This window comes from Gekko japonicus, unplaced genomic scaffold (genome assembly GCF_001447785.1).
Source record: "Gekko japonicus isolate JY-2015 unplaced genomic scaffold, Gekko_japonicus_V1.1 scaffold1029, whole genome shotgun sequence".
Taxonomy (NCBI): Eukaryota; Metazoa; Chordata; class Lepidosauria; order Squamata; family Gekkonidae; genus Gekko; species Gekko japonicus.
Window position 1 is genome coordinate 280,403 of NW_015167081.1, and position 70,404 is coordinate 350,806.

Genomic DNA, 70,404 nt, shown 5'->3' on the forward strand with positions numbered 1-70,404 from the left:
CACCTGGGAAGGGTTGCCATCTTTGGGAGAGCAGCACTGAAAAGCCCTTTGGAAACAGACTTGCACACATTTTAGCTAATCCTTGTTTGCCCACCAACCTGCAAGGGGACCTACATTCTCCCCTCATTGCCCCCCCCTGCCCCTGACACCGACACAGAGAGACATCCGTGTCCAGTACAGGCAAGGACGTCATTTGAGACACAGAAACGATGTTCCAGCGACCCCTTATGGCAGGCGAGGGAGGGAATCCATATGCATCACAATAGGAGTTATCTGGGAGATTTCATCAAATGTAGCTGACTAAATGAGAACACTTTTGCAGGCCTCCCCCCAAAATCCGGCCACGTGAGCGTGCCCTTGGCTAGACATCAGAGAAATACATGATCGGAGCAGGGGAGCCATACTCTGTACTTACACCACAGCGTCCAAGGCACAGTCGCTGGGAGTCTTGTAGTATTTCGCTATCAGTGGAACAGGAAGGGGGCCGCCTCTCTTATAGGAGTAGCAGCATTCCTTGGAACGGCTGGGATAAAATGCTGGGAGAGAAGCAGAAGAAAGCGTTAGGGCTTATTTTCAAAGACAGACAGTGTGGAATAGCGGAGAGAGTGTCAGGCGAGAATCCTGGACGACCCAGTTCGAATCCCCGTTCTGCCACGGAAGCTCGCTGGGTGACCTGGAGCCACAAACTCTCTCAGCCTAACCCGCCTCATAGGGTTGTTGTTGTGAGAAGAAAACGGAGGAAGGAAAAACAGTGTTCTAAGCTGCCTTCTGTCCCCGTAGGGGAGGAAAGCGGGAAATAAACAAATCAATGCAATGTGTACACTTCTTAGGCTTGTCTACTCGGAGGTAAGATCCACTGGGTCTTTGGAGAATGCAAGCAAAAAAAGAATGGTAGCTTTTGAGGGAGGACTGTGGCTCAGTGGTAGAGCCTCTGTTTGGAGGAGGAGGAGGAGGAAGGAGAGGGAGAGGGAGAGGGAGAGGGAGAGGGAGAGGGAGAGGAAGAAGAAGAAGAAGAAGAAGAAGAAGAAGAAGAAGAAGAAGAAGAAGAAGAAGAAGAAGAAGAAGAAGAAGAAGAAGAAGAAGAAGAGACCCGCCCTTCACTCAGAGTCTCAGAGTTGCTTACATTCTCCTCTTCCCCTCCCCACAACAGACACTCTGTGAGGTGAGTGGGGCTAAGAGAGCTCTTTTGAGGACTGCTTGTGAGAGAACTGTGACTGACACAAGGCCACCCAGCTGGCTGCATGTGGAGGAGTGGGGAATCAAACCTAGTTCTCCCAGATTAGAGTCCACCACTTTTAACCACTACACCAAACTGGCTCTCAAAAGGTCCCAGGGTCAATTCATGCCATCTCCAGTTTAAAAAGGAACTAGGCAATAAATGAGGTGAAAGGCCTCTGCCTGAGACCCTGGGGAGCGACGGCCAGTCTGAGTAGACAACACTGACCTTGATGGACCAAGGGTCTGGTTCAGTATAAGGCAGCTTCATCATGTAGAGTTCAGCTCAGTGGCCCCGCTGTGCATGATGACCTGGTCATAAAGTGAGCTCTCCTGTGCCTCACACACTCAGACTCACTGGGAATGTTGCTTTCTCTGCATGTAGAGTTCCCAGTTTTGCACTCGTACACTTGTGGCTGCACCGTGAACAGCAACTAAGTGCAAAGACCTTAGCAAGCAATTGCATTTAATCTTCTGGCTGTGAAAAGTTGCTCGGCACCTCCAGCTGCTGTTAAGGACACTGGAGCAGGATAGGGTCCCCTCGCACATACATACTCAGTCCTGCCTGCAATCTGTTTGTTGCCTTCCTTGGCAAGCCTACCTGAATTCTATCTGATGTGCTCTTGAAAAACTCTCTCCCAACCATGCTATGGAAGATTCTTGGACTAAACCTAGGACCTTGTGTAGGCAAGGAATGTGCTCTGAATTAGGCTGTGAGGTCCTAAGAAGAGCTACATCCTTCTAAAATCCATTGTACTCAGTAGGCTTAGAAGGGTATAGCTCTGCTCAGGAGCACACAGATGGTCCCTTCAATCAAACAGTGGACCACCTTCCTAAGCACTCTCTGTTCTGACTACCTGTAGCTCCTCAGTTCCTCAGGCAGGAAGGTCTTTTCCCAGCCCGCTTAGCTAAGATTCTTTAACTGGCACTTGAACCTTCTCCACGCAAAATGTTTCCTCTTCTGTGGAGCTCTGGGTCCTCCCAACTACTACGAAGCTGCAAGGTAGCATCAGACCATTGGTCCATGGAGCTAGCCACCTATTGGTTCCCTAGAATGGTGGTGGTTCTCCAAGGCAAAGTTCATGCTGGCCCTGCTACATTGGAAATGCTGGCCGTTGGAGTCTGGATCTTCTGCATGCCAAGTTGATGCTCTCTACATACAGGATGCCCTTGTCACGCAACGAATATTATACAGTGCGGGGGGAAAGAAACATAGGAGAAAGTGGCATTTACTGACCTGTTATGCACTGACAGAAAACACCCAGAATTAGGAAGATCAGGACAGATGTCTTCAGAGGAGTCATGGTGTCTTCTGATGGGTGTCTTCTCTGCTGCTATCCTGCCTCCCTCCCTCAAGAAGCTGGAGAGTGTGGCTTTAGGGGATGCAGATGTGTGATATATATGCTCCCTGTCCCCCACACAAACACACAACAGGAAATTCCAGGGAACATTTCGTTACTACCCCGACAATTTCCAAGGAAAATTCACAAAATGTCAATTCTGAGACAGAAGGATCTCACTTCTCCTTTCCTGGGGAGTGGAAAACACTTCAGAGCAAACAGGCATAACATCATTCTTCTTAGCAGAAGTAAAACCACCAGCATTTGAACATAGAAGGATCAAGGACTCAAAATATTGGATGTTGCTATATCTTGAAAAGAGCAACTGGGTACCATTAAGGGAAGCGAAGAAGGTGCTGTGTGAAGACGGATGTAAGATCTAAGAGCATTCATAAAAGATGCTTCACCTGTTGTGAGAATCTGGCTTTACAGCCAGTATGACAGAGAGACAGGCTATACCCTCCTGTATTTTGCAAATGGAAATAAGGGCATGCTTGTAACACCCCTATTTTCATAACCAGTCCAGGACTATTGCCTAAGGTCCTCTGTGCTTCCGTCTCCCTGTTATTACACATGATTAAAGGCTCTGATCTACCTGCTGCATTCATTTATGCTCCAGCGGACCTTCCTGAACAGATTTAAAAGCAAAGACAGTCTGTGTGTTCTGTTGCTTAAAGACATACTTCTTTTCTTTAGGCCTCCAAGACGCAACTGACTTATGGGGACCCTATGGGTTTTCAAGGCAAGAGATGTTAGAGGTGGTTTGCCATTGCCTGCCTCTGACATTCATATTCCTTGGTGGTCTCCCATCCAAATAATGACCAGGGCTGACCCTGCTTAGTTTCTGAGAACTGAGGAGATTGAGCTAGCCTAGGCTATCCAGGTCTCAGCTAAAGACGTACTAAAGAATCATAATTATAGCCCAATAGCTCCAAATACTCCTCAAAAGCTACAGGGTGTGAATCAAGAGGTTGTACATTCTGCATGGTGCTTTGGTTGCATAATGGTATGTGCCTTGTGTACCCTTCAGACGAAATGCATCCATTTCCCATGCAAGAGGTTAAAATTCTAGGGACCCTGGGGAAGACGTTAACCTGTGTAGAAGGACATCTCTAGCACATCAGCTAACAAAAGATTCAGAAGGTTCCCTCCCCCCAAAATAGGATCAAAATTAGGAACAAAATGTAGAAAGTCATTAACCAGTATATCCTATGCCACTATATGGTGTCCTCCTACAATCCCTGGTAAATAGAAACAGTTCAGAGGTATGAGAGATACCAGTACATATGTTGGGGTCACAAGTTACAATTAACACATGTATGTATGTGTGTCTATCTGTCTGTAAGAGAGCCAAGGCATATTTGCTTTGCAATTGAAACCAGGGACTAGTACCTGGATAAATGTGTGGTTTGTATCACACATTCATCTATACATGTGTTGAGCATACCATGAGAAGTATTCAACACACACACTAAGAACAATCAAGTGTACACTGTACACAAAAGCCCTGTTGGCAAGCTTCAGTGAATGCGCAATCCATGTACTGTGTACACTTGCTTTTTCTTTGTGGAGTAATTGTCATGTTACGTTCAAGGCACATACAGTTGAACATGCGATAGAAACCTCACAAGTATACGGATACTTATCCGCATTGCAAAGTGAATGCATGTTGGCTCTTTCTTACAAACAGATATACACAAGTACATGAAGGATTCATTGTAATATCTGAACAGAGCTTCCAACTTGTGACCAGGGATACTGTTTCTCATGATCAAGTGGACCAGCCACCTGTTTGCTTGGGGTTTTTTGTAGGGACATAAGGATCTTTTTGTAGGGACATAAGGATCTTTTAGGAGCTGCGGTGGCTCAAGTGGTTAAGACGCTGAACTGCAGGCTGTGGAAAGTCGAGACCCGAGTGTGCCGCATGACGGAGTGAGCTCCTGTCTCTAGTTCCAGCTCCTGCCAACCTAGCAGTTCGAAAGCAAGAAATTGCAAGTAGATAAATAGGTACCACTTAATATACCGGTGCTAGTCAATATACTCATTCTGCAACTGGCTTTTTTACTATTTCAACTAAATCAGAAAACATGCAGAAGCAGTTTAATCCATGCCTCCTCCTCCTCCTCTACTGCCAAAGGAACATAAGAAAAGCCCTGCTACAATACAGTTTTCTATCCCCAGCAATCCTCTCCTGTGCCACCCCCTGCCAGGGCTTCCCATTTTGGAGCCGAATGGAGGCAGAAGGAATGACTCCTCCCAAGCTGTCCACATGGGCTTCAAGGAAGGCTGGAGAAATGTTCTGCAGCCCATCTTGGAACCTGGTAATAGCAAAGGGGGTGGAGATTTGTGCCTCCTTTCATGCCATGCTCATTAGCTCCAAGGCAGGCTGCAGTACCTCTCCAGCCCAGCTGGGACCCAGTGTGTCAGAACAGGTGGCATCAGCATGGGTCTGGTGTAGGGTTGCCAACCTCAAGGTGGGACCTGGAGTGCTCCCAGAATTACAAATTAAATGCAGACATGAGTTCAGTTCCCATGGAAGAAATGGCAACTTCAGAGAGAAACAGAAGTCAGAGTGACATCACATTCCCGAGGAGCTACTTCCTCTCCCCAGACTCCACCACAACTCTCCAGGAATTTCCCAAGCTGGAGTTGGCTATCCTAGCCTGATGGTAAGCAACCATCAATGGAAGACATTGTGGACTCCAACAGGGGAGCCCAAGTGAAGCCAATACTGGAGACCTCATAAACCTGTGCACAATTTGGAGTGGGTGTGAAGGTCCTCAGACCGAGTAATCCAAAGGTTGAGACAAACGATTAAAAAAAACACAGAAAGATGTGTTGCTTTAAGGGTGAGATGTCCGCATGCTTACTGAGCGAATCACAAATTGGTTAGGTTTTATGCTACTGTTTAGTGATACACTGGGATGTGCCAGTTGGAAGGTTTTTGCATTGTGAAAAGCACCATTTTAACAAATAGTGTTGTATATTGAAAATTTTCCCTGATAATGGGTCATTCAAAAAAGGAGTTTTATGGGATTGTATACATGTCTTTCTTTTAGGTAAGCTGATTTTTATTTTTATTGTTTTTGCTAAAACACCGTTGGTCCCGTTGAATGAGTCATTCACAGCTTTCTTCAGTCAGGGCAGTTTATATACCACATACCTTTCAGGCTTTCGGATGAGTTTTTGTCAGAATTGTATCTTCCTTGTGTATTTTTTTACGGGCCATCAAGTCTTTTCCAGTTCATGGTGACCCTGTGAATTAACAACCTCCAAAGCATCTTATTGTTGTCAGCCTCACTCATGTCTTGCTAACTGAGGACTGTGGTTTCCTATATTCCCTGAGCAGTGTTGTTTATTCTTTGTCTCAAGCTTCAGTCTGCTGTTTGGAGTTGAGTTTTCTTCCCATGTTTTTCATTTTTGCTGGTTTAGTGTGAACATTGCAGGTTCCAGGAGGATGGGGTGGTGGTGTTTATTTTATTTATTCATAATATTTCTATGTCACCTCTTCAGAGTCCTGGTTTCCCCAGCTTAGATTAAAAGGTAAAAGGTTTCCCTTGCTCAAAAGCCAGTCAAATCCAACTCTAGGGGGCGGTGCTCATCTCCATTTCCAAGCCAAAGAGCCAGCGCTGTGTGAAGACATTTCCGTGGTCATGTGGCCGGCATGACTAAACACCAAGGCACACGGAACACTGTTACCTTCCCATGGAAGCAGTACCTATTTGTCTACTTGCAATTTCTTGCTTTCGAACTGCTAGGTTGGCAGGAGCTGGGGCCAGAGACGGGAGCTCACTCCGTCATGTGGCACTCGGGTCTCGAACTGTCAAGCTACCGACCTTCCAGTCTGCAGCTCAGCATCTTAACCTCTGAGCCACTACGGCCCCTGAGCTTAGATTGGGGAAGCATAAATATCTATTTTCTTCTCTTCCTTGTTTCTTCCAGATCTTCTGTATCTATTTTCATTTCTCCCCTCCCCTTCCTTTCCGCCAATGGTGCAGCTGTTGGGCAGGGATGTAAGCCCTATTAAAATAACTGGTATAGTTAGTCCAGCTACCACTGATTAGTTTAGTAGAGTGCTTTAAGCTACACATGCAGCAGCATTTTTGTTCCAGGTATCCCAGCGTAGTTACAGAATTACAGAGAGCCACTCTTCTGTTTGAAGACTAATAATAGTCTCTTTATTTAGGAACTACATTCTAGATAGGAAAGTTTAGAGGCAGGGATAGTATTCTAATCTAATTTACTAAGGATGGATGCAGATGGTGAGAGGACCATCTGCATCATGGTGCCAAGATGGAGACACTGTGTCCGACTCCTTCCTCATGGTGTGTGCAAGGAGAAGTGTGTTTTTTGGGAGAGGATGAACGGAAGGAAGTTGCTTCCTGAGAATCCCATTCTACATGTCAAAAGGATGGAGGCAGAAGAGTAAACACAAGAAGAAAGTTTGGTCTGCCTTATCTAGCTGTCTGACTCTCTTGCCACACAATCTGGAAGCTGAGGCATGGGACAGCACCCAGTCCTTCACTTCCAACAAGCCGTCCTGCATTTGCAAACAAAGGGGAGGATTACTGAATCAAATCTAGGTCTGAGATTATTTCACACAAATAATACATAGATGGTAGCCCTGTACACACCTTGATTCATTGACCAAACGTGTTCACAAGTGTGCTGGCCCCACTCAGGGGTGGTGCCTTACAAATGCTGCTGATCACAGTAAGGGAGGGAATGCATGGAGACAAGCTGGTGATCGTATGGAGGTGACAGGCCTGGCCAGCTTTCCCTCTCTGTGTGTTCATTCAACACGTGGAGGGGTCAAGTGCACAAGGCTGACACCCCTTTATAACATGGAGGGGAACTAGTCCTAAAAAATTTGGGGCATCCTTCTATTCACTTCCCCTTACCATCCAGTTCCACATTACCTCTAAGTAAGAAAGAATCCACTTAAAGGAAAGATATCGAATTGACACTGAACTATAATTTGACAAGATACACAGAACACTACAAGGCGCTAATTTGTTTGTGACAGCTTTCATCCCAGGTAAAGCATCTGCTTGGAATGCCCAAAGTCCCAGGTTCAATCCCCGGCATCTCCACTTAAAAGGACTGGGCAGGAGGTGATGTGAGAGACCTCAGCCTGAGACCCTGGAGAGCTGCTGCCAGTCTGAGCAGACAATACTGTCTTTGATGGACTAAGGGTCTGACTCAGTATAAGGCAGCTTCATGTGTTCATGTGTGTGAATGTCATTTGAGCAACTTATTTCCCATGACGCAGAGCATTTCATATCACTTAAACTGTACACACCCCCCCAATAAATTAACTACAAAATAAGATCCAGTAAAAAGAAGGGGGGGATGAGTCAGCAATATAATAGCAGGGGGCACAGGAAAGAAAGTATGCGCTGGATCTCGCTAGCATTGTCACTCCATCTCTTTCAATACCCTTCCCCCGACTACAACATCCAAGGCTTTTGTCCATGCAGGTCCCATGATCCCAGGCAAAACTTTTTTGGGGTGGCCAAAGGAGACCCTTCCTTCCTTTTCCATAAGCATAAATGCTGGCTGGATCCAAACTCATAATTAGGTACCGCTGTAACAAAATGCAGCATCAAAGTTTAAAGGGAAGAGCAGGCACTCCCCCAAAATAAAAATAAAGCAAAATATATGTTCCCACTTTTTTCAGTCACCCAAATTGGGGTGGGGGAGTTTTGGGTTTGGTGCCTAAATGCTCACAGAGAAGAAACCGATGAACTTATGCAGGGAATAAGTCCTATATTGCAGGGAATGTGTGTGAGGCTTTCTGAGACAGACAGCCCAGGTTCTGCTATAGGTCATGCTGAAAGGTTTAGGCGTGGAGCTTCCAGGGATCCTCTTCAGACTGAGACTGTGGTGCAAAGGGACGCCCCCTCCTGGTGCCTTCCCTGACCTGAAACAGTCCCTGGGGAACCACACTTGGCCATGTTGAGGAAACCTACAGGAACTGAAAGCTCGAAGAAAAGAGAACAGAGAACTTCACTTGGGAAATACATCTGTGGCATTTGATAGATAATAAAGCATAATAGTGTTCGAAACAAGGGTTTTAGTATCTGAGCAGCTCTTCACAAGCAACGTACCCAAAAGTGGGATGAAAACTGCTTTGAAGACTACAATCGGAAGGCAGAAGGGCAGAGTCAGGCCCAGCATCTCCTGAGACTGGGCAGCTGTCCAGGCTCCAGGCTTCGGGGCCCACAGCCGGTGACCCCCCCCTGCTGGCCACCCACCTACCCTTCCCGCACCCGCTTGCTTGCAAGCACTCTGTCAGCCATGCTCCCAGTTAGATGCACTGCCCAGCATCATCAGGGAAAAGACATGTATGTGGTTCCAGCAGCTGTGGGCATGGGTGGGGAGAGAACCCACAAGGGGGAAATTGCACAGGCATGGGGGTTAGTGGGTGGGAAAGGACACATGAGGCTGGTGGTGGGCAGAGAAGAGGAAGGGTTAGAGTTAGGGCTGGGCCACCCAAAAGTGGAACTAGCCCAGGGGGGGTGTCAACATTTTTAAAATGGGGGGGAAGTGCTTGTCATCTTGAATGCTGATAAATGATCAGGTTGCATCAATACAGGAAGCAGGTAGCCCTGACCTGGATAGCCCAGGCAAGCCTGAGCTCATCACATCTAGGAAGCTAAGCAGGGTCAAATCTGGCAAGTACTTGGATGGGAGACCTCCTTGGAATACCAGAGGCAGGAGGCTGGAGCAGGCTTTATTCAACTACCTCTCTGAATATCCTCCAGCACTCCAGTAGGGGTCAGTCACCAGAGGTTGTCATGACTTCCAGGTGTGTAGACACACACACACAGGCACATATAAAAATTAAAAAATACCCTGAAGCAGGTAAAAAATTTCCACCTCCAACTTAAAATCAAAAGAAAAGAGAATGCACATGCAAGCAAAATGTGTTAACAAGCACTTTTTAAGACATAAAGTGTCAATAGACACACCTTTCTAGAACTGAAAGGGAAGGCAGTGATAGAATGATTGTACAGGCTCACTTTGGATGAGACAGCAAACACATGGTTTCTCTTTAACGACCATTAGGTCATTAAACCGGAATTAAACTTGTAGTGGATCACTGAAATCCTGATTTGTCTTTGCACAGGCTGTTTCCCTTTCCTTCATTCTGGCCAGACGTCTCTGTAGCCAGGAAATTAATGAGGGTGATGGAGAACAAAACTAGTATCAAGCCAGGAAGGCTGTGCTTATACATCACACTAAGACTAACTGTGGTTGATAAACCAACTTCAAACCACAGTTTCAGGTCCTGATGGAACACCCCCCTACTAACCATAGTTAATGGAGCTGCGTGACTCCTAGAGATAGGCAACCAATACCAGAGTCACATAGTGAAATGTGATTTAAGATTGGATTTCGTTGGCTGCCATGCCAAGACCACTTGCCAAGGTGTAAGCCCCTAGTGAATAAAAAGACGTACTTCTGAGTTTATCTGCTTAGATCACCTTTCCCCCCTTTTCTCACTGTTTATATTTGTTAATGTTAACTATTTTAATCCATAACTATAAAGAAATATTATTCAAAAACATCCACTAGTCAGAATTGAGCACAGGACCACATCTTCTGTGAGGATTGTGTAGCAGACACCTTCTAGGACACCAAGTGCCAAATTGTTGGAGTATCTGCAAGTTCTCTCCTTGATGTCATGAAAGAATTAACCTGTTTGTCTATGCTAATTGATAGTTAGTTAGTTGGTTAGTTAGTTAGAACCTATGGGGCACTGAGTTCCTAGGCTAGAAGGGGAAGGTCTATGCATAATAAACTGACCTTTAGCCTGGTCATTGGTCAATTCATACTTGGGATATGTTACCTGAGATTTTGCACATAGGCTTTCTGGGGGCTTCTTCTGTCTTACTTTGTTTTAGAGTTCAGTAGTAGAAGCTAAATAGACAGACTGTTTTCGTGTTTTATCCTCCCATGTAACCCTTCCTATTCTTTAGTTATTTTTATTTTAGCTAATTTACATGTGCTTTTTGTTGCTTTTAATTCTGCAAAATTGTGCAACACAAATGAAAACATGGAGATGGAATTTGCACCAGTGAACACCAGGAGGTGATAAAGGCCTTTGAGATGGAGGAAGAGGCAGGAGAGTTACCAGTAGCCATGCCGACAATGCTGGAGAGTGCAGAAATGGACATACAGATGGGTCAAGTGCCTCCATGAGTGACTCTTGAGTAAAAATGGCCTCCTTTTATCCTGAACTGAGGACCTCATTCAACTGAGGATCTTTTTGTCCTGTAAAAATGGCTTGTATCCCACCACTCTGAGCAATTCGGTTTGAAGCCTTCCTCCAGTTTCATGATTTCGCAGGGACAGGGACAGCTGGAGGGTCAGCCTGACTCTGGTGTGGGCTCAAATTCTACTCCTGTCAGGCTGATTTGGGGGCTGAGTGGGAGGCCTATGGTTTGTTGGCGTAACTGAGCAGCCAAGCCCTCGATTCAACTCTCAGTTTCTCCACTTAAGAAGCCATGAGCCATAGCAACAAAGACCTTGGCCTGAGATCTTGGGAGGCAATAATTCATACATTGTGTGTACTCTGAAGAAAATGTTGAAGAAATTGGGAGGAAAAAAAATTTAAGTATGAAATATACTTGAAGTAGCTGGACCAAAAGTCTGACTCATTTAAAAGGCAGCTTCCTACATTCAACTCTGCCTGCCCTGATCTGGGTGACTCAGGCTTGCCTGATCTCATCAGGTCTCAGAAACTAAGCAGGGTCGGTCCTGGTTAGTGTTTGGATGGGAGGACCTCTTGAAAACCCCACGAGGTCACCATAAGTCAGCTGTGACTTGATGGCACTTTCCCCCCCCACCACCAAGTCACTGACTGACCCAATATCTGGATTCAAGAAATTCCCACTAGCAACTCCTTGGTAGCATCCTCATAACCTTGTTTTCTATTCACCCACTTGCCCAGTTATCCCCATCCACGGCACACTCTTCCTCTCAAACCTGAGAAAGATTGCTTCGATCTTTTATGGAAGACCACAGCCAAAATCTCCCGAGCATGTCATCTGTACAGGAAGGAATTTTTTGGAAGGTCCCGCCTACATCCACATTTGTGGCTGCCATTTCCCCAACACATGGTTTCTCTTTAACGACCATTAGGTCATTAAACCGGAATTAAACTTGTAGTGGATCACTGAAATCCTGATTTGTCTTTGCACAGGCTGTTTCCCTTTCCTTCATTCTGGCCAGACGTCTCTGTAGCCAGGAAATTAATGAGGGTGATGGAGAACAAAACTAGTATCAAGCCAGGAAGGCTGTGCTTATACATCACACTAAGACTAACTGTGGTTGATAAACCAACTTCAAACCACAGTTTCAGGTCCTGATGGAACACCCCCCTACTAACCATAGTTAATGGAGCTGCGTGACTCCTAGAGATAGGCAACCAATACCAGAGTCACATAGTGAAATGTGATTTAAAACTCGATTTCATTGGCTGCCATGCCAAGACCACTTGCCCAGGTGTAAGCCCCTACTGAATAAAAAGACGTACTTCTGAGTAGATCTGCTTAGATCACCTTTCCCCCCTTTTCTCACTGTTTATATTTCTTAATGTTAACTATTTTAATCCATAACTATAAAGAAATATTATTCAAAAACATCCACTAGTCAGAATTGAGCACAGGGCCACGTCTTCTGTGAGGATTGTGTAGCAGACACCTTGTAGGACACCAAGTGCCAAATTGTTGGAGTATCTGCAAGTTCTCTCCTTGATGTCATGAAAGAATTAACCTGTTTGTCTATGATAATTGATAGTTAGTTAGTTAGTTAGTTAGTTAGTTAGTTAGTTAGTTAGTTAGTTAGTTAGTTAGTTAGTTAGTTAGTTAGTTAGTTAGTTAGTTAGTTAGTTAGTTAGTTAGTTAGTTAGTTAGTTAGTTAGTTAGTTAGTTAGTTAGTTAGTTAGTTAGTTAGTTAGTTAGTTAGTTAGTTAGTTAGTTAGTTAGTTAGTTAGTTAGTTAGTTAGTTAGTTAGTTAGTTAGTTAGTTAGTTAGTTAGTTAGTTAGTTAGTTAGTTAGTTAGTTAGTTAGTTAGTTAGTTAGTTAGTTAGTTAGTTAGTTAGTTAGTTAGTTAGTTAGTTAGTTAGTTAGTTAGTTAGTTAGTTAGTTAGTTAGTTAGTTAGTTAGTTAGTTAGTTAGTTAGTTAGTTAGTTAGTTAGTTAGTTAGTTAGTTAGTTAGTTAGTTAGTTAGTTAGTTAGTTAGTTAGTTAGTTAGTTAGTTAGTTAGTTAGTTAGTTAGTTAGTTAGTTAGTTAGTTAGTTAGTTAGTTAGTTAGTTAGTTAGTTAGTTAGTTAGAACCTATGGGGCACTGAGTTCCTAGGGTAGAAGGGGAAGGTCTATGCATAATAAACTGACCTTTAGCCTGGTCATTGGTCAATTCATACTTGGGATATGTTACCTGAGATTTTGCACATAGGCTTTCTGGGGGCTTCTTCTGTCTTACTTTGTTTTAGAGTTCAGTAAAAAGGTAAAGGTTCCCTTGTTCGAAAGCCAGTCGAATCCAACTCTAGGGTTGCGGTGCTCATCTCCGTTTCAAAGCCGAAGAGCCAGCGCTGTCCGAAGACGTTTCCGTGGTCATGTGGCCGGCATGACTAAACACCAAGGCTCACGGAACACTGTTACCTTCCCACCGAAGTGGTACCTATTTATCTACTTGCAATTTCTTGCTTTCGAACTGCTAGGTTGGCAGGAGTTTAGAGTTCAGTAGTAGAAGCTAAATAGACAGACTGTTTTCGTGTTTTATCCTCCTGTGTAACCTTTCCTATTCTTTAGTAATTTTTCTTTTAGCTAATTTACATGTGCGTGCTGTGTTGTTGCTTTTAATTCTGCAAAATTGTGCAACACACATGAAAACATGGAGATGGAATTTGTACCAGTGAACACCAGGAGGTGATAAAGGCCTTTGAGATGGAGGAAGAGGCAGGAGAGTTACCAGTAGCCATGCCGACAATGCTGGAGAGTGCAGAAATGGACATACAGATGGGTCAAGTGCCTCCATGAGTGACTCTTGAGTAAAAATGGCCTCCTTTTATCCTGAACTGAGGACCTCATTCAACTGAGTCAGTGTTCCCTCTAAGCTGAGTTAGTGTGAGCTAGCTCACAGTTTTTTATCCTCTGGCTCACATGTTTTTGTCTTGGCTCAGGAAGGATGCTTCCAGAGCACACTAATTTATGCATTAGCCAAATCACTTGCTCACAGCTTTAATGCCAATAGCTCACAAAGTAGAACTTTTGCTCACAAGGCTCCACAGCTTAGAGGGAACACTGCTGAGGATCTTTTTTTCCTGTAAAAATGGCTTGTATCCCACCACTCTGAGCAATTAGGTTTGAAGCCTTCCTCCAGTTTCATGATTTCGCAGGGACAGGGACAGCTGGAGGGTCAGCCCGACTCTGGTGTGGGCTCAAATTCTACTCAGTTTCTCCACTTAAGCCATGAGCCATAGCAACAAAGACCTGAGATCTTGGGAGGCAATAATTCGTACATTGTGTGTACTCTGAAGAAAATGTTGAAGAAATTGGGAGAGAAAAAATTAAGTATGAAAATATACTTGAAGTAAAAAAAGGTAAAGGTTCCCTTGCTCAAAAGCCAGTCGAATCCAACTCTAGGGTTGCGGTGCTCATCTCCATTTCAAAGCCAAAGAGCCAGCGCTGTCCGAAGACGTCTCCGTGGTCATGTGGCCGGCATGACTAAACACCAAGGCACACGGAACGCTGTTACCTTCCCACTGAAGTGGTAACTATTTATCTACTTGCAATTTCTTGCTTTCGAACTGCTAGGTTGGCAGGAGCTGGAACTAGAGACGGGAGCTCACTCCGTCATGCGGCACACTCGGGTCTCGAACTGCTGAACTACTGACCTTCCACAGCCTGCAGTTCAGCGTCTTAACCACTTGAGCCACCGCAGCTCCTATACTTGAAGTAGCTGCACCAAAAGTCTGACTCATTTAAAAGGCAGCTTCCTACATTCAACTTTGTTAAAGCAAAGTCTCTGCCTGCCCTGACCTTGATGACTCAGGCTTGCCTGATCTCATCAGATCTCAGAAACTAAGCAGGGTCGGTCCTGGTTAGTGTTTCGATGGGAGACCTCTGAAGACATCCAGTGTTGCTATGGAGAGGACCTCTTGCTTTGAAAACCCCAGGAGGTCACCATAAATCAGCTGTGACTTGATGGCACTTTCCACCAGCACCACCAAGTCACTGCCTTTCCCAATATCTGGATTCCAGAAATTCCCACTAGCAACTCCTTGGTAGCATCCTCATAACCTTGTTTTCTATTCACCCACTTGCCCAGTTATCCCCATCCACAGCACACTCTTCCTCTCAGACCTGAGAAAGATTGCTTCAATCTTTTATGGAAGAACACAGCCAAAATCGCCCGAGCATGTCATCTGTACAGGAAGGCATTTTTTGGAAGGTCCCGCCCACATCCACATTTGTGGCTGCCATTTCCCCTTCTGCATCCCAAGAGGGCTTTTGAAAGGCTTTATAAACACAAAACCTTCTGGTAGTGAAGAGAGGGGGAAATGCACAGAAAATGACACCCATCGGAGGAAACAACACCAAAAAGTCCTGTGTAGAAGGTCCGTTGCCATTTGTATTACTTTGCATTCATGAAGGCGTTGAAAACAACCTGGAGGATCCCCTTGTCCACCGTTCCAGTCCCCCCGTAATGAGTATGGGATTGAAATTTAATATGCTCAGTAGAAGGATTTCATTTACTATTGGTATGATGCACAGAGAAATCAAGCATGTATGGATATATGCAGCAGGAAGAGAAACCAAAACAGGCTGAGGCGGCCAGGGCAAAATCAGAAAGTTGAACAAGAAATTTAACACGAAATACCCCCTCCCTTTTGGCATCCAAAGTCCGCTGGCTTTTTTTACAATGTTCTTCGAATCGAAAAAGGGGATTTCATTTTACATTTTAAATCAGGTCATCTTTTGTTTTGCCCTCATCATTTTCAGTATGCAAACACAGTGTCACTTTGTTATGTTTTTAACAGGAAGAATATGACTCAATGCTGAAGTGGAAGAGAATCCCAAGAGATGCCTTTTTCTCACCATCTGAGGCTTTAACAAGGCCAAAAGAAATTAAAACACAAAGGACCCTGTTTACAGAACACTGGGATATCTCCCTGGCAAGGTTGGGTCTGGGAAATTACTTTTCTCTTCTCCCCACCTAATCTGCAGATGGTGCCTCACCCTCAAAATTCTTCTGAGCCGGCTTCTGTAACTCACTCACCTTCAAATTGCCTTTAGCAGAGAGGTGGGCAAACTAGTGAGGGACCCAGTCGCCCATGAGTAAGTACACAAATAAAACACCATGGCATGGATTATCACGTTGGTACAGGAAGGAATGCCAGAAAACTATGACTGAGGACAGAAGAGGGTATGTTATGTGTGTGGTATCAAGCTTCATATGAACATCAGAAGCAAAGACAACAACTGAATTGTTCTAGAATGATTTGCCAAATCCAATATAATGGCTTACCAAACAAAGGGCCTAAACCCTACAGGACCAAACTAGACATGCCCTGGGAGTTTTGGGATGAGGGCTCCTAGCCATTTTAAGCTTACTTACATACTTAACAGGGTGTAACTCTATTTGGGATAGCAATTTATGACCAGGGCTCTCTTTTAAAAAAAAGAAGAAGAGGTGCCAGAACTCTCAAGAGGGAAATGAAGTTTTCAATCTGTATACTGAAAACTCGTGAACTTTTAAACATTTTTAAAAGAATTTTGTCGAAGAGGTTCTGGAACTCTGTTCTGGCGTGTTCCCCCAGAAAAAAAGCCGAGTTTATCTATTGTAATTTTGTAAAGATGATTTTCCATGTGTGCAAGGGGCCAATTTGGATTGAGATTGTGGGGAGGGTGGGATTTAACCTTTCCCCATACTGAATGGCACAGGGGGAAAGTCTATCAGGAATAGCCTCCCTGCAGGCTTGCTTTAAGCCCTCGTAAAAAAACGAAAACTTTTCTGTGTTCAAGAAAAGTGCCATCAAGCTGCAGCTCACTTACAGCAACTGCATAGGTTTTTAAAGGCAAAAGATAATCAGAGGTGGTTTGCCATTGCCTGCCTCTTTGGACTGACCCTCAACTTCCTTGGTGGTCTCCCATTCAAGGAATAACCAGGGCCGATTCTGCTTAGAGAGCCAGTTTGGTGTAGTGGTTAGGAGGATGGACTCTAATCTGGGAGAACCGGGTTTGATTCCCCACTCCTCCACATTAGCTGCTGGTGTACCCTTGGGTCAGTCATAAATTCTTTCAAAGCTGTTCTCTCAGAGCTCTCTCAGCCTCACCTTCCTCACAAGGTGTCTATTGTGGGGAGAGTAGAGATGTTAAATTTCCAGAAATTTTGAAGCTCGGAAACCCCCCCCCCGGTTATTTTCCAGTTTTTTTCGGGGGGAAACGGAAATTTTCAGAAAAATTGGGGAAAAAATGCTACATTAGCATTTCTTTTGTCTGAGTGTAAGCTGCTCTGAGACTCCTTCAGATAGTGAAGGGCAGAGTATAAATCTAATCTCTTCTCTCTCAGATTCCGAAACTGGAGACCAGGCTAGCCTGGATTAGCCACGTCAGGGTGTGTGTTGGCTCTGCCCCCCTCTCCAGGCATTAAAGCAACTGAGGGGGGGACATTTTTGATCAGGGACCAGCACAAAGCTAAACCATGTCACCCCCCCCCAAAAAAAAAATTAAGGTGAAATAACACATTGGGAGTTCCAGTCGCACAACGTCATCATCATGAGCATCGAGGCTATCATGCAGAAAGGGCTTAGTCGTTCAGGGCTTTGGCTCAGTGTTAGAGCATCTGCTCTGTATGCAGAAGGTCCCAGGTTCGATCTTCAGCATCTTCAAAGAAATCAGATAGGAAGTGATGTGACAGACCTAAGACCCTGGCGAGCCACTGCCAGTCTGAGTAGACAGTACTGATAGTGGGGAGGGGCTGTGTCTCAGTGGCCGATCATCTGTTTGGCAGGCAGAAGTTCCCAGATTCAATCCCCAGCATCTCCAGCTAACAGGATCAGGTGATGTGACCTATCATCTGGGGAGCTGCTGCCAGTCTGAGTAGACAATACTGACCTTGATGGACCAGTGGGCTGATTCAGTATAAGGCGGCTTCGTGTGTGCATTCATGTTCATCTGCCCTCTCTAGATTTTAGCAATGCAGTCCTAAACAGAGTTATATTCTTCTAAATTTGTTTGACTTCAGTGGGTCCGCTTATGACAGCATTGTACCAGACCTAGTAGACATTTATTTATTGACTTTGTTTACACGAACAAAGTCGAACTAATTTGTTATGAGGACCGGATCTGACATAAATGAGACCTTGTTGGGCCGGGCCATGTGTGTCATAAAATGTAATGCCAGGTAGCGGAGATATAAATTTTATAAAGGACACAAACACAAAGGGTTTTTTTTACCTAAAATAAAAACATGCTTAAAAAACAGCACTCTTGCAATATTTTGTTTATTTAACAGCATCTGATAACTGACACCTCTTGATCTGAATTATTGCATCAAAAGGTTTGTGCTGTTGCAATCTTGAGTATGTTGTTCAGATATGTATCTGTAAGCTGCAAACCTATGATGACGCAGCAGCAGGTAGAACTGGAAGAAGCAGCAGAAGCCAGTTCCACTGCGGGCCTGATAGAAGCCCTGTGGGGGCCTGATCAGGCCCCCGGGCTGCATGTTTGACACCCCTGGTTTACATCATTTCTTTATCCTGTATGTGGGCGTTTGGTAATTTTATTGATCCTTCTATTTCCCATGCCATGCTTTTCTGGTTCAGCCATCCTCTTTGTGACCCTGACTTGCACGTTCTTAAAAAGATCACGCCAGCTGGTTACGGTTTTATTTTTATTAAGACAGTAGGAAACACCACCATAGTTTAGACTGCAAAAGCGGGTGCTGAAACTTATACACCAACACCTCTTTGTGACCCTGACTTACACTTTCTTAAAAATATCACGCCAGCTGGCTACGGTTTTATTTTTATTAAGACAATAGAAAACACCACCATAGATCAGACTGCAAAAGTGCATCTTTAGCCAGTTAACATTGTTTTGGGGCTTGTACTTTCTAATGCCAGTTTCCACTTACTATAGTGCATTTTCTCTCCCCATCCCCCCACCCGGGCACAAACATTTCAAGGTGCAAGTGCTCCGTTCCAAGTGCTTGCAAATGCTAAGCATACATCTGCAGATCTCTACTGTGTCCCAATTCCCCCCCCCCCCATGTTTTGAACCTTGCTGGGCTCCCCAGGCACCGACAGCTTCTACATCCAATGGGGGCAACGATCAAATTTCCATGGGCTGCACCCAAACTGTTTCAGCCCTGGCTCAGTGGCAGAGAATCTGCTTGGCATGCAGAAGGTCCCAGGTTCAATCCCTAGCATCTCCACTTGAAAAGACCAGGTGATGTGAAAGACCTCTACCGGAGACCCTGGAGAGCTGGTGCCAGTTAGAATAGACAAGACTGCCCTCGATAGATCAATTACCTGACTTGCTATAAGGCAGCTTCATGTGTTCAGCCGGTCCTGTCTGGTTGGCCAGAACACTGCCTATTGCAAATTACATTTGCATTGACTGGGAGGGGAGGGGGTAGAAGTCTAGCTTCCGCCATTACACAAAAACACTTGGCAGATAAAGGTTTAGGCAAGAGCTCTCAATTCTGCCGGTCCCTCCCGAATTTGAAGATCCTGGTTTATAAACCAGCCAGCTAAAAGACATCCAAATAAACGATAATCCTCCACTTTGTTGTTTCTCGCTGTCCAGCAGCTACAAACAGTCACAAGTCCCATTCTGATAAAAAAATAAATATCTGCTCAGGTTTCTTCATAACCACAGCCTAGATAACTGCAGCACATAAAAGCAGCATGTCCCTTGGCTGAAGACTCAAGCCAGTCAAAGATCCTGCATGGCGTAGGCACTGGACTGAGAGTCAATTTTAGAGGATGTCAGCCCTCGTACCGTTTCCATAGGTGATGCTCGAGTACGAATACGGCTCTTTACACACACTGCTGTGAGAGCCAAGTAGATACAGCACGTAACCACCAAAAAACCCACAGAGATTATGTGACTTCGGTACCTCGCCAGGGAATTAGGCAAAAAAGGCAAGGAGACTTCTGTAGGTGGCGTCGTGGCTTCTCCTCTGCTCTTCTCTATAAAGTGTTCCTCAGGGAGACCTGAACGTGACAGAATACCTGAAGATTTGGAAAAAGCATCTCTGTTTGCTTGTGTAGATGCAGGGGCTTCTGTAGCCTCCCCAGGCGTCGTCACAATGTCACTCTTGTTTTTAACAGAGTTTGTTTTGCTTCCATTCATGCTGGCATGTGTGCCAGGGGGCCTAGTGAAGCCCCCTCTTTGGGGCACAGTGGAGAAACCAACAGTTGAATTCTCCATCACTTGTTTTAATCCCAAACCCTGTTGATCAGAGGAAGGCAGCAGCCTGGCATTTGATGTGGAATTTTTCTTAAGTAGATTTATTATAGTGCTGGAGGAATGGAGCGTTGATTGTGTAGGAGACACCTTGCGATCCTCATCATCAAGAGCCTCTGTTGCATTGGTATCTAGAGGTGTAGGTGGTGCCACCAAGTCATTCTTAGATCCACTGATATCCTCCAGGCCTTTCCCAACTGGAGCAAGTCCTTCCCCAAAGCTCTTTGGTCCATCAGTAAAATAAGAAGGTGTGCTTCTATTTGCAGGAGGTTCAGGCTGCATGGTAGTTGTGGAGACAACAACTTCTGGTGTGGAAGTGGAGCCCATAGAAGGTTTTGAAACCTGTGGCCCCACCAATGTGGAACTGACCTCAGAGGACTCAGGATTTTCTGCTCTCACAACAGAAAGTTTTGACTTTTCATAGGCAGCTGTGCTGAATGTTCCTGTGGGGTAAGCTGAATGCCCAGCTTGAGCTGACGTGGGGACCTCACTTCCCAAGAGTTTGTCAAAGCGACCGGGCTCAACTGTCAGAGGGGCATTCTTTGCATCGAGTTCACGCATCGCATCCAGTACCCACTGGTCCTCTGGATTGGCACACAAGATTAGATTCTTCTTGGTGGTCAGTCTGGAGAGACAAATAAAAGATTTGCAACAATAAAGAACCCAGTGGGGCATGATTCTGCTTCAATTAAGCACCGTTTGATCTATTTCAGCTGAGTAGTGTTCAGCGAGCAATCATACCCTTGCTCTGAGACGTTAACAGTGCAATCTGAAGCAGACTTACATTTTTCTAAGTCTGCTAAAGTCAATCGGCTCAGAAGGATGTAAGTCTTCTCGGGACTGCACAGACAGTCTGGAAGAGGGGCAACAATACCATAAGGGGTAGTGTAATAGGGGTACGAAAATGCTAATATTTGCTGCTACTATTCCCTCTTCAAGGCAGCCATTAAAGGCAGATGTATATTCTCCCTTGTCGCAGGCAGGGACTAGGAAGGCTCTCCATAGGCTGCCACCACTCTGGTAGGGGTCTCCTTGGGAAGGCCCAGAGCACCCACCCGACCCCGAATGGCCAATCTTTCCCAATAGGGGGTACTTTATATATGACCAAATGAGGTGTGAGGATCCAGGCAGAGTAACAAATAACACCACCTTCTATTCCTCTACTTGTGTAAATTTTCCCTCCAAACCCCCTGTTAACCAATCACAGGGTCCAAAAGGTGGCCTGGGAAATGTAGGCCCAGTAGTCACTCTAATACATGCTTTCCCAGAGCCACTAGGCCTCACTATGCTATGCAGGCCCAGGCTCACAACACCCATTCTCTACTGAATCTGCTCTCCCTCCCTGTGAGAGGTCAGGAGAGTCACCCTGATAAGTGGCCAGTCTGATCCCTTAGAGTCCCTGCAGTAGATCCTGTTCTTGGGGAGGAACCATGGCTCAGTGGTAGAGCATCTGTTTGGCATGCAGAAGGTCCCAGGTCCAGTCCCTGGCATCCCCAACCAAAAGGGATCAGGTGCTAGGTGGCATGAAAGACCTCTTCCTGAAACCTCTTGATAGCTGCTGCCAGTCACAGTTAACAGTGCTGACCTCAGTAGCCTAACTGGCTGACTCAGTGTAAGGCAAATTCATGTATTCTTAAAAGGGGCTCAACTGTTCTTTTAAGATTAGCACTATTTGTGTTCCTGGTTTTCCCTTTTCGTTCCCTGGGTCCATACCACAAGTTCTTAGCTTTTCAAGGGTGTAACTCATCTACTGAAAAACTAAGGTTTCTCTTGCTGAGCCCTTCTGATAGGCAGCAGTCGAAACATGATTGATTGATTGATTGACTGATTGAATGAATGAATAGCACACCCCATCACAACCTCACTTGCTCTCATTCACTCAGACTGGAATCCAGCAGCTCTTGGAATCACTGGTATTGAATGAAAGGCAGATGGGTACTTACAGCACACCAGGCTTCCCACATTTCGTCCTCTTGTAGCTTTGCAACAATTTCAAGGGGATTTTTTTGGTGGAGAATTTGGTGCACTCAGCTTCACACACCTGTGATCCAGTTGGTTGTCCTAAGGCAAGAAAACACAAGAAGGGACATTAATCTTTCATCATTCTCTTTTTTGTCACAGATGCCAAATGTTCCCATATCACAGATCTATGTGCAATTTCCTGCATTAGAGAAGCAGCCAAAAAATGGGATTTTCACCAAGAAATTCATTGAACATATACGAATGTAAAACACGTTGGGTTGGATCTAGAGGGCTCTTTCATTCCGTCTTGCCCAATTCTCCTCCTTTCTACAGCCCCTGTCCAACATGGCTTTTATCCATGCAAGTTGTGTGATCCTCACCGTAGCTATTTTGGATGGTCACTAGCAGGAAAGCTGGTTGGATCAATACCGTTGTCCCCAATTTCCCCTCTTAGGCAAGAGAGAAATAGTAATGGTTTTGGAAAGAGGAGTCAGAAATGGAAGGCACTTTGAAAGAGGTACCGTTGTTCACGGTGAGTTAGATTTGCTGACTCTCAAAATATAAATCTGGATCGGGCCTGGAGGTAAAAGCTTTTGTGTCATTGTGGGTCTGGCGGTGGAACCAGGATCTGAGTGAGGATCTAATGGTGCTTTCACACATGCTAAATAATGCAGTTTCTATCCATCTCAGCTACCATTTGCAAGTAGATTTTGCCATTTCACACACAGTAAAATCCAGTTGCAAAGTGCATTGAAAGTAGATTGAAAGTGTGTTATTTATTGTGTGTGAAAAGCACCCTGAGACTAGGGCCCAGGAATCTTATGTGCAGTGTTGGAGATTTAAAAGGAAACACCACAAATGACTAAAGGCATTCAGAAACTTGAGAGATCCACTTCTATTGAAACAAACACTTATGCGCCTTTATCTGGACAGAAAAGAAACTCTGTATAAACACAGTACATTACATGAGGCAGCTCTTTTTGTAACAACATGTTTCTTTATTGAACTTCTGAACCAAAGACACAGGCTCAACAGGATCCAATTTATACTTGTAAAAACCATACCTACCTTTAACAACAACCAATACAAAGTAGGCAGCTAGGATCTTTCATTTGCATGAACTATATATATAAAGTAACTATTTACCATATAGCTATTGGATATAAGGCAACAAATATGATTGGCCGTTACCAGCAACACAACCAATGGCCTTGAAGGCCTTTGGAGCCTTCACTGAGACTCAAGCTCCAACAGTATATAACAATTACAATTAGCAACCAGGTGATATGGCTTTCATAAATCCAATTAAATCATTCACAGCACAGTCCTAAATCCTACCTTTGAAAGGCTCTGATTCTGTGCATACAACTTTTCACACTAGCATTTTGCTTAATAAAAGAGCTCACGGCTTTTAACAAAGGAAATGAACTCAAAACATTTTTGCGTGCATTTTGTTGCGAGTTTTAAGTGTACAGATCCCAGAAAAATGTATTGTTGCTTTTAAAGCAGATTCCTCCTTAGCAGGAGACTGTCTTGACACAGACCTTTTAGCAAAAGTTAATTGCCCTGTATTTCAGTTTTAAAAGCACTCTTATGTTTCCATGTAACCAAACTAATAAGGGACGAATAAATAAATTCCTTATAAGACTACTGGTCTTTCTAGGTCAGTATTGTCTACTCAGACTGGCAGTAGCTCTCCAGGGTCCAGGTTCAAGGTCTTTCACATCACCTATTACCTGTTCCATTTCACTGGAGATACCAGGGATTGAACCTGGGGCCTTCTGATTCCAAAGCAAATGATCTACTACTGTTCCCTGGCCGCTGCTCTTTCAAGGATCACATAAACCACAGGGAGGACACCTGTATCACTGCATCTCTCTGGCCTCTGAGCATATTAAAGATGCACCTTCCTGTAGTACAAGGCCTTTTTTTAAAGACTACCCTGCTCTAGTGCTCTAGTATATATGGCTGATGCCACAGCTATTAGGGGATACCTAGGGCTCTATGTTGTGTCTAGTTCTTGTGTGCCCAATGGCATATGAGTGTGGGAGGCTGCTTTGTGCGCGTGCGGGGGTGTGTGTGTGTGGTCTATCCTCTTCCTAAGGTTGCCAATATCCAGGTGGAGCCTGGAGATCTCCCAGAATTTCACCAGATCTCCAGACTACAGAGATCAGTTTCCCTGGAGAAAATGGCTGCTTTGGAGGGTGGACTCTGTGGCATTACACCCCATCCTTACCAGACTCCATCCCCAGATCTCCGGGAATTTTCTAAACTGGAGCTGGCAACCCTGCGCTCTTCCACTCCCGCTGTTGCAGGACAGTCTGTTAAAGAAGGGCTTTGCCTTCTCACCCTCTGCGTCTCAGCATGAGGTCTTGTGCATATAATGCAATCAAATCTTGGATACTCTGAGTGTTTCCATTTAAAACTTGTGAGCTTCTTGTAGAGTCGGAGCACTATGTTGGTCCTTGCTGGGCCGTGTGTGTTCTCTTGTCTGAACTGTCTGCCACTTTGATAGCCACGGCAAGGCTCGCGATTGCTGCCTCTTGGAAGTTTTCGGTACCTCCATCCATGTACCAATGGAGAAACAAATGTTGGGATCATTTTGTGATGGAGAAAATAGCTGACACATATGACATACACAAAGACACACAGGGTCACAAACTAGATTTGTAAGAAAGTGGTTCGGTTTGATAACATATTTCACAGAAAAGGACATACTGCCATCAAATCTTGGATACTCGGAGTGGGTGCATTTATAAGTTGTGATCTTCTTGTAGGGTCGGAGCACTATGCTAAACGGCCATTTAAAATACTAGATTAGTAATGATATAAGACAGTTAGTGCAAATTACAGTTTAGCTGGAAATTCTATGGATTTGATATGCTGTACGTTATGAGCAACATGTTTGATATTATCACTGTTTTCCACTGTATTAGTGATGTATGCATGTTATTTTTATGTATGCTTCATTTATCTTTAAAAAACTTAATACATTGTTTTTAAAAAGCAAAAAAAAAGCATGAGGTCTTGTGCTTTCTTTGCACTGGTCTGCTGGGCATGCACAGGATACTAAATAGTAGCACCAGTATCAGCAACAGGCTGTCCAATTAATAAATCAGCAGTCTGGATGATGAAAGATCTTTATCGAGCCACAATAAGGAAAGGAATTATTAACAGGATAGAACAGATTCTTCTAGAATCTTTGTTTCCCCCCTTTCAGACACAAAAGCAGTTCTAGGAAAATGAATGGGAAAGCAAATCCTTTAATGAAGGCCTCCATTGTAAACAAGGAAGCAGACGGGATTTTATTCTCAGGCATACTCAGTCCTTTGTTATATGTTTCTTTGAATCTGATCATCCAGCGGCTCCATTTGGGGAGCAGGGGATTTCCATTAGAACTTGCATTCCTTTTTCTTTAGTAATTACTCACACAACAAATGGCTGCTCACTGGTTAAAGTCTTGCAGCCGGTTGGCAAAATGGGCAGTCCCTACCATGGAAGGCTTCCTTGTCATATCTGCTTTGGTTAAACATGTACAGGTTGAACAGCAGGGGAACAGGCAAAAGTGAGGGAAATCCCAAGGGCAGCTTCCATCTCCCAAAGTAAGAGGAACATGGGTGGACTGGGGGAGGGGCAACTGTGACCCCCTGAAGGAGGAGGGAAGTGGGGAAGAGCAGGGATGGGAACACTGGTTTGTGGAGGCTGTGGCTTGTGTGGCTCCCACAATGGTGGCAGCTCATGCCCCTCCTTCACTTGGAGCACTGTAGCTCCCTGGCTATTGGCCTTAGGCCTACCGTACGGCTGCCAGACTCCAGATGGGCCCCAGAGTTGTCTCAGAACTGCAACCGATCTCCAGACTACAGAGATCAGTTTCCCTGGTGGAAATGGCAGCTTCAGAAGGCAAACTCTACGGTATACCACAAATTCAAGGTGAAACCCCTCCCCAAATCCCCACCTCCACGGTAGGGTTGCCAGGTCCTACCTGGCCACTGGCAGAGGGCTCTCGGGTCCTCTCTGGGATGTTCTGCACGTGCAGTGCAATGATGTCATCCGGAAGTAACGTCATCAAGTTGCAGATGTTGGGGGATGATGCTCTAGTTTTCGGGCAAAACTCTATGGGGTGTGGGGTTTTTTGCCTTCAAAACCATAGAGTTTGCCCAAAAACTAGAGCATCACCCCCGACATTGGTGATTCAAGTGATGTCACTTCCGGGTGACATCACTGTTCTGGGGGCGTCTTGAGGTGACATCTCTGTTTGGGAGTGGGGTTTCCCCCCTAGCCAGCTGGCTGGCAGTGGATCCAGGCCCCTAAAAGTGGGGAACCCCCGCTGGGACCTGGGGGCTGGGAACACACAGGCTCCAACCCCAAATCTCCATGAATTTCCCATGCTGATGTTAGCAGCCCCAGCCCACCCGGACTTTTGCCAGTAGCCTTAATGCCCAATCCACCCTAAACAGCAGCCTCCCCTTCCAAGGCCATCTCCAAATTTAACACGTTGAACTCACTCAAACTAGGGTCTGGGAGACACCAGGTTCAAATCTCTGCTCTGCCAAGGAAGCTTCCTGGGTGACCTTGGGCCAGTCACAGTCTCACAGTAACTCTCATCACAGGGTTGTTGTGAGGATAAAATGTAGGAGGGGAAAGCTGTGTACATGACCCTGAGTCCCTAGAGGAAGGGCAGGATAAAAATATGACTGCTAGGCGAACATTCCTGGAATAAACAATATCTGGCCAATGGGAGGAAAGTAAACTAAGTGACTTAGGGCCAGCCTTCCCTCGGGGGATCAGAAGAACAATATGGCACGGCCTTCACTTCCAAAGTGTGGTGTACCGTTCAAAGATGGGTCTGGATGCGGGGTAGGGGTCAGAGTGTTGGACTATCAATTAGTTAGTCTTTATTTCTTACAATCATAGATCAGTCAAGATTGATACACAGAGTGATCAGCCCATATACATACAATAAAATTTGGAACCTCATGACAGGCTGATTTCAACAGTGCAGACAGTGTTGGACTAGAAGTGTTGGACCTAGAAGACCCCAGGTCTGACCCACCGCACTGGTGATGATGTCACTGCCTAAATATTGGTGGCAAAGGGTGGGGCGATGAGCACCACACCCTGTTCTAGTGCTGGTTACAATCAGCATGGCAGTTTAACTGTGCCCACTGCCCTTCTGCCTCTCTTGTGACACTCTCTAACTGGGAGGAGGAGGAGGAGAAGTAGAAGAAGAAGAAAAGGAGGAAGAGGAGATTGGGACTGATTCCCCACAAGCAGCTGCGCCGCCCTTGCTCTTCCCTTTCCCCCGACTGTATTTGTCAATTTCACACTACTTGCTGTGCGGCCACATTTTGACCCGCAGCATCCCCAATTTCCCCTGAGTCTTCTAGATCCTGGTTTTTTGAGATCGAGAAGATGCAGGGAAAATCGGGGAATGCTGCAAGTCAAAATGTGACCACGCAGCAAGTAGTGGGGAACTGATGAATACCATCGGGGGGAGGGAAGAGTGAGGGTGGTGCAGCTGCTTGTGGGAAATCAGTCTGGATGTATACTACCCAAAGGAGTCTCAGAGCGGCTTATGATTCCTTTCCCTTCCCTTCCCCACAACGGACACCCTGTGAGGTCGGTGGGGCTGAGAGAGCTCTTTTGAGGACTGCTCTTGAGAGAACAGCTCTGAGAGAATTGTGACTGACCCAAGGTCACACCAGCAGCTGCATGTGAAGGCGTGGGGAATCAAACCCGGTTCTCCCAGATTAGAGTCTGTGCTCCTAACCAATATACCAAACTGGCTCTCAGTTTGGAAATCAGTGCCCTAGGCATTCTTATTAACCTTCTCCATAACAGCCTGCATTATGCAAAGTGTTTCACAACTCTCACTTAGTTGATCTGTGGGCACTAGAAGGGCAGCGACTGGCGTGAAAGAATGACCCTTAGGGATGCTGCCATGCAGCCATCTGTGCTCCCGAGGAAGTGTGCTCTGACTCACGAAAGCTTCTGCAGGAATAAATTTTTATGCCTGTTTCCCATCAGCAAGAATTTTAGAGGACAGTTATATAAAACTTGTCTCCCTTCCATCCAAGCAGACCCCAGTTGCCCAATCCCACCACCAGCAGAGCAGAATTCCTCGTCCAAATATCTGTGAGTCAGAAAAACTGGATCACATGAAGAAAATCAAGCAAAGAAGGAGGATGCCTTTGCCAGTTTGTGATTGCACAACCCCATCTCATTTCTCCTGCTATGTGCACATCCGATGAGCCTGATGTTAAAAGCCAGCAGCTGTTTCGGGTAACACAGAGCCATGCAGAGAGGGGACGAACTGCAGTCACAACTGGGATGCACATTCAGCGACACAGTAGAGGACTCTGACATCCCAGCTCTGCCCGTGAAACCAAAGATAGCCACAAATTACACGCACCAAGGGAAGACCATCAACAATTTAAGTATTATTTACAAAAGGAATGTGCTCAAAATCAACAGTTAGACTCCTCTGTAATTCCATACATAAATAGGGTCCATAGACCTCCAAATAGAAAGTAACTGTGGCAGAAGGCGCCCAAAACTGGGTGAGTGGAATTTATACCTGGGAGAGACATACGGCTGTTATTCTTTCTGCTTGGAGGTTTATGGACACTATTTATGTACAGAATTACAGAGGAGCCAACTGTTGGTTTTGAACACATTCTTTTTGTAAATCATGCTTAATTGTTATGAGCAATCTGTTGGATATGTGCTTATACATTCCGACTACTAACCCATCTTTGTACTTAAATGAATGTAATATACAGTTTTGATCATATATAACTGTGAATTGTTGATGGTCTTCCCTTGGTGGATGTTATTTGTGGCTATACTCGTATGCTAAGGTTTCCCTATGGTCTTTGGCATTGTGAAACCAAAGATGCATTCATATCTACAAAGGTAAATGGTGCCAATGGCTTCTGGGGCACAGTATTTAGAAGCATGTGCCTGCATGGATGACAAGAAAGTTACACGAGTGGAGTGGAGTGGTTAGTGTTAGCCTAGGATCTGGCTGACCCAGGTCTGAATCCCTGCTTGTGCCATGGAAGCTCGCTGGGTGACCTTGGGCCAGTCACACACCCTCAGCCTAACCTACCTCACAGGGCTGTTGTAAGGGTAAAAATGGAGGAGAGGGGAACAATGTAAGCTGCTTTGGGAGAACAATGAGGTATAAATGAAGTAAATAAAAATAAATATTTTTAGAGAAGGCAGTTTTAAACAGCCTGATTGCACTCAGTTTAAACATCCCCCTTTTTGCTCCTGGAATGTACTCCTTTAATACTAAAACGTTGGCAGTCTAAGTTCTGGCCTGATTCTTATGGATGTGATCCCCCTTTGTTCAGGTGATACCATTTCTAATGGGAGCAAGGCTGTCACATCTAGAATGTTCCTGCATACGAAAATATCTCCTGTGTACAAAAATATCTCCTGTACACAGAACACCCATTATCAGGGGCAAGGATCTTCACCTTCTCCTTTGCCCCCTAGCTTTCTGCATCCAGGGATTTTTGTACGTGCAATATAGAAGTTGAAAGGAAGGGCTGGGACTGTTGGCCGTCTGCCCAGCAGGTATGCTTATATAGGCCTCAGGCAGTAGGAGCTGAGTTGCGTACTTTCTCAACCTCTGGGTTATCCATTAATCTGGGACCCACCCTCTCTCACTTCCGGTGTTTTTTGCAACTCCTGTGGCTTGGAAAACCCATGTAGCCCATGTTCAAGGAGTGTACCTGTGAGCCACCCTTCTCTAGCCCAATGAAATTGGGTCTATAACAGTGCCCTGCCCCAGGATAAATTCCCAGTTTGGTGTAGCGGTTAAGTGTGCGGACTCGGGAGAACCGGGATTGATTCCCCACTCCTCCATTTGTACCTGCTGATGTGACCTTGGGTCAGTCACAAGCTCTGGCACAGCTGTTCCTGAAAGAGCAGTTTGTGTCAGAGTTCTCTCAGCCTCACCCACCTCACAGGCAGTGTTCCCTCTAAGCTGAGTTAGTGTGAGCTAGCTCACAGTTTTTAAGCCTCCGGCTCACACACTTTTGTCTTTGCTCAGGAAGGATGGCTCCAGAGCAAACTAACTGATGCAGTAGCCAGATCCCTCGCTCACAACTTTCATGCCAGTTGCTCACAAAGGAGAATTTTTGCTCACAAGACTCCACAGCTTAGAGGGAACATTGCTCACAGGGTGTCTGTTGTGGGGAGGGGAAGGGAAAGGAGTTTGTAAGCCGCTCTGAGACTCCGAGTGAAGGGCGGGGTATAAATCCAATCTCTTCTTCTTCTTCGTCTTCTACACAGGCGATGGACTTCTAAATAGTGCAACAGCATGACTATTCTCCTGATCCGTACTTGTGGAATCTGGCTCAGAGAGGGACACACAGCTGCACTGGCACAAAAAAGACTCTTTTGAACGAGGTCTTTTTGTGCAAACAAATTGTCCTGGCAATGCTCAGCTCATCACTATTGAATGGTTTATGAAGCACCATCATCAGATTAACACAGTAAAAAAAGAGCCTAGGAGCACCTTAAAACCTACAGATTTACTGTGGCACAAGCCTGATTCATCAGATGCATGAAGTATAAACAGCTGGCAGCTACAGGGACACAGAGGCGAAAGTGAAACTGTGGGGCAAAAGGCCACGAAGTGCAAGAGGTACAACTTCTGGTATTTCTTAGTACATACAAAACAGATGGCTCTTCTTGTGTCTCATGGTTTTCAGACCAGAGACCCTAATTTATTTCTCCTTGCCCTTGTGCGTGAGTGTATGGTTATCTATATAGACCTGCCAATTGTGCATCTGATGAAGTGAGCTCTGCCCCATCTCGCTATCCATCTATTCTACCCCAAGACCATTTGTTCTTTTTGCTGTAGCACGCCAACATAGCTAACCTTCAGAAACAAGCAAAAGATAAGAGTGGCCTTACGGAGCTGACATGCTTAATGGATGTGGGGGCAGGGGAGGACACAGAAACTGCATTTCTGGCAAGCTGCACAGAATAGCAGGAAAATCCAGGGGCTAGTGTAGATGAAAGAATCCCCCTAGTAGAATGGTGGGCACAGGCTGCAGTCACATGGCAGGGATTCTCTATTTCATATTGGATTGGGGAGAAGCAGGAAAAAAGGCTGGTCAAGAAATACAGGCACAAATTCACTTGCCTGTGCTTAACCCTCTCAAACACTGACAGATCCTGGCTGTTTCCAATGAGATTTAATATCCTGTTGTCCCAGTAGCAGGAACAATTATTCTCTATGTACATAGCAAAGATTATGCAGTATGTTGAGAGTTCCTGGAAAGTCTCTCTTACCACACTGAAAACTGACATGTCTGTCAGGGAAACGGGAGAAAAAGGAGCAACTGGACACATGCCTCTCATGGCAGCATACATTTAGGTTTGTTAGGGGAGGGGCCAGGACTCAGTGGTCAAGCATTTGTTTTGCATGCTGAAGGACCCAGGTTCAGTCCCTCACACCTCCAGTTTACAGTAACCTGCAAGTTGTTGTTGTTCAGTCGCACAGTCGAGTCCGACTCTTCGCGACCCCATGGACCAGCTCCCGCCAGGCCCTCCGGTCTTCCGCCGTCGTCTGAAGTTTGCTCAATTCTTGCAGTCAATAACCTGCAAGACCTCTGCCTAAAATCCTGGAGAGCCACTGCACATCTGAGTAGACAAGACTGTACCTGATAGAGGACAAGGGTCTCTGGTGGAAGGTGCTATTAAGTCACAGCTAATTTAAGGCAACCAAGAGACCTTCAGAGGTGGTTTGCCATTGCCTGCCTCCGTATCATGACCCTGGTATTTCTTGGTGGTCTCCCATCCAAGTACTAGCCAGGGCTGGCCCTGCTTAGCTTCCAAGATCTGATGAGATCAGGCTAACCTGGGCCATCCAGGTCAAGAACTGGAAAAAAAGGGGGGAATTAATTATTAATTAATAAGGATTTGGTATACATTTGTAATAATAATTAGAGTTTCCTTTCCCCTCTTTTCTCCCCTATTTATTTTTATAATTTCAGGATACAACATCTGGTCTTTAAATAAGTGTACTAAAGATCTTGTATACATATGTTTGAATGTGTGTCTATGTTGTTGTTGTTCAGTCGCACAGTCGAGTCCGACTCTTCGCGACCCCATGGACTCCCTTCTCATTTGGTGGCCAAAGTATTTGAGCTTCAGTTTCATTATCTGGCCTTCCAGGGAACAGTCAGGGTTGATTTCTTTGAGGATTGACTGATTTGTTCTTCTTGCAGTCCAAGGGACTCTCAAGAGTCTTCTCCAGCACCATAGTTCAAAAGAATCTATTCTTCTGCGCTCGGCCTTCCTTATAGTCCAACTTTCGCAGCCATACATGACTACTGGGAATACCATTGCTTTGACCATGCGGACTTTTGTTGGCAGGGTGATGTCTCTACTTTTTATCATGCTGTTTAGGTTCGCCATCGCTTTCCTCCCAAGGAGCAGGCGTCTTTTAATTTCATGGCTGCAGTCACAGTCTGCGGTGATCTGGGATCCCAGGAACGTGAAGTCTGTCACTACTTCCACGGCTTCCCCTTCTATTTGCCAAGGAGTGATGGGGCCGGATGCCATGATCTTAGTTTTTTTGATGTTGAGCTTCAAGCCCACTTTTGCGCTCTCCTCTTTTACTCTGAACAAGAGGCTCTTTAGATCCTCTTCACTTTCAGCCATTAGAGTGGTATCATCTGCATATCTGAGGTTGTTGATCTTTTCTCCAGCAATCTTAATTCCCACTTGTGAATTAATAATTAAATATTATTTATTTCCATGATAGATCAAACAGTAGGGTAGGGACCTTAAGGCTCACAGCATGGTAGGGTGATTACAGTTTTAGACTAGACCACAGAGACATGAGTTCAGATCTCTGCCATGAAATTTACTCATTCTGTCTCACAGTCTAGCCTACCTCACAGGGCTGTTGTGAGGATAAAATGCAGAAGGGGAGAACTATGTTTGAACTGCTTGGAAGAAGGGTGGGACAAAAATACCCTAAAATAAATATAAAGTTTAGAGTAATGAGCCACTGTTTACTTGGGGAGGTCTTTTTTATTAGGGCTGTAAACTTTACTCTGTTCTATTGAATTTACGGAGTCAATAAAAGATTCAGCTAATAAAAATTCTACTTTGTGGGTCTGTGTGTTAAATGTATGCTTGTTTGGTCCTTAAAACTATTTTTATTCTGGTATGCTACTGGGAAAGGCAAAAAGAAAATGGAAACACGAAAGGCGGCTTCTCTTGGTGCCAAGAAATTGTAGTTCACAGGGCTTTGGTGCCGGAACTCTCAAGAGGGAAATGAAGTTTTCAATTTGTATACTGAAAACTCATGAACTTTAACCATTTTTAAATAATTTTGTCAAAGAGGTTCTGTAACTCCATTCCAGCACATTCCCCCCCCCCCCAAGAAAGCCCTGGTAGTTCATATTGACTTCCATGTAAATAGCCATGTAAATAGCTTTTATTTAGACCAGCCTGTGAAGAAATGCTTTTTTTCTTTGGTGGTCTGAAATGAGCAAAACCTTCACTTTGTGTTTTAAAAAGCTTCCCCCCCCCCTTTCTGGGCAGAGCACAGGCAGGGAGGAGGAAGTTAGTCCAACTGCTTTCCTTTATACATACGCTAATAGCTCTAGCAGGAGAGACAAAGGGATGGTCAATTCCCTCCCCCCCTTTCAAACAGGGAACAGAGATTTGGAGGTGTTAAATACCAGAGACTTCAGGAAGGAATTTCTGAAGGCTCTCCGGGAAAAGGTTCTCTGACCCAGCCTGACCTGGTCAGTGGATAGGGAAAAGAGAGGTGATAAAACTCCTGGAAGGAAGCAAAAAGGTCTCTTTTGTGCTGTGTCCATCAGAGCAGACAGAACTCTTAACTGAGGTGTGGAGGAGGTGGCTATTGGCCATGTGCTAGCCTGGATAGCTGAAGGAAGCTCCAAAGTGATGGTAACTCTGTAGAGATCTGTAACTTCCTAAGCTAAGAAGTCTGTCCTATATTTTAACATTTGATAGGGCATGTAGAGAGAGAGGGACAAAGAAATTGTATTTTACCCATCTCTTTTAAATCCCTTGCTCAGTCTGTTGTTGTGCTTAAAGTATGCTTATGAACATTTTCCTTTTAATAAATACTTTCTAACTTTTGATGCTGGTAGAGGTTCTCTGTACCACATAGACCTCCACCATCTCAGACATGCTATTTTAAAAGAAGCGCTGGGGGAAGGCAGGCAGCTGGCAAGTGGCTATTCCTACAGGGGTGCACAAGGCAGTAAACTGTCCCTGTGGTAACCAGGCGCTGGGCAGCGGGAGACACAGAGGCAAGGCCTCAGAACTTGGAAAGGAAGCTGTGAGTCCTGACCCTCCCAGCTGGCAGTTCCTTACAAAGGTCAGGTGGTGGCAGTGGTTACCCCAGAGAGAAAGAAAAGCCTCTCCAGGTGTTGGGAAAACCTTGGAGGGCAGGGTGGAACAGAGCCCGCAGGCCAGAGCAGGCCTGTTCCACCACATAGCCAAAACACCAAACTCCCCCCCAAAAAAGTGCAAGCTTTTGAGTTCTCCAGGCTCGATTTTTAAAAAACAATTAGAAGGGACAGAAAGGATAACAAAGACAATTTATCTCAGAGGTACTTTCTTTTCATACCAATGTCCTAATCCTTGTTGATTTCTATCACCTATTATATGCACTTTCAATAGTCAAAGCTTGTTTTATTCCACTTGTATCCCATCTTTTCCCCCCAATGGGGACCCAAAGCAGCTTACCTTGTTCTTCTCCATTTTATCCTCATAACAACCCTGGGAGGTAGGTTATGCCAAGAGTGTGTAATGGGCCTCAGGCTGCCAGCAGATTTCCAGGGCAGAGCGGGATTCATATCTGGGTCTCCCTGATACTAGGTCCAACATTCTAATCTCTGTATTACACTGGCTCCTATAACAGAATTCTGGACTAGCCATACGTTTCACTTAAATTTTGTAACAAGCCTGAATTTTTCAATACTGTATCATCATCATATGGATTAAGAGCTCTGACTGAAAACCAGTCCAGCCACCAAGCCTGCAACATGGAAGATACCCAGCTTGGAGCAAATACCTGAAGAGGATGCCCTGCATTCTAGTGACTTTTGGACATGCTTTTCCGACATCATCTCAGAAGTGTTGCTTGTTTGATAATCCAAACAGGATAGCGGCACTTATCAACTCTAACTTTGAAAGTGAGAACTTTGGAACCAGTGCTTTAAAAAACATTCTGCTCACCATTTCCAAAGAGAACGTTTTTCATAAATTGGCTTTCCCCAAATTTCCATTGGGAAAAATCCTCTGGAAGGAACAAAAAAAAAGGTGTGGAAGCAACTATTTTTTCCTCTCGGGCTTCTGCCTCTTAAGCCCTGACTTGCCAGAGACCTTCATGACCAAATCAGGATTTGAAACTGGGTCCCTCTGAACCACATCCAACATTCTGGCTGCACAACAGCCCAAAAAATGTGCCTCGTGTACCAAGTCAAATACAAGCTCAGAACATTAATGAAGAGCTTTTGCCTCATGGTGGCTCCAGGAATTACGTTTTATTCCATGCGCAGGTAGCTAATACAAGTTTCTAGCCCCAAAGACCCATGTTCCTTCCAAGGAGGAGACTTCTGCAGATGCCGCTGCACAGACATTTTGACTTGACTTGCTTCCCAAACTGGAGTGGGGTGTGTGTGTTCACATGGCATCATCATGCCATCATCCACCTCCTGGGTCTTTCCTTTCGCTACAGTCTTTCTGAAACCTGCTGTGATGTGATATTTCAGGAAACTGTGGGGAGGGTTGAGGGGAACTGAACTGAACTCTGCCACCCCTCACACTGCTCTCCAAGTCTGGCTCTGATATCAGAAGTAAACTGGACTAGCAGGAAAGCACCTGAGTGAGTGAAAGTCTGTGGAAAGTGCACAGAGGTGGACACCTTTCAGATCCTCTCATGGAGTCAAAAGTAAGCCCCATAACAGGCCCCATACCCAAGCAGGGCCAGCTGGGGGACAAGGAATCATAGTTGCCCCTGTAGTGTCTAGCTTTTCTTCCCAAACCTCTGGCCTTTAAATTCCCAAAGAAGGAATTTTACAAAACGCACACACAGGAAGGATTTCATACAGCACACAGTTGCCATCTTTCCTAGTTTAGGGATTCTTAACTGGGGCCTACTTCATCTCCAAATCTCAGGAGCCTTCAGAATGCCAGAGGGGAAAGGGGGACATTTGGGGATTTGCGGCAGCCAGTCTCCCCGCCTGCAATGGCTGCTGACAGCCAGCTGGGGACCGATATTTTCTCCTGTTCACACGGATGATAAAAGCCCAGAACCTGGATTTCTCCCCCCCCAGGCCCTTCAAAAATTGCCCCCCAACCAGCTTGCTGTAGTGGTTAGTGAGTCTGACCAGGATTTGGGAGACCCAGGTTCAAATTCCCCACTTGGGCCAGTCACTCAGCCTAATCTTCCTCACAGGGTTGTTATTGAAGGAAGTAAGAACAATGTTGTAAACCCCTTTGGGTCCCCATTGAAGACTAAAGTAGGCTATCAATATCTAAACGAATTAATACATTTTTTAAAAAAAACGAACGTTGAGGTGCTGATCTCCTGATCCTCAGGCACAAAGCTCTCACTGAATGCACGCCTAAGGTTTCATAGGTATCTCATATACATTATGCCTATATAAAGTTGCCTTGTCCAGAATGCTGTTTGAAGATCCTGACTTTTTGCATGGGGAGGGGGGGTTTCCAACAATGCTGCTGCATGCTGGGTGGGCAGCCATGGAATAAAGTCCACTCTTCTTGCTCCTGAAGGCAAAGGGATCAAGCTGACTGACAGCCATTCCGTGCTGACGGAAATGATGGCCCAGGCTAGCCTGATCTCCTCAGATCTCCGCCAAAGAGAATGGCTGGCCAGTGGCCCTGGCGACTCCTTGGCTGGGAGACGGTCCAGGAAGTCCAAGGCTGCTACACAGAGGCAACAGCAAACCACCTCGGCTCATCGCTGGCCTTGAAAACCCTCAGGAGTCACCATAAGTTGGCTGTGGCTTCATGACACTTTCCCATCACTAAAAGGACCTGCCTGACCCTGATGCCCCCTCCTGCAGACTACATGCCAGAAAGTCTTGAGCAGCTAGATCTCTGCTTTGGAGGCCGCCCTTCATGGGCCAGGGGCAGGGCTCAAGTGGATATTTAAACACACACACCCCAAATTCACGCAGGCTAAAGGCCTGTTCTGCCCCCTCTGAGATGAGCAACAGGGCAAACGGGTCGAGGCCCTGGAAACTCTCTTACCCCGAAGGCTGCGACTCAGGAAGGATTCGCCTTAACCTCCAGTGGGATTCCCTCCCTTCCAACTAAGCCAACAGGCGCATCCTCCCACGATCAGGAGGGCCTTAAACACATTTACAGAGGAGTAAGTCCCAAGGGCCTCCCTTGGGCTTCTGAGCCTAATTCAAGGAGCAATCCAAGCAGATCTACTCAGAAGTAAGGCCCACGTTATGCAGGAAAGCAGGAAAGCTGTCCTTGGGACTGCAGCCTTCGACAACGACTCTCTCCGGCTGCCTCTAGCAGCGACCCCGCGCAGCCCTCCTGACCAGTGTTCCCTCTAAGCTGAGTTAGTGTGAGCTAGCTCACAGTTCTTTAGCCTCTGGCTCACACGTTTTTGTCTCAGCTCAGGAAGGAGGGCTCCAGGGCAAACTGATGTATGCAGCAGCCCAATCGCTCGCTCACAGCTTTCATGCCAGTTGCTCACAAAGTAGGATTTTTGCTCACAGGCCTCCACCGCTTGGAGGGAGCGTGGCTCCTGACTTACCTCCCGCGGCCAGGATGGCCCCCCAGCTCCAGGGCGCGACCAGCAGGAGCCAGGCGGCGCTCAGCATGGCCGAGCAGCGGGCGCCCCTCGCGCCGCCGGGTCCTCGCGCGCCCTGCCAGGCAAGAGGCTCCAGGACATGCCCGGCGCCGCTCCGCTTCCCAGGCTCGTCGCCTCTCGGCAGCGCTTCCTTAGCTTCTGGCCTTTGGGAACGGTCCCGCCGCTTCCTCCTTCCGCGCGCTCCGCCCTCCAAGGAAAGTCCAGCGCGTAGGCGCGCATTCCCCACCACGGGAATTTCTCGGGGGATTTTTAGGGACAGTAGATTCGATCCTAGATAAGCTGCCATTCTTTATTGCAACAATAAATGAAGGCCGCTATCTATGTGAACAGACTGAGAAAGGTTTACAGAACTCTAGTAAAGAAACAATCAATTTCCTACGAAGACCTTTTGACAAACCAAACAGTGGCCTGACTTCATGACATCCCATCTTGAGCTCATGCAGACTGCAGACTAGGCCAGCCCGGGCGGTGTTCGGTCCCATCGTTTCCCTATTTTGAAGTCCAGCTGCAGCCAGGGGAAGTCCCTGCTTGCTGGCACCTCTCCTTACCTGTCTCTGCTTTTGCCTTTCAGGGGGAACTGGGGATGTTTTTTTCTTTTTTCTTTCCCCCCCCCCCCCCCTTATGTACTGAAATGACTATTCTCAACATGGCGTCCACTTTATACTTTCTGGAATTTTCCACATCATTTATTGTACTCACTGAATATCTCCACGGTGAAGTTCTGAAGTGGCTTACAACATCATTCTCCACTCCTACATTTTCTCCCAACAGCGACCCTGCAAGGCAGGCGGCTGGCCCAACGTCACCCAGCAAGTTTCCATGCTACGGTGTGGATTCAAAACTGGGTTTCCCAGATGCTGTTCTGATGCTCTATCCCCTGCGCCACACTGTCTCTCCATCTGTTCGATCCCTTGAGGTTGTAGTTGTGAAGATGCATACCTAAGACTAAGCTCCACTGAATACTTCTGAGTAAACACACAGATGTGATATTCTTTCCAACAGCATTCCCCCAAAATGGCTCCATTATCTCAGGATTCCTTACAATAACCATATAAGGTAACCTAACATTAGTATCTCCATATTATAACTGGGGGCTCCAGATGAGGAATGGGCACCTTGTAAGACGAAGACTGTGGGGGTGTAGAGACCAAATCCTTCATGGTTCAGAGCATGTACTCAGGGAACCCCATACAAGCTGCCAATGTCTGACCTGCAGCGTGGTAACCACAAATGGCATAACCAGTGACGGTTGGGGTTCTGGCACACTTGCATAGCAGAAGGATCTGGACAGGATCTACCCTTGAAGGCTAAAGGCAAAGATCTCATCACGTGTATAAGGCAGGGGGTCAGGCAAACCTCAGTGGGATCATTACTTTACTGATTTATTTAGTTATTTATACCACACTTTCCTCCCCAATGGGGACCCAAAACAGCTTACAACATCCTTCCTCCTCTATTTCATCCTCATAACAACAACCTTGTGAGGTAGGTTAGGGTGAGAGAGAGAGAGAGAGAGACAGGCCCATGGTCACCCAATGACAGAGGGAGATTGGCTATTTAACTTACAGGGAAATTTCCTGGTGGGCCACTGCCCTAGAGAGCTGCCAGTGGCCGGAAGCGAGCATAACTAAGCCCTTGCAACCCTGCCAAAGCCTCAGGGGCCCTTTGGTTCAGATCCATCACGGACAATAGTAACTGGCATCAGTTCACCAACTATCTTTTCCCATACTGCTGCCCGTTTTCAGGAGGAAGCAAAAAGTGAGCTAATACCTTCCATTGCCCAGCCCAATCCTGCTCTATGAGCTCCCATGGCCAAGTGGGGATCCCAACCTGACTCTCCCAGATTCTCGTCTGACACTAACCACTGAACAAGGCTGCCTGAACCAGTTATGGAATGCCTGAGAAGGAAGAAAGGCAGCAGGTGACTGTTGACCTTCCTGGGTTGTGACTGAATTTAGGGTTGTCCGCCTACAGGTGGGGCCTGGGGATCCCTTGGAATTACAGCTCATCTCCTGACTACAGAGATCAGTTCCCCTGGAGAAAATGGATGCTTTGGAGGGTGGACTCTATGGCTTTGTACCCCCACTGAGGTCCCTGTCCTCCCCAGGCTCTACCCCTAATTTCCAGGACTTTGCTGGCCTGGAGCTGGCAACCTTACCCCACCTCCCATCCCTCTCCAGTGCCCAGAGAGGGACCCGACAACCCCAGTTGCAATGGAAGCTCCACACTCCTTCCTTCTCAGCGTCTCCCTCCACACTGCACCTGTTTCCTCATTCTCTTGCCACTTCCTCATTCTCTTGCCCTTCCTAGCAAGGAGGCCTCCCACCCACCCACCCCGCAGACCGTTTTCTCTGCTTCTGGTGAGTGGGTGGGATGTGATTTGGCCTGCAGTGTGGGTGGCTTTCGTGGCTGGGTTGGGGTGCTGAGACTCCCTCCGTGGGTTGCCTCTTAATTCAGCCATATGTCTTCATCCCCCCCCCCCTTGAGGATTAACGTCATTCTTGCTTCCCAGGGCCTCGAGGTCGTGGTTGTGTCCCTTGCCACTCCTCACAGGCATACCAAAACACAGAGCTTTTTTTTAAAAAAAAAACAAACCAAAACTATACATATTTGATACTGTAAGCCAAATTGGCCATTGCTTGGCGTGTTTGTCCCAATAGTAAACACAACCAGTGAGACTTTTGTAGTGAGCAGGAAACTTTATTTCAACAAAGGGGAACCCAAGCCTCAAAAGACTGAATTCCAAAGGACAATTGAAGAGACAAGCTTTTTCTAATTGTGCACAAACATCTTTTGGACATGCACAGGTGTCCATTCCTTTGTCTACAAAACAAAAAGGGGGAAATGCCAGGTGATAGATGAATGATTTATTATACAAAACCCCACGCGTTTCGCCATGCCGGCATCGTCGGGGGAATCAGAACATTCACCTACTGCTCAAGTGGTTAAGATGCTGAACTGCAGGCTGCGGAAGGTCAGTAGTTCAGCAATTCGAGCCCCGAGTGCCGCATGACGGAGTGAGCTCCCGTCTCTAGCTCCAGCTCCTGCCAACCGAGCAGTTTGAAAGCAAGAAATTGCAAGTAGATAAATAGGTACCACTTCGGTGGGAAGGTAACAGCGTTCCGTGCGCCTTGGTGTTTAGTCATGCCGGCCACATGACCACAGAAACGTCTTCGGACAGCGCTGGCTCTTCGGCTTTGAAATGGAAATGAGCACTGCAACCCTAGAGTCGGATTTGACTGGCTTTCAAGCAAGGGAACCTTTACCTTTTAATATCATATATACCTTTCTATCCCATGCATAGTTATCACAAATTCGTTACCTCGTCTGCTTTCCATCAGTGCTTGATCATGCAGGTAACCCCTAAAGCTATCAGTATGCTGATTAAGAAAAGGGGGGTGGGAGATAGAATGTTATCTGTGACCATTAGGTAACCTTTCTAAATTCTGGTGCCTGGTTTGGAGCTCATTATCTTACATACCAAATAAAGGAATCTTCCCTTTACTATTCTACAAGCAAGCAGTAGAATTTTCGTCTTGAGCTAATATTTCTCATCCTCAATCAGAAACTCAAAATGGAGTTTCTTTGGTCCTTGTACCACAATACCATCACGTTATTTATTTAGAAAATTGTTTATGTAGAGACTTGAGTTGGCTCAGAAACTAAGAACAATACAATAGAATCGTACAAACAACATTAAGAGTTATCCATATTGGTGTAAAAACAGGATAAAACATTTCAGCACCTTATGAATTATGTTTATTTGCAGTCAAAGACCATTTATCAAAATATTACATGTTCGTTAAATACAAGTAAATTAGCTTTCAGCTCTAAAAATAAACATATAACCTTAAAATCATTAAAATGTTAAAAGGAGAAAAGTTTAACAGTCCATTGTATCAAAATAATTATAAGAAGTTTAAAACTAAACTGCTTATGAGTCATGCAAAGGTAAATGAGGATTCTACTTGACCTGCTTCTTATTGTGAAATTTTACCAGTTGCAAGCAGAATGCTGCTATTTGTCTGGAGATCTGCTGATTTTCCTCTATCAAATGTCTCTCTAGATCAGCACTATCTGCATCAAGTGCTGGTCTATCCAAGAGGGGGGCAATAAGCTTATATCCCTATAAACCTGATGTAAAGGACAGCGAAAGAACATGTGGAACATCGATTCCACTTCTCCTATACAGCATGGGCAGCACCTGTCTTCATATGGTATCTTTCTACTAAAACCTTAGAAAGGGAATAGCCGCACAATGAGCCAGGGTAAGAGCTCTTCTATAGGGTGGCACATTCAGTTAAGTCAGGTATTTAGCCATTTTCATTACACATCTGGAGTCATTATGGACCAGAAAAGAAGGAGCTCGGTTTAAATCCCCTCGGAGCTCTCGGCGCTCTAGATCACAAATTCTTTGTTTTATTATACTTCTCGCCTGCATGCTGTTACAAGTGGAATAAAGTTAAACTGAAATACAAGAAGAAAAAGCGTGGAAAATAAACTTCCATAGAACATAATTGACCATAAAGAAATCAATACTTTGACATAGTACTTTTGTTATTATTGTAGGTCTGATATATAAAAATGTAATTTCTGAAATATGATCCTTGTCTTAATTTAGCTTCTGTATTAGTTTTAGAGCTTCCTTTGCCCCTTTCCCTTAGGATGTAGTATATAAAAGCAATTAAAAATTATTTTAAAAAATAAAAAAAGATTGCACGTACAATCTACCTTGAAAAGCCACACTGCAAGTCACTCTTGAGTAGCTATTTATCCATTGGTAGTGAAGAGAATACAATCTGCAACTACTGGATGTTGCTTTCATTTGTTCTCGCTTTACATGTATTCCAGGGTTGAGCGCAGGAATTGGAAACAGATGCTGTGGTCAGTTCCAAAATAAATCATGTGGCAAATAGTTGCTGCTTTGGACTTGGCCCGTGGTTCAAGTTGCCAGAAGTATTGGCTCCTCATAGATTAATGGTTATCTGCATCCACTGAGGCTGCAATGTTTAGTTACTCATTATTTGTTGAAATTATTTCTAGCATAAACACAGAAAGATCATTAAGTGTTCTGAGAATATCCGAAGTATCACAACAGATGGGATCCATTCAAAGGTTTTGCAATATACAGGCTGTTTAGACATTTATAATTTAGCTTTGTTGTGTCCTGGATGGCTCAGGCTAGCCAAATGGTGGCCACTAAGCAGGGTCAGCTTCACAGAGGTAAGGTTTCCCTTGCTCGAAAGCTAGTCAAATCCGACTGTAGGGGGCAGTGCTCATCTCCATTTCCAAGCCGAAGAGCCAGCACTGTCCGAAGACATTTCTGTGGTCATGTGGCCGGCATGACTAAACACCGAGGCGCATGGAACACAGTTACCTTCTGACTGAAGCAGTACCTGTTTATCTACTTGCAATTTCTTGCTTTCAAACTGCTCGGTGGGCAGGAGCTGGGGCTGGAGACAGGGGCAAGCCACTTCTGTTTGTCTCTTGCCCCGCAAACCCTACGTCGGCTGCAACTTAATGGCGCTCTCCACCAACAACCTAACGTTATAAATTAAAGAAGTGCCACTTTCCTCAGCAATGTTTTCAGCTTTACAAGTGATCCAAATATCAATATTTTTTTACTGCCAGCTAAAGGACTCTGCTATTTTGCCATTGTGCCTGTTGAAGAATCCTATGGAAGCCAAAAGCTTGCACCTTTTTACATTAAGGAAAGCTGACCTGGCATATGTGACTGAAACATGATTGGGAGGGGGGGCATACAGATGTCTCTAACAATACTTTGTCTTAATTAGCCCAGCTGGTTATTTGGTCCTTCACTAACCCCAAATTGTGCAATGGGGGGGGGGGACTATCTTCCGTATTTCCTCTTCTACAGGTTCCCAGTGCAGAAAAGGACCATTCATGATTTACAGACCTTATGCTGCAGGGCTTTAATACAGGGGCAATAAGATGCTATTGAAGTTATTTGCCTCTATGCTGTGAAAAGCTTTAACTGGTCATTTCCATACATGAAGCCTCTCCTAAAGGGACAGGACATCCCCCCCCATATTGAAAAAACCACAGACCACACATCTTTCTTTGGAATACACTTGATCTATAGTTCAAAGAACACTACTTTACCAAAATGGATGGGAAATGATACCTGATTAGATAAAAACGGGAACCCCAGGGGAAATCCAGATGAGGAAACTAGCCACAACAACCGCATTTTGTTCCGTCCTCACAACTGCTAATGATACACTGACTGACTTCAGGGGGGCCTGCAAGCTCACCCACTCCTTTCCATTCCCTAACCCCCCCCCCCATAGCTTCTCCCCTTTTCTGGCTGCCATCTTTCCTTCCCACCCGTCAGCCAACCTACCTTTATTTGCCCCCCTGTCTTCACCCCACCAGCAGCCTGCACCCGGGGAAACTAAGGCCCAGTTGCACAGGATCAGCCACCAAACCGAAGTGCATGGTTTCAGCCACTGGGCTGGGCCCAGTTCCATGGGGAGGAACCCGCAAGGACTTGCAAGGCACACCTCCCTTTCCCCTGTATTTCCCTCCCCAAACTATTTCCTCTTTTCTCTTCTTCTGGCAGCTCCCATGATCTCACCTTTCCCTGCTTCCTTCTCTCCTTTCCGCCCACCAACCAACCTTTTATCTGCCCCACTTTCTTCAACTATATATATATTTTATTTATTTTCTTCTTTTATATCCCAAGTTTCTCCCCATTGGGTACCCAAATGGCTAACATCGTTCCTCTTGCCTCTGTCTTATCCTCACAACAACCTTGTGAGGCAGAAAGAATGCTGAGAGTGAGTGATTCACCAAATCTCACCCATTCAGAAGAGAGTGGGGATTTGAACCTGGTACTCCTAGTTTCTAGTCTGATACTGCTGCATCACATTGGCTTTTCTGTGGTGGCTGCTGTCCAACAGTAGCGAGTTGCCAGGTGGTTGTCCCTGGGCCTGAGGAGTTTTGCAGGTTGTGTGGTACTGAGATGCTCACCGGTTGCTGCCAGGCATGGCTCCGATTACTCTTCTTTCCAGGGCAAGGGGGAAGCAAGCAGAGGTGGACTAGGAGCCCAAAATATCCCTGGAAAGGGCTCTATTTCAGTATTTCCTTTTTCTCTCCTCCTGGCAGCCCCCATATCCTCTCCCCTTTCGCTCTCTCACCTCAGTAAGTGAGCCAGGTGAGAGACCTCAGGCAATTCCCTCCCTTCCCCTCTGGTACTTTAAAGAGGGGAGGGAATGGGCAAAAATGGGAGCGACAAACCAGAGGTATCAGTGGCAACACTCTACTATACAGTTTTAGGTGAGTCCTAGAGTGTTGACCTGACACCATGACATCACTTCTGGTTTTTCCTGGGATGCTGCCATGCCATCCCCTGCCCTCCAAATCCTCCCATTAGGTTGCCAGGCAGCTGGCCACCCTAACCCCCAGTCTTCGGCTTTATTTATTATTTATTTACTTCATGTATACCCCACCTTTCTCCCTAATGGGGACCCAAAGCAGCTTACACTATTCTCTTTTCCTGCATTGTACCCTCACAACAACCCTGTGAGACAGAATCGCCTGAGAGTGTGTGACTGGCCCAAGGTCACCCATGGCAGAGTGACGATTCCGTCCTCGGTCTCCCAGATCCTAGTGTAACATTCTAACCTCTGCAGCACACTGGCTCTCAGCTTTCCCTCTTCCCTTCCCCCGGCAGCCTCTCCCTGGGAAATGTCTTGACCAATGCAGAAGTCATATGGGGGAGTCACTCTGATGAGTCGTGTAGTGTCCACTGCTGGGCCTGACCAAGTTGTGCAAGTCGTTTGGAGTCTGCTGCTAGGTCCAGGCTGCGTGGCATCAAGGCTCATGGTAGCCACCACCACGCCTGAAACTGAATGGCAGCAAGTCACTCAGTGGTTGCTGCTGGCCTTGGCCTGGTGACTGGGAGGCCAAAATGGCCCTACCCCCTGCCTTTTACTGACGGAAACCAAGATTTGCAGGCTGGGTGGCTGGCAATGCTGTTGTGGTTGCCTAGAAATCCTCACACGGCCATTGCCATCTCAGGGCATTCATTTCTTTAAGGTACAGGTGCTCCTTCCATTATTTTGGAGGGGTTATTAATTATTTTGGAGCTTTTCTCAGTTTTGTATAAAGAGCTGCCTTATCTGTTCATAGCTCCAGTCCCTGGATTTAAGTATCCACATATGGGGCCATGTTGAGAATTCATTATATTGATGGCAAAAAGAAAAGCAAAGAGAAAAAACATGAATCAATTGGTAGTGTTTTAACAGTGTCATCCTAGGCAGAGTAATACTCTTCTACATCCATTGAGGTCAGTGGGCTTAGAAGGCTGTAAGTCTGCTCAGGGTGGCATTGCAAGTTAAATTGCCCAAGTTCAGCATTCAGCATCTCCAACGAAAAGATTTCTGGCAGCAGAGGCGGGAAAAGCCCCTACCCCAAACCTTGAACTTCATTAAAAATAGGCCAAGCTGGACCACTGGCCGGATAATGGATGTTTAGTGCCTAATTGTGCAATGCTGTAATGCAGGGGTGTCAAACATGCGGCCCGGGGGCCGGTTCAGGCCCCTGGAGAGCTTCTATCAGGCCCGCAGGGGAACTGGCTGTCTTCTGCTGCTTCTTCCAGTTCTGCTGCTGCTGCGTCATCGTAGGTTTGCAGCTTACAGATACACACCTGAACAGCATACTCAAGATTGCAACAGCACAGACATTTTGATGCAATAATTTAGAGCAAGAGTTGTCAGTTATCAGACTGTTAAATAAACAAAATATTGCAAGAGTGCTAATATTTTAAGCATGTTTTTATTTTAAGTAAAAAAAAAACCTTGGTGTTTGTGTCCTTTATAAAGATTATATCTCCACTACCTGGCATTACGTTTTATGACACACATGGCCCGGCCCAACAAGGTCTCATTTATGGTAGATCCGGCTCTCATAACAAATGAGTTCAACACCCCTGCTGTAATGGGCATAGCAGGGCTATTTTGGGAAAGGAACACACAAGAACGGAGTTCCAGCTGGCTTCAGAGTTGGCCATGCCCACTACAGCCAAAACCTCTGTGTGCGTGGCTAGAGGGAAGGCCTGGAGAACGACCCCCACCCCGGGAGGCATTTAAATGCCGTGGGGAGCCTGGGCAAGCCAAGGGAAGAGATGGGATTTGGCCTAATATGCCAATGAGCTGTGCTGTCAGGGGTGTGACCTAATATGCTAATGAGTTCCTGCTGGGCTTTTTCTACAAAAAAAGCCCTGGGGTATAGTATGGTGAGTTTTGTGTGACTGGTTTTAGAGTGTTGGCTCATACCTTGGGAGACCCTGTTCATTGCTGAAAACATACTGGGTGACCTTGGGCCGGTCATTCTCTCTCGTCAGCCTCACCAACCTCATGGGGTTGTTGTAGAGGGGAGTAGAATGTTGCATGCTGTCTTGAGATCCTTCGAAGGGATAAAAATGTACTACATAAGCATTTGTGCTTGAAAACTGATCTGTCTTGTCACGTTTTAAAGGGTTGGTTCACAATAGTTCCTAAATATGCAGAGCCAAGGACAGATTTTTCTCTTGTATCTTACATTTTACTGTTATTGCTTTTAGGTTTGGGAAGCTATAGAACAACTGGCAACGTCCATTTACTAGGGGCAGGATAAAAGTACAAACCACAAGCCACCGCAATCCTGCTTTTCAACTGCCTTCTGCTCTCCCTGAGTGTACCACTGTCTGCCTCCAGTCAGACTAAAGGAAATAAGAAGGAAACAATGTCAACTTTAAAAAAAATATATCAAACTGGAACTGAACCCAGACAAGACAGAAGTGATGCTGTGCTTCCCAGGGCTCTTTTTGTAGAAAAAGCCCAGCAGGAACTCATTAGCATAATAGGCCACACCCAACAGCAGAAAATTATTAGCATATTAGGCCACACCCCTGACAGCACAGAAAGAGAGAGAGGGGGGGAAAGAAGGAAGAAAGGAAGGTAAGAAAGAGAGAAAGAAAGAAGGAGGGAAAGATACCTCAGGTGCCACTGGACTCAAACTTTGTTCTGAAACAAGGATGTCAGTCTTCTGGTGGCTACAGGAACATTCTTTCGCATGCATGCATATGGGATATACATGAGATTTAATGGAAAGTGGCATGAGAATAGCCCATTACTGGTCCTGGTCACACGGGCAGGAAAACGCGGGGGGGGAAACGTGGCTGTTAGCCCCAGATTGCTCGAGTAGACCTACCGATCGAGGTCCTGTGGAGGTCCCGTGGTAGGGGGGAGGTGCCGATCACTTCACAGTCCTGCGGCGTGGCAAAGAAGTGGGGCGCGGGGCAAACGGGTTGTTGTGTTTTTTTAACTCAAATGTGTGCATGCTCCCTTGGGTGCTTGTGCACATCCGTGGAGACGTTGAAAAAAAACCACACCCTTTTGGGCGCCGGAACTACCACCGGAAACGCGATCAGACGCTCGCCCTTGCCCCGCGGTTTCAGGAAACTAGTACCTCCGAGGTACTAGTTTTTTACTGCGCATCTTTCCTGGGAAGCCTCAGGTTCGCCACGGGAGCTCGACGCTTCCCAGATGTGGCGGTGAGATCGCGCCCGGAAAATCCACCTATCTTCCGTCCCTCTAGCGTGCCTAATGCTCCGTGTGACCGCAGCCACTGTTTGGGGTTTTTTTAATGGAAGCAAAATAGCTTCACTTCAGTTCAAAGTAATTTGAACACTTTTGTCCTCTGGAGAGTATGCAAGAGTTACCACAAGTTACTGCTGCCAAGAGAAAAGAGCAAGAGTCCAGTAGCACCTTAAAGACTAACCAAATTTGTGGCAGGGTAGGAGCTTTCGTGAGTCACTATGACTGCTCACTTCTTCAGATATTCTTCACTTATCTGAAGAAATGAGCAGTGACTCACAAAAGCTCCTCCCCTGCAACAAATTTGTTTAGTCTTTAAGGTGCTGCTGGACTCTTGCTCTTTTCTACTGCTACAGACAGACTAACACGGCAGCTGCCCATCTTGTGCTACCAAGAGTGACCACCTTTTCATTCTGTTTGCCATCACTCATGCAACATTAGAAAAAACCCCAAAACCAATAAGTTACAAATGTGACCTGTGGTTTGGGGGAGAAGGGAAGACCACCTTTTTTTACCAGGCTTTAACCAGCATGATTTTGTACACACAAGCATGTGTAACAGCGTAATTAATTGGTGTAAAGAGATCTTGAGCACGTACCTTTTACTGTTTCCAGCTAGCTACTGAAACACAAACTGTGCTCATAAAACTTATATATACTCTCTGGGACAAAGAGAGCAGAGGCATGTTCGTGCAGGAGTTGGAGTTAGAGCAGGGAGATGGAGAGGGAGGAAGAGAGAGAGAGTTTTTTAAAAAACATAGCAAGATTTAAACTCAATGTACAGCTTATTTATCTTCTTAATTAAAAATAGAGGTCTACTTAAAAAAAAAAGATCTTTATATATATACACGCTGTCTTGCCACAAAACCTGCAGATGATCCAGGGAATACAATAAAATGCAAAGCCACCGGGAGAGAAAGCAAACAAACCAACAATCACAACTGCAGCTTGTATCCGTCGGTCCCTCCCCCACCCAGCCGCCCCCCTCCTCTCTCTCTGGAGTCAAACAAACAAACAAACAAAAAAGCCAGGGACCAAATCAGAATACTGAGTGCTCCCTACGTGATAACAAGGGGAGGAGAGACGAGGGGAAGAAACTACTGTTTTGCCTGGCCCCAAGCTCCTTTAGCTGCAGCAGGCGGAGTATGAAAATGTTACAATAGCAAACTTAAACTCAGTACATGGCTCTTCCTATCTACTAGTTCACACACTAAGCCAATGATGAGCTGAGAAAAGTCCGCAAGTGTGATATGAAACACACACACACACGCTACTACCAAGTGGGAGAACGTCAGAGAGAGAAGCGGCCCTGCCGAGAGACGCTTGCCCTTAAGCATGTGCAGAATAACATTTCCTTCGCCCGCCTCCTTCCGGGCATTGCCAAGAGGCTCTGGGGCTGAGCCAGCTCTGATCCATTCCCTGCCCACCCCCCGCCTTTCCCTCCTTCTCCCCACCTCAGCCCTGCCCCTGCGCGTCCCCCTGCCGGGAGACCCAGCAAACCAGATCCCAACCCTCCTTGTGGCAAGCCCACTCGGGGGACAGCCGCGAGGGGCGCAATTTGGCACGGGGAGCTAAAGCGCCTGTCCCCGGGGCTGCGGGGGGCCGGGGAAGCTTTCGCGCTTTTGCGCCTGGCCGGTGGCGGTAGGGGGCGAAAGGCTGCCTTCCCAGGCCTGGGGGGACGGGAAGAACCCCTCGCGGCTGTTCCCCAAGTGGCCTTGCCGACAGCTGCGAGGGGCGCCATTTGAATGGTCTTCTAAAGGCTCTCTTTTTGATGGCAAATGTCTACTTCAAATGTGATTCTAAAGTTTTTAAATTACAGGAATAGTGTTATGCTACTGGGAAATATACCTTTGCAAGTAGCATTGGTATTGTTATGCTGAATTTATTAAAATCAAGGTGGATGGGTTCATGCTGAAATGAACATTCTTAAAACCATACTATTATGAGGAAATGAAATCTGGGCCAATAGGACAATGTGAGTGAGGTGTTTGTATTTGCAAACATCCATTTTACAAGGATATGTTTGTTTATATTCTTGCTTTTCTCTGTGGTGGAGCCCCTACTTATCCTCACAACAGCCCTGTGAGGTGGGTTAGGCAGAGAGTGTGTGACTGGCTCTAAGTCTGAACTGTGCAAGCACAGGAAAGTTTATACCTGAATAAAACCCTGTTGGTCTGAAAGGTGCCCCTGGACTCAAACTTTGTTCTGTTGCTTCGGCCAGGGGTGGCCAAACTTGCTTAAGGTAACAGCCACATAGAATAAACGTCAGATGTTTGAGAGCCGCAAGACATGAACAAATATCACACACACATTTTTGTCGAAAAATATGCACATTTGCTTTTTATAAACATTGAATTAGACTGCGGCTCCTGAGCTGCAGTTTGGCCACCCCTGCGTTCAGACCAACATGGCTACCCCCACCTGAATCTAAGTCACCCAGTGAGCTTCCGTGGCAGTGAAGGGATTTGAACTGAATCTCCCAGTGTAACAACCATACCACACTGGTTCTCCATTGCGGTCTGTAAATATCTTTTTTTTTTCCTTTTAGCCAGACTACCTACTTTAAAAAAACCTAATTAATAGTAGCAGAAACGTTAATGTGATAGAGCCATTTCAGCAGATGTGTGAACTCCTCAGGATATAGCGATATAGCCAGAATTCAAAGAATTTTTTATTTTCTTTTTTTGCCAAGGGAGACCAAAAGTCTAGGAGGAGGAGGAGGAAATGAAGAAGTGAGACTCGACAGAAATTCTCTGACATTTTGAAAGCGCTTTCTAAGTAATGAAGCTTCTTCTCCAAATAGAAAAGAAGAAGAAGAAAAGGCTAAGACATTTCGGTTTCCAGCTGCTTCTGGAAGGGGGGGGAAAGGGGGCTTCCACACTGACTGACTCCAGACATTTTGAATAAGCCTTTGAACAATACATCACTTGTGTCTTCCTCAAAGGCAAACTTCTGGATTCTGCTGGGTCAAAAGAAAGAGCTTTCTTCTTGACTGCCTTCATTTCTGTGCCTACCTCTCAGGGTTGCCTCTCTGCCAGGTTTTCCTTTGTTTTTATTTTAATCTATGACCTTTCAACCCTGTCCTTGGTTTTGTCAGTCCAGACTACTCTTTTTTAAGCTGGAAAAGCATCTGTCTGGCTATTGGAGGAAGCAGGATGCTGTACAAGATGGACCTTCAGACTGGTCCAGTGTTCCTATGTTCCTTGTCACGATAGCTAAATGGAGCATCCTTCTTCAGATGCAGTCTATCATTGGACAGCAGGCGCTAGGAACAAACAGGGGAGGTCTGTGGACCTTTATGCCCTGCTTTTGGACTAGCTGGAAGGCACCAATGCAGCAGGTGAACATAGGAAGACCCCTGCTGGTGTGGTCCATTCAGTTCTTCATTTTCCTAAATGCGTTGGCCAAATAACTGCCCCCTGAAGACCTTTGAGGACAAGGCCTCATCCTAATGCTGCCTCTTAGCATTGGTAGTCAGGGGTTTACTGTCTCTGAACGTGGAGGTTTCCTTTACTCATCATGGTTAGTAGCCACTGATGGATCTCTCCTCCTTGAATCTGTCTAATTTTCTTTTCAAGCAGTCCATGCTAGCGGCCATCACTATGTACTCTGGCAGTTAGTGTCACCGTTTAATGACTCATTGAGGAAAGGAAGCTTTCGCTTTTATCTGTCCTGTACCTATTTGCCTATCACCTTCATTGGGTGCCCCCAAATTCCAGAACGATGGGGAAAAGTTTTCTGTAGCCACTTTCTCCATCCCATGCATAATTTTATAAACCTCTGTCATGTCCCTCCTTAGTTAAGGGTGCTTACGAAAGAGGGGTCTCTTTAAACTTTCCCTTCTGCAATAAGAAAGACTGAACTTTGCAATTACATTTGCCAGCTTCCTGGAGGAAAAAAAGAGATGTCCCTCTAATAGAGAAGTTTACACCCACTTTTCTCCCCAAGTGGCTTACAACATTCTCCCCTTCTCCATTTCATCCTCACAACAACCCTGGGAGGTAGGTTAGGCTGAATGGGAGTGACTGGCCCCGGGTCACACTGCAAGCTTCCATGGCAGAGTGGGGATGCAAACCCAAGTCTCCCAGTTCTTAGCCTGACATTCTAACAACTATGCCACGCCAGCTTAATGTGTGAAAACAGGCAGCTGAAGCTTTCCATGGCATGGGGGTGAATAGCATCTGTTAAATAACTTCCCATTAAGCCTCTATTAAAGGGACATTTTTCTCCAGCCCAGTTGGCAACCCTAGTGGTTGTGGTTGTCCAGACGCCCTCTTCTCCATTATCTGGGGTTGGCAACTGGACAGAAGAAAACTGCCACAACTTGCTCAGGAGATCTGATGTGCTGACATTTCATTTAAGTATGGCCCCTCTTATTGTTATGAGACTGCCTGTCCCCCTATTCTCTGCCACAACTACTTTGGTCATGTCAGCAGAGGTTTTGGCAGGTGCCAGACTGCAAATGGGCAAAATCAACAACTGCCCCTACGGGTGCTTTTTCCGTTATCGCTCCCACCTTATGGCATGGCCTGCCCAAGGAGGTCAGGAAAGCTCCCACTGGGGTTGCCAGCTCCAGGTTGGGAAATACCTGGAGATTTGGGGGGTAGAACCTGGGGAGGGCAGGGTTTGGGGAGAGGAGGGACTTCAGTGGGGTAGAATGCCATAGATTCTACCTTCCAACGCAGCCATTTTTCTGGAGATCAGTTGTAATCCCAGAAGATCTCCAGCCACCACCTGGACATTGGCAACCCTAGCTCCCACTCTCCTGGCTTTCCATGAAAAACTGGATTATTCAAGGTAATAGGCTGTGCAGGTAATAGGCTTGCACTGCACAAAATGTTTCACAAAATTACTTGGATAAATTATTAAGGACTATGGTCCAAACTGCTATGTATAGCTTATTGTAAATAGGTTCCTATTATGTAATTTTTGTACCACTTAATGTGTCATGTGAACATTTATGCTATGCTTCAGTTCTTTCTGGTGGTTCCAGACTTCTAAAATCCTAGTGCATTGTTTATCGAATGCCCCATTTTGTTGATTGTACTGAGCTACTATGTGCAATCCGCCTTGAATCCTTGTGAGAAAGGTGGACTATAAATGATGCACCCGTGTTATTTATTTATTTATTTAAGCCGGTGATAATCACACATGGCTCGGGAGCCACCAGTAGCTCTTTAACATGCCACCTGTGTCTCTCGTGAGCACCATTCCCCACTCTGCCCCATGTTTCAGGAAAGCGGCAAGGCCCTTGTCCAGTGGGGTTTGCATGTGGCAGGTGTGTCCTGCCTTGAAACAGCCACTGCCTGAGGAATGGGTAAGCTGTGAGCCTCCCTGAGGTGCAGGCCTCACGCCCAGGATGGAAGTCAATGTGGCTCTTTGGACTGATGGTCACTTCACTGTGAAGGTGCCTCTCTACAAGCTTGCAGACCGAATACCACTGATTTAAGCATGTATGTCCCTGTTGTGCTCCCTAATGGGTACCCAATGTGGCTTAGAACACAAAATGCACAAAAACACAAGCTGAAGAAAGAATGGGGTGGTGTGTGTGTGTGTGTTTCCAAGTGGCAGGCATACCTTTCTGTCTTTCCTCAGCCAGCACTTCTCCCTCTGATCTCCCAGCTAAGAGCCCAAAGTCAAGAACCCTTTGGCTCATGCCTTTGGGCCAGTTCCATGCTTTAAAGGGTTACCAGTGAGAAAGAGGCACTGCCAATTTACACATTGTGGAGACCACAGGTTGGGTGGGTCTGGGTCTTCACCCTACGTCCTGTGGTCAATGTTCCCTCTAAGATGAGTCAGGCCCGTAGCCAGGATTTTTTAATTCGGGGTTGGGCTTTAAATAAGTCAGGGGGCACTGACATCACAAAAATAAAAATGAAATTTAAAAAACTCACGCTCACCGCTTGGAGCCAAGGAGGCTGCTAAGTTCTCCTGCGTAAATGCCTGAAAGAAGCAGAGTGGTTGCTTGGGGAAGGGGCAGCAGCGGCGGCAGTAGGCCTGGGTTTAGGCTTGCCAAGTCCCCCCGGGGGGCAAGAACCCCCCCGCCACAGAGGCCTGTTACCTGCCGCCGGCGGATCGGGCCCCGGGGGGAACCCCACCCCCAAAGCACGCGACGTGCACGTCGCCCAGAGGTGACGCGATCGCGTCGGGCGCGTTGGGGGCGGGGCCACAGTAATCTGAGGGAAAACTCTATGGTTTCCCTCGGATGGTCATGGCCCCGCCTCCAGCGTGCCCGGCATGATTGCGTCACAAGACTCCACACCTTAGAGGGAGAATTGCCTGTGGTGTAGCAGTCACATGTGAACTGCAGGTTCTCCTCAGTTTCTGTGTGCTGCTTAGTGCCTGATTTGGCTAGCGACTGCGGCTTCAGAGGGCCCCCCCATGTCATTTTCCTGACCAGCAGTAGTCTTGGGGGGGGGTGTTGCTTGACCTCTTGTGTAAACCAATGTGGACGCTTGTGGGTTTCAAAGATCATAAAGCTGCAAGTACTTGCAGCAGCTGCCTGGTGAGTGACTCACATCCTTCCCCTCAGGAAATGCTCAGTTTAGAGATGAAGAAAGATTCGGGTTGCCAAGCTCCAAGTGGGGCCAGAAGTTCTCTGGGAATTACAGCTGATCTCCAGGTAGCAATCACTTCCCTCAGAAGTATCTTCAGAAGGATGGTCTCTAAGGCGTCACAGCCCATAAGCTCCCTCCCGTCCCCAAAGTTCCCCTTCCCAGGCTCTACCCCTAAATCTCCAAGAATTTCCCAACCAAGAATTCATAGCCCTAAGACAGGTGGCTAGGGAGAGGGCGAGTTGAAAAGGCACTCATGTTATCACTCCCAAACCAAAACCAGAAAAACCTGTCTGTGGGAAGCAGGTTGCAACCCACCGTTTCCTGGCATCACACATGCTGAGCTCTTTCCCAACATTCACATCATCCCAGGCATGAAGCATCTTGTCGAGAGGAACCAATCGTCTCTTTAAAAAGCGAAAACAATATAACACATTGCGTCGTTCAGGGAGAAGTTTCACTCAAGGGAGTGGAAAAGAGAAAGCTCAGTACCCATGGGTGACATCTTATCTCAAAGCTTGTTAAGATCCACAAAGATATATTTATTCCTGGAAACAATATTTAAAATAGAGTTCAGAGTGCAAGATCTTGGAAGCTATTTTAATTTAAGAATGATGGAAGATCCCTGACCTGGATAGCCCAGGCAACTCTGATCACATCAGATCTCAGAAGCTACGCAGGGTCAACTGTGGCTCGTACTAAGATGGGAGACTTCCTTAGAATACCAAGTCGGGTGGTGGGGGCAGGCTTTATTCAGCCACCTCTCTGAATGTCGTCCAGGTGCCCAGTAGGGGTCAGTCACCAGAGGTCAATGTGACTTCCAAGTGCAGACACATGCGTGCACGCACACACACAAATACCAAAAAAAGGGGGAGATACAAAATCAAGTTAGATTTGATTCCACTCGCACCTCAAGAGTCGACGCTCCCTTCTGATACTGAAGGTACCCAAAAAATCTTGCTGTTCTCTAAGGGGCCAGTGGACTCAAACCGAGCTGTGCTCCTGCAGACCAGGGGGGCTTCCCTCTGAAACTGGCAAAATCCAGTGAGAGCGAAAGCCATACAGAGTGCTAACAGAAACTGAAAAATAAAACCTTGTGCCTGTTTCCAAATAAAATTATAACACTTTTTTTTCGTGACTGTACCACTTCATGCTTCAGAGGTGACACTGGGACTGCTCGAGGGGAGACAGTACAAAATCCCAAAGGCCCAGGTCACTCCGGGTGCCACTGAGGGATAGTAGCAGCATACCTGCTCTGATTGAGTATCTTCTCCGTGTGGTTTTGACTCAGAAGAAGAGGAGGAGGAGGAGGAGATTGGATTTATACCCCACCCTTCACTACCCAAAGGAGTCTCAGCGGTTTACAAACTCCTTTCCTTTCCCCTCCCAACAACAGACACCCTGTGAGGTAGGTGGGGCTGAGAGAGCTCCGGCAGAAACTGCTCTTTTTCAAGAACAGCTGTGCCAGAACTATGGCTTGCCCAAGGTCATCTAGCAGGTGCAAGTGGAGGAGTGGGGAATGATTCTCCCAAATTAGAGTCCGCACACTTAACCACTACACCAAAATGGCTCTGAGGCGGCCGAACCTCTTTGCAGCCCCGGCTGCAGTCTTCAGTGCCGTCAGAATGCCAACAAACAAACAAAAGCTCTCTGCCATCTAAAATCAATCATATTACAGAAAAGAGTTTGTCATAGACTTGAGATACTGTTTTTCTATGTGAGGAGAATGTTTTGCCTGAAAGTGAGAATTTCAGCATGGTGTAGTGGCTCCACCATTGGACTAAGGCCCAGGTTCAAATCCCCACCCTATCCAGAAGCTCACTGAGCAACCTTGGGCCAGTTGTGCTCTTTCATTAGGTTACTACTTTACAGGGTTGTTGAGAAGACAAAATGGAGGAGGGGAAGAACGCTATGCACAGTCCTGAGCTTTGTGGTGGAAAGGTGGGATAAAAATTATGTGTAATAAATAGGTGACACCTTACTTGCTGTATGAAAAGGCAGATTCCCAGAAAGACTTTCTAAAAGCCTTTAATCAAACCTGGTTCTCCCAGGTTACAGTTCCCGCACTTAACCACTACACCACAACCATTCTCCTTACTGCTAGGATTAGGAGGTCAGGGAGTGGAACTTCAAAGTGATCTTGAGCTCTGAGACTCTTTGTTCAGAAACACATCCATAAACATCCCCTTGCCTTTGGGTGGGTGGTCCGTAGGATTGCTAGCTTTGCAACTTGGCCTCCTTCCCATTTTTTTTAACCAGGTTTGAAGTACAGATGTTTACCTGGCAAAAGGCAATTTTATCTCTATGGCAGGAAAAGAAGAACATATGGCTTCTTAGTGTCTAATAGCCTTTTGCAAAGAAAAAGCAACCACAGTGTGTGTGGGGGGGGAGGGGGGGTTCAGTCTAGTTCAAGTCTTTATTTTCCCCAGTATATTTAAACAAGAGACTTCATCCTGGAAATCCCTGGGAAATTTGAGAAACCAGAGCTGAGTCTTGCCTGTACAGTCCTCACCATATACCCACATCACGTCATCTCGTCAGATGCCTGAATGCCTTGGCACAGATACCTTGGCATGGATACTGTCAGAGGAACCTACTCTGCAATGAAGGGGGGAAAAACATTTCTTGATCTGCTGATGCTGTACAAACATCTATTCTTTATAAGGGTAGTTTCCTGCCTGTCTAGTACAGCAGATGTTGCCCCCGTGTGGCCATTCCTATTATCTCTCAGTTAGTTGCGGTCTTTACCAAAGTAAAATCTTCATTACTCTCCGCTTTCTGTGCTTCTGCCACAGAGATAAGGCAGGTGCAATTAGGGATAGGGGCTTCTCAGTGGTGACTACTTGTCTTTCAGAGTCCCCCTCTTCTAGAGGTTCTCCTGGCACCTGATTGGTTGCCCAGTTAAAACATCTGGCTAGGCTTTTAATCACAATTTGCCCCACTGGTTAGTTGGCTGTTTCAATACATTTGATGGTTTCATGCCACGTTCAGTGACATTTTATGCTGGTTTTATGTTGGTCCAGCCGTGGAATGTGATTGGTTTGATCTGATGCTAGATTCCTTTGCTGCTCAAGTTAGGTTGGTTGTTGGAAACAGAATTTTAATTTGCTTATTTTCTGCTGACAGCTGCCACGAGCAGTTCAACGGACAGGCAGGATGTACAATTTCAATGATGATGATGATGATGATGATGATGATGATGATGATGATGATGATGATTATTATTATTATTATTATTATGCAGCAGCAGCAGCTCCAATACAGCCATTTGGACTACATTGTGGTGCTGGGACAGGAGGTTTAACTCTTACCCTGTGATAGTTAACTGACAGTCACTGGTGTCCCCCAAGTATGGAACGACCCCTGACCTTGGTTGTTAGCAGCCTGGTTCAACCGCTGCACTATTAGAGAAAGCATTTAAAGGAGTTTGCTTTTTAAGTTTGCATACCAAAGGTACAAATCCCTTTGCATCCCTTATCTGTTTGTTCCAGCCTTTGATACTGAGTTATATTGCGTTGATTTATTACTATTTAGCTTGTAGACTTTTTCTTTTAAAAAATCTCCTACTTAAATTGTGTTTGATACTCAATTCTAGAGTAACTCTGCACAGATACGATTGCATTGTAAAAATCTGTTCTGTGTCCATAATGTTCTTAGACCCCGTTCACGCGGAGCATTTGCTGCGCTGAAGGCACGATTGTCCCGCGGATTTTCCGGGTGCGATCACACTGGAACATCTGGGAGGCGTAGCGCACCCATGGCGAACCCGTGGCGTCCCACCGAAGATGTGCATTAAAAAAGTACCTGGGACGACCTACTGGCAAATGGTTTGCCACAGGCTGCATGCAGACACCCTGGGTGTGATCGCGCTGGCGCGCGGCTTTCTCCCCCATCGTCCTCTTTGCTGCGGGGAAGCATAATGGCGCATCAGAATGCAACGGCGTAAATAGCCATGCCTCCCTCCCGCGTTTTCCGGCACGTCTGACAGGGGCTTTAGTCGAGTTTAAATTAGGGGAGGGTTACCCCCTCCCCATTATAACTAACCTCTTACATTTGCTTTTTTAAAAGGTGACAGACTGAGTGTGTCACTGATAGAAATGACCATTGGGAAATTCTCCCCGTCCCCACTCCTGCCAGAGATCTCTGGGTCTGGGATTATAGAAGCACCTCCTGATGAAGGGATTTTTGACTCTCAAAAGCTTATACTCTGGAAATCTTTAAAATCTGGTGGTGGAAATTGCCCTCAAGTCACAGCTGATTTATGGTGACCCCTCATGGGGTTTTCAAGGCAAGAGACGTTCAGAGGTGGTTTGCCTTTGCCTGCCTCTCCGTCACAACCCTGGTGTTCCTTGGAGGTCAGGTCTAGCCAGGGCTGAGATCTGACAAGATCGGGCTAGACTGGGCTACTTTAAAGTGCTACTGAGCTCAAATCTTGCTCTAGTTTTAAAGAGGTGCCTTCTTGGTTGGTGGTGGAAAGCGCAAGAGGCAAACAACAGTCATTTGCCATCTCCTGCCTCTGCGCAGCAACCCTGGGCTTCTGTGGGCGGTCTCCCATCTAACCAGATCCGGCCTTCCTTTGCTTCCAAGAGCAGGCTAGCCTGGGCCACCATCCACCCTTCTTGTTTACTTGTCTGGGATCCCAGCCATGCCTGGGATGCTAGAGCAAGTATTTTAGATCTCTCTGTCACCCTGTGTTATCGACAGTTATTTCAATGGATTGAGAAGGGTGTAACTCTGCATAAGGATCACATTGTTAATCTAGTTGATTTTTTTATATATCCTGTCCTCCTTGTAAAGAGCTCAGAGTTCCCTCTTGCCTGCCTGACCCTCAAACAACCCAGTGGGGACCTGAGTTCCCGTGTTCCCTATCCGAAGAATTCAGGGAGAAGGTGCCGAGTGAAGGCTGGGAGGTGTGCTTTGGCCCCCAACTCTGTTCCTCCTGTTTGAAGGTATATAAGCTACTCTCCTTGCACGTTAAACAAAACTGGACGTAGGGTTGCCAACTCCACTTGGGGAAATTCCTGGAGATTTGCAGGTGGAGCTTGTGGAGGGTGGAGTCTGGGGACAGGAGGGAGCTCTGTGGATATGCCACGCCACAGAAATGCTCCCTCCAAATATGGCTCTTTCTCCAGGGAACAGATCTCTGTAGCCTGGAGATCCACTGTAATCCCAGGAGAATTCTAGGCCCCAGGCATGTTGGCAATACCTGATGTGTGTGCAAAACAGTGTGCTGTGCGACCTTTCGAATCCCCCAGAACTCTTAATCAGACTGGATGTTTAAAAGGGGCGGGGAGGGGGGGGAGAATAGCTCTGCAGAACTCGAAAGCTTGCCCGCAGTTTCATGCCGTCTTGGTTAGTCTTCTTTGGGGATTTGGCTTGGGACCAGACATCTCCCTGCATTTCCTTCCTTCACTATCTGCTCGGCTTGCGGATGCGGCAAACAAACACACGCCTGGAGACCCTGGATATATGAGGCTTTCTGATAAATCTGAAGTCGAAGGCAGTTTTTAACCAGCCGCGTGAGTCCCAAAGCAAAATCCAAGAAATCAGGAGACAATCTCCAGATGGGTCATTTGGTTGCCTCTTATAAAAGCATGTTCTCTGAATGAATCGCCGGCACTAAGACCCAGAGCACGCCAAACGGGTCTCTCTCTCCCCCTCTCCACTGCGCCGGGTCTTCAAGCAGGATATTTGCGGCAGGAGCAAACGGCAGCAAATGAAAATGAAAACGCGCCTGTGCAAACTTGTTGGGGCTGATAAAGTCCTCCACCCACCCTTTTAAAATCTTTTCTATGAGAAAACAAGCCAGTCAATCAGTCAGTCAGGATGGCCGAGCGGTCTAAGGCGCTGCGTTCAGGTCGCAGTCTCCCCTGGAGGCGTGGGTTCGAATCCCACTTCTGACAAAGCTGATATTTTTTTTCCTGCCCCTTCCTTCCTTTAAAAATTCCTTCTCTGCTTTCAGCAGGCCTCCCGGGCTTCTGGCTTCGCAAACCGGACCCGGTGTCTGCGAACACACAACAGCTGGGCAGTACGGCGGGCGTGGCTTCTGCTCTTTCATACGGGTGCACTGTTGCCGAAAGGCTAGGGAGCTGTGCAAAAAGCCTCGCTTCTCTCCCACGCTCATTTTCGCTGTCGGGATTCGCAGTACAGAAACACGGGCGGACTCTTCCAACTGTGTTTTTCTTCGCCGTTGAACCAGAAATGTTGTCTTGATGTGTCAGTAGAGGGGAGAGTTGCAAGTCGAAGCAAAACACCCAAATCTCAATTGCAAGCAGCCCCAAAGTTATAAAGCTTGTATCTATCGAATAATATCAACACAGCGTACTTTCAATATTTTAAGTGCTGAAGACCACTTTTACTTTTTATTCCAGCAGGTGTGTGTGGGGGGGGTGTTACTGTTTCTAAAAGCTGAAAAGAGACTAGGGGGGGGAGGTCAGCTCCTATCCCTCGCCCTCCACGTCCGAGGCGTTTATTTGGCGGGCACGGACCTTCCTCCCTCAACAAAGCCCATGATTCCCAGGCAAACTTGAACCTAACCCAGACACGCTTCGTTGAAAAAAAAAGTATAATCTTAAATGTGTGGCCAGGCACGCCACCTACTGGTTCGGATGCAACATTGCAAAGGGGGGAGGCGTATTTGTGAGCAAGAGATGCCAGCCTCCAGGTGGGACCTGGGGATCCCCTGGCCGGAAATGAATCGCTACAGCCGGAAGAAAGGGAACTCCAAAAAAAGACCAGCACCAGGAAAGGACGCCACCGACTACCGCAGGCAAGACAACAATCAAAGATACGCCGGAAAAAGGGTGCCTGGTATCTTCGTTGAAAAAAAAACAAGTATAATCTTAAATGGATGGCCAGGCACGCCACCTACTGGTGCGGACGCAACATTACAAAGGGGGGAGGCGTATTTGTGGGCAAGAGATGCCAGCCTCCAGGTGGGACCTGGGGATCCCCTGGAATTACGGCTCACCTCCAGACTACAGAGATCAGTTCCCCCATGCGTTGGAGGGTGGACTTGGTCGCATTGTACTTTACGGAGGTCCCTACCCTCCTCACTTTACAATCCCCAAATCTCCAGGAGTTTCCCAACCTTGGTCTGGCAACCCTACTCCCCCATCCAGCAATCCTGTTGCAAATGCATGTTCTTCTTTATCCCCCTGTGTGGACTAAGCAAAAAGTCAGGGCGGAGGCTCCACTTGTAATGTTAAAAACAGCCACTGGAAGGAGATGGGCAACATTTGCCTTAAACCCTTAGCCTCAACCAGGGTGAGGGCTTTTCCGGCCCTTGCCCCAGCCTGGTGGAACATTTTGAGATCAGGGCCCTGAGGGACCTAGTACAGTTCCACAGAGCTCCTAAAACACAGCTGTTCTGCAGGCCCGTAGCTACAGTGGGGCATCTCGGGGCTAGGCCCCCTGACTTCCCACCTAGGCCAGGGTGTCACGGCCTTCTCCCACGGATTAAATTGATTAGCCAGTGCCCCCTGCGAAATTTAAATGCCCCCTGACTTAAAAAAAATTTCTGGCTACAGGCCTGATGTTCTGCCAGGTCTTTGGTTGAGGTGGCCAGTGTTCGATCCATCCTGGCCCCTCCTGTTCATGACCTTTTCCCAGTGCCCTGCTGTCCTGGATATTACTTGGGCACTGGAATTTTGGGGGGTAATTATTCCATGAGGCATGGGTTTCAGTTTTAGCTGCTATTGCTATTTATTATTTTATTGTTTTTAGTGTTTATTGCTTTTATGTTGTGAGCCTCCCCCAGCCCATTTTTGGGGGTCGGGTGGGGTATGAATTAAATAAACAAACCCATTTATTCTACCTCCCCCAAAATGGGCACTCACTCTCTCGCCTCCCAAACAATTGCATTCAGGAGAGATACCAGATGGTCATCTCTGTATCATCCCAGCAAGTCTGGCATGAAGGGGCCACCACTCCTTTCCCGGCCCTGGTGCGTATTGGCAGCCAGGGATTTGCAGCTAGCTCATCTGGATTAATGATCTGAGTCTGCTCTTCAGGAATTGAGGTGTCAGAGATTACTCCCTACCTCAGTAAAACATTAACTACTGCCTAGACCCAGTTAATCATTCCTCCTTAGGTAGCTATAGCGAGCCAAGATGGGCAAGGGTCACACACACACACCCTTCTGTGCACCCTGCCCCTGTTGTCTGGTCAAGGCCACTGGAATTATTCCAGGGGAAAGTGTGCTCATGACACTCATTCCCAAAGATCAATCTAATTTATTACAGCAAGAGCCAGTACAACAGTACAATTCTGACATAAGAAGGATTAAAACAGTAATAACATAGGAATAGTATAAAAACATTAACAAGAGAAAATTAATAAAATTAGTAAAATAAAATAATGTTAATGAGAGAATCATACAATTTTTCCAGCTAAAATAAGTTTATGTTTCCTAATAGCTAAGCAACAAAATTTTGCCACAGCATAGGTCACTGAGCTCTGAACGTCTTCTAAGAGGAAATTACCGAGGACTTCTGGCCTAAAGTCAAGATAAGACTGTAGAGGGCTAAATCTAGACAGAAGGGGCAGTATAAGATGGTCTCGTTCCTCCTGATAGAATCTGGAAAACAGGAGGACATGAGTAATTGATTCCACCATATTAGCCATGCATGGGCATATACGTTCATACGTTCGCTCATTCCCAACAACCTCCTGGGAGAGCAAAGTCACCAGTGATTTCTTTTTTATATATATAAATTTATTTAATTATTTTCCATATCAAACAGTAATACAAAATTATAATCATTTACAACATATTTTGGAGTTAGACATTGTTTTCCAACCAACTGTCTACTTTCTGCCATCGTTTTTTAAACACATTTTCATCCTTTCCCGACAAAATCATGTTTACTTTATCCATTTCTTTTATCTCTATAATTTTTGTAATTAATTCTTCTTTACTTGAGATTTTATCTGATTTCCAACATTTAGCTATCAGAATTCTGGATGTAGTAAGAATGTATAATATCAAGCGTGACTCATTATATTTTATCCCTTCTGGTAACATATTTAACAGGTATATTTCTGGGTCCAACGGGAGTTCTATTCCCACTATCTCTACAATTAGTTGTTTTATGGTTTTCCAGAATTTTACTACTTTTTCACACCGCCGCCATATGTGACAATATGAACCTATGTTCTTTTTTACACCTCCAGCAGTTTCCTGATACATTTTTATAGCATTTTGCTACCTTATCCGGAGTCCAATGCCATCTGTAGAAATTTTAAACATGTTTTCTTTGTAGGGTATAGCTCTTAGCAGTTTTATTGAGCTCCACATTTTATTTTATTTCTCTATACTTATATTAGTTCCCAGATCCTTCATCCACTTTCTCATACATGGCTTTATAATTTCCGTATGCATCTCCTCATTTAGTAAGAAATTATATAGTTTTTGTATCATTTTATCTGCCGAAGACAGCCAAATTTTGTCCAAATCTGATTTTGTTTTTGCAAAATTTCTTATTTTATCTTTAGCAAACCTTGATTTTAATTGTATTTTCTCCCAACTTGTAAGATTAATGTTTAATGCTTCAAAAGATTTCAATTCATTCTCTTTTGTTAGTAGATCTTCATAGCTGACGTACTTATTTTCATTCATTAAGTTAGGCATTATAAAGGCCTCCAACGGTGACACCCATCTAGGTATTTTTTCATAGAAATTGTCCTTTAGCCTTATTCATACCTTTATTAGTGCTTCTCTTATGGTATGCTTGTGAAAGTTTTTTTGTGTTTTGTCTTTGTCATACCATACATAGGCATGCCAGCCCATGTATAGGTCATGACCTTCTAATTTTAGCAACCTTCTGTCTTCTAGTGTTAACCAGTCCAGGGTTATTGCTGGAGAAGCAAGTTAAAGCATCTTTGTTTAAGAGAGAGAGAGAGAGAGAGAGAGAGAGGCCTTTCTCCCAACTCAGCCTAGTCCAAAAGATGGCCCCTGACTTTGATGTGGATGATCTGGCCACCTGGAACCACAGTGACATCCAGACTAGAGTAGACTGTAAATGACACAAATAAAACAAATAAGATAATAAACAAAGAAAAATAAAGGCAAAGAGACAGTGCTCGCTTCTTTAGATGCAATGGGCTTGGAGACCCTGTCCTGAGGATCCTGGTAAGGATGGCCCCCCCACCTCCAGGAGTGGCTCTGCCAGAAAGTATCATGCAAGCATGAAGTGCTGGATGAGTGATCATCACCACCCACCCCATGGTGGAGGCTCTAAAATATCCTCTAGTCCATGTCAAGTCGTACTCACTGAACTTACTCCCTTTCCTTTCCAGCTGTTCGATTCATTTGAAAGGCTGATCAAACTCAGGCCAGCTGGAGAGGATACCTGGGGAGAATGGGCCACTTGCCCACATCATCTCTGTATTCTAGAGATCAAGTCGGGCATCAGTAGGAGTGCCAGACATGTCCTTAGGAACCTCCTAGACCTAGAGGGCCATCAGAGAACCATCCTTAGCCATCTGCTTCTGGGAGCTAATTGATGCTCCAGCTATGTAGAGGCAACAAGACTAAACATCATTGCATAATCATATATCTTGGAATAGTTGATGTCTCTCTCACCCACCCCTGGTCCACCACCAATTCTGTGGTTGTTATAGTGGCCACTCAGTCGACATATGTAAGAAGCTGTCTTATAGTGAATCAGACCATTAGTCTGATTCCTTATTATCTTCTCAGATGGGCAACAGCTCTCCAGCGTCACAGGTAGAGGTCTTTCCCATTACCTACCATGTGTTCTATTTAACTGGTGATGCCGGGGGTTGAACCTGGGACTTTCAGCATGCCAAGCGGATGCTCTACTATTGAGTCACATGGCCCCTTTCCCAACTTGGGCCAACCCCTGATAAGGACACTTCAGAATGGGTGCCTTAATCCATCAGGACTAGGAAGTTAGGAGAGCTCAGTAGGTCCGAGACAGCCTCCTTTCCTTCCTTCCATCCAATAAAAGTTCTGTGATCCATAGATCTTGAGCAGTGAACAGTTATTGTAAATCATTTATTACCCAATAGACAAAAGGAGATTAAAAAATTGCAACTGCTAGGGTTTGTTGATGTTCAGCCGCACAGTCGAGTCCAACTCTTCACGACCCCATGGACCACATCACGCCAGGCCCTCCTGTCTTCCGTCGTGCTCCGTAGTTTGCTTAATTTTATGTTCGTTGCCTCGATAACACTGTCTAACCATCTCATCCTTTGCCGTCCCCTTCTTTGGGGGAGTCTTAATCACAAAGTAAAGAAGTAACCATCTCACAGGGATATGAATCAAAGCAGGCTGACAAACATGCTGAAATACAGTATCTTCTGAGGTTAATATACAATGGACACCCCGGGAGAATTTGTGCAATGGTATCAATCTTGGCTAAAGAACAGGAGCAAATTCATTCTGACTAAGATAAGCGCAAAACCCTACGCCTCATAACCACTCAAGACTGGGCTTTTAATCTGGCCAGTATGAAAGCTCTGGAAAAGACTTGGTCGGGTCAATAAATAAGTATAAAGACAACCTCCAATGGCGGAGGGAGGGACAAACTCAGCCATAAGACCTGTAACGTAAGTGCAGAACCAGCCAGACCATAGCAAAGAGAGTTGCAGGTCCTTTGCAAAACTAGTGTTGCCTGGGAAATGCAGGAGAGTCACCAAGGATGGGACAGAGACCCAGCGTGGGGACTTGGGGGAGAATGACTGTGGTTTACTAGGGTCTGAAACCTATGACCACCATATGGTATTTATGCCCAAAAATAAAACAGAAAAGGCTGGGGGGGGGACACCATAAGGAATTGTGGAGAGTGATATGGAAATCATACCTCATCTCCCTAAACTGGGCTCTTCAGGATTGGATAAACTGCCAGGAGATTGAGGAGGCTCTTCCCCCCCATCCCCCCCCCACCTGCTGCTTGTGTCATTTTGTGCTTCCTGGAGCATCCTCAGGCCACATCAGGCTGTGGTTGGATTTGCTGGAAGTGAAGGCCCTGCCCTCTGCCTCAGCCTCCAGACTTTGTGGCATGAGAGGCAGAGATAGCTAGACAGTCAGACTGACCTTTCCTTCCTATGTCTACTCTCCTGTCAGCTCTCAGGGAACAACTTCCTTCCTTCTCTTCATTCTCTCTCACACACTCTTCCCCCTCACACACACACACCAAGATGGAGGACATGTTGTCCCCATCTTGGCACCACAACTCAGATGGCCTCCCACCACTGGAGTCCACCCTTAGTTAGCTAGACTAGAATACTATCCTCTCTCTCATCTTTCCTATCCAGATTGTCGTTCTAGAATAAAGAGGCTAGTATTAGTCTGTTGAACTGGAAACATGGCTCTGTGTACTTTTGTGGCGCTCTAAGCTTTGTTACCCTGGTTGGACGCACTCCTGTGCTAGAAGCTTTATGCACTCGGCTAACTAGTCAGTGGTTCCTGGACTAACCATACCAGCTAACCCAACAGGATTTTCTATCAGTTCATTTATAAAGTCACTTTTTTTTTTGTATGCTTGGTGAACTGGTTTTTGTTCCTTTGTGATTGTAATAGAAGGGTGGCCTCTATCAGGGATTATCAATAGGAGTGACAAGAGGGGATCCCAGGAGGGCTTGCGAGAGAAGGGAAATCCTATTCCCCCCAGGGGGCCATACGCCTCCCCCGCCCCCGTGCCTGGATCTGCTTCCCTGCTACTTACGCACTGATTTCCCCCCCCCTTTCTATCGTTCCATCCTCACCTCTTCCTGGAGCTATTTTGGGTTGCTATGGCAACCCAAGATGTTCCTGAACAACTTTTAAAATATTGGAATGTAATTTTGGCAGAGTTACCCCACCTTTTGAAAAACCATATTCCCCCCCCTGCAAATCCATGGCGTCCCTCCATTTGCAGAAACCTATATTGTATCTATGACCTGGCCTGGATAGCCCCAGGCTAGCCTGATCTCACCAGAATCCGGAAGCTAAGCAGGGTCGGCGCCGGCTAGTGTTTGTATGGAAGACCTCCAAGGAATACCAGGGCCAGGACGCAGAGGCAGGCCATGGCCAACCCCCATCCAAGTAGATCAGTGGCTGGGGGCTGGGTTCAAGATCTGATACAGCCATTAAGCTCCTTGGATGATCTTGGAGCCAGCCCCTCTCCCTGGGCCTAACCTACCTTATAGGGCTGTTGTTGGTGAGGATAAAAGAGGGGAGGGGACATTCTCTGCTTCAGTGACTGATGGAAGTCGGGTAGGAGAAAGTGGAAAGTTCCCCTGGGGAAGGGACTTCCTCGCTTTTCTAGTAAAACGTAACCAGGAACTTCTGGCGATTGTTTCGGCCTTTCTCTCCAGGCTTGGCACAACGGTCCCTTTTCCTCTGGCAGCAGCAGGCCTATCTAGCCTTCACAGAGGCTGGCTGGAAAATCCCCCACTCCGCTGCCCTCAGTCTCTCCCACAGATGCTCATATGATTATACATATCGTAACTACTGCTAGAATTTTGTACGTAAAATACTGGAGGAAAGAAGAAATACCATCAGGAGAAGAAATAATTTACAAACTACTAGAAACGGCAGAGATGGACAGATTAATGTTGTTACTACAAGATAAAAAAGAAGAAATTCTTGAGAAAACATGGTCAAGACTTTATAAGTGGATTGAGGTTTATTTGCAAAGCTATAGACTATAACTATATGCAAAACTATAACTATAGAAACTATAACAGAAATATGGGTTGAAACTATTTTGGCATATACATTACTTAATTGTTTAGGTGTAAAACATGATATTATGCACGTAAAAAACTTAACAGTAATAATGAGTACAAGCTCCCTATTCTGTGATGTTATGCCTTGTGAACTGTGTTGTGTGTGTCTTTGTCTATAGAAAACTAATAAAAATCTATTATTAAAAAAATTGAAAGCCTGGTGCCCTTTGGTCTTGTGGATCAGAAGGGCAGGCCACAGGATTCTGCCGTTTTCAAAATCGGGGCATGTTTTGTTTTTTAAGTGAGTCCCCATATCACGTAAATTGTGGACTTGTGGGTCACTGTACCCAAAAGGATGGGCTCCGTGGCTCTAAAATAACTCTGCCGAGGCTAACAGCCGCAGTGCTGGAGGAGATGAGTGGAATGGGGGGGAGGGAGCATGTGTGCAGTTGGCCATGGGGAGCAAGAAGGGCAAGGTGCTGCCAATGGGAAGGGAGACAGGTTGCCAACTTCTTCTCCTGGCTCTGCTCCTGCGCTTTGAAATGGCAGCCTCCAGAACATAAGAGCCCTGCTGGATCAGACCGGTGGTCCGTCTAGTCCAGCGTCCTGTGTCAGGCAATGGCCAGCCAGATACCATAGATGGCAAGTGAGTGGCAAGAATGGCGATGCATTGTTAATGGGAAAGGAACAAGGTTGCCGACTTCTCCCCCTGTCTCTGTACCTGCGCTAGGAAAGGTAGGTGGTGACCTTTCTGCCATCCAGGAAATCTCCCCAGGGAGCTTCGCCTGCTTCCCTGCCGGCAGCCAGGCCTGCTGGCTAAGGGATGCCAGCCTCCAGGTGGGACCTGGGGATCCCCCGGAATCAGAGATCAGTTCCCCTGGAGAAGACGGACGCTCTGGAGGGTGGACTCCCTGGCTGGCACTGTACCTCACTGAGGCCCCTGTACCTCCCCAGGCTCCACTCCCAGGCCTCCGGGAGTTTCCCAGCCTGGATCTGCAACCCCCCCCCCATACCTCGTCGGTGGCAGGGGGGAGGTGGCAACCCGCATTGCTCCTAGGGATGCCAGCCTCCAGGTGGGATCGGGGATCCCCCGGAATTCCTGTCCAGGCTCCAGAGATCCCCCGGAGAAAACGGATCTCTGTGGCGTTGTAGCCCCCTGTCCTGGCCCGGCCGGCTCCGCCCCGCAACCTCCGGGAAGTTCCCGACCTGGATCTGGCCGCCTCATTCCCTCCCCCCCCCCGCCGGTGGCCGGGGGGAGCTGGCACCCGGCTGGGAGGGACCCGCCTGGTCCAGGCTGCGCCTCCTCCGCTCGGGGCAGGGTTAAGGCGGCTGCCTAGGAACGGCCGGGCCGGCCCTCCCCTCTCGGCTCCGGGGACTGGCCCAGCCCTCCGCCTCCTCCTGCGCACCGGCGGCGGACGCGCCTTCCAGGCACCCCCCGGACCGACGCGACGCCCGCCTGACGCTGCCGCCGCCGCGCTCCCCGCTCCCCCTTTGGCCGAGGGAAGGATGGCGGACTTCCCGGCCAAAGTCAGCACCCGCACCAGCACCCCCGCCGGGGCGCACGGAGGCGCCGGCCGCTCGGGCTCCCTCGACCTCGAGTTCCTCCGCTCCCCCTTCGGGGTCTTGATGGTCGTCGAGATCGTGAGTAGACCAGCGGCCGGGGCGGGGACGGGGAGACGGGGAGTCCGGCCAGAGGGGCGGGGGG

General features: G+C 46.4%; 3 protein-coding genes and 1 non-coding gene across 4 annotated transcripts in view; 2 read left to right on the forward strand and 2 right to left on the reverse strand.

Annotated features, from left to right (window-relative positions):
* CCL17 (chemokine (C-C motif) ligand 17) overlaps positions 1 to 2,570 on the reverse strand; it is a 4,549-nt gene extending 1,979 nt beyond the window's left edge. The window contains exons 1-2 of the mRNA XM_015412824.1: positions 2,453 to 2,570; positions 416 to 536 (exon numbers count right to left, since the gene is read on the reverse strand). Of these exons, the coding sequence (XP_015268310.1) occupies positions 416 to 536; positions 2,453 to 2,519 (188 nt within the window). The 5' untranslated portion in view covers positions 2,520 to 2,570. The remainder of the gene's footprint in view (positions 1 to 415; positions 537 to 2,452) is intronic.
* Positions 2,571 to 18,996: 16,426 nt separating this feature from the next.
* Positions 18,997 to 38,154, reverse strand: CX3CL1 (chemokine (C-X3-C motif) ligand 1). The gene is made up of 3 exons (XM_015412813.1): positions 37,812 to 38,154; positions 21,985 to 22,102; positions 18,997 to 20,666 (listed from the first exon to the last, which is right to left on the reverse strand). Exons 1-3 carry the CDS (start codon positions 38,152 to 38,154, stop codon positions 19,508 to 19,510), a joined length of 1,620 nt encoding a protein of 539 aa, XP_015268299.1. The 3' UTR covers positions 18,997 to 19,507.
* A 22,688-nt stretch (positions 38,155 to 60,842) lies between these two features.
* TRNAL-CAG lies at positions 60,843 to 60,925 on the forward strand. The gene has a single exon. It is a non-coding gene; the product is annotated as a tRNA-Leu (tRNA).
* A 9,129-nt stretch (positions 60,926 to 70,054) lies between these two features.
* Positions 70,055 to 70,404, forward strand: part of PLLP (plasmolipin) — a 30,853-nt gene continuing 30,503 nt past the window's right edge. Inside the window, exon 1 of the mRNA XM_015412821.1 lies at positions 70,055 to 70,340. Within this exon, the coding sequence (XP_015268307.1) occupies positions 70,206 to 70,340 (135 nt within the window). The 5' untranslated portion in view covers positions 70,055 to 70,205. The remainder of the gene's footprint in view (positions 70,341 to 70,404) is intronic.

Bases quoted from the DNA above. Each gene is read 5' to 3' on its own strand.
- CX3CL1 (XM_015412813.1), bottom strand. From the start codon at position 38,154: ATGGCAGCTTATCTAGGATCGAATCTACTGTCCCTAAAAATCCCCCGA. The intron at 22,103-37,811 runs GTAAGTCAGGAG...TTCTTGCCTTAG, and splicing joins GGCCATCCTGGCCGCGGGAG to GACAACCAACTGGATCACAG. The intron at 20,667-21,984 runs GTAAGTACCCAT...TTGTCTCTCCAG, and splicing joins TGTGGGAAGCCTGGTGTGCT to ACTGACCACCAAGAAGAATC.